The sequence below is a fragment of the Puntigrus tetrazona genome, chromosome 17 (genome assembly GCF_018831695.1).
Source record: "Puntigrus tetrazona isolate hp1 chromosome 17, ASM1883169v1, whole genome shotgun sequence".
Classification (NCBI taxonomy): domain Eukaryota; kingdom Metazoa; phylum Chordata; class Actinopteri; order Cypriniformes; family Cyprinidae; genus Puntigrus; species Puntigrus tetrazona.
This window is the reverse complement of record NC_056715.1, coordinates 11,523,946-11,584,893: the sequence shown is the minus strand read 5'-3', so window position 1 is coordinate 11,584,893 and position 60,948 is coordinate 11,523,946. Positions and strand designations below refer to the sequence as shown.

The 60,948-nt window shown below is 36.0% G+C and overlaps 1 protein-coding gene and 1 long non-coding RNA gene across 3 annotated transcripts; one reads left to right on the top strand and one right to left on the bottom strand.

Annotated features, from left to right (window-relative positions):
• Positions 1–7,111: 7,111 nt before the first annotated feature.
• spata17 (spermatogenesis associated 17) lies at positions 7,112–34,873 on the bottom strand. Of its 2 annotated transcripts, none has more exons than XM_043262459.1 (10): positions 34,746–34,873; positions 34,480–34,569; positions 33,262–33,343; positions 32,341–32,391; positions 30,215–30,318; positions 26,402–26,525; positions 23,871–24,056; positions 21,392–21,540; positions 17,510–17,645; positions 7,112–7,247 (listed from the first exon to the last, which is right to left on the bottom strand). In XM_043262459.1, the coding sequence occupies exons 1-10, from the start codon at positions 34,811–34,813 to the stop codon at positions 7,167–7,169; spliced, it is 1,071 nt and encodes a 356-aa protein (XP_043118394.1). In that variant the 5' UTR covers positions 34,814–34,873; the 3' UTR covers positions 7,112–7,166. The 2 variants fall into 2 exon arrangements, with proteins under 2 accessions (XP_043118394.1, XP_043118395.1); XM_043262460.1 differs by having other exon boundaries at positions 34,678–34,769.
• A 5-nt stretch (positions 34,874–34,878) lies between these two features.
• Positions 34,879–36,901, top strand: LOC122361638. Its single transcript, XR_006252992.1, has 3 exons — positions 34,879–34,987; positions 35,618–35,923; positions 36,538–36,901. It is a non-coding gene; the product is annotated as an uncharacterized LOC122361638 (long non-coding RNA).
• Positions 36,902–60,948: the final 24,047 nt, after the last annotated feature.

Genomic DNA, 60,948 nt, shown 5'->3' with positions numbered 1-60,948 from the left:
GGTCTAGCCAAATCATGCACCATCGTTTTTTTTTTTATTACATTTAAAAAAAAATATTTTCAGAATTGCTTACATTTTTCCAGACTCTGTTTTTATCAATGTCAATTTTATTAGTCAAAAAGCTTGAGTGAATAATGAAACTTACAGTATTAAACATCAATATATTAAAAGTTCAATTAAAAACAAACTATGAAATATGGTTTTTATAACTGATTTTCTTCCCATAAATACAGTGTTGTGTATATTTCTGCTAAATAAAATCTGGTAATGTTTAAATGATAATTTTATTATTAGTAGTACTATCATTACATTAAAGTAACATTTCTGTTATTCAAGTGAAACCAAACTTTTATTTTGACGGGTTGCTGTGAAGACCTTTAGGTTTCTTTTTGTATAGTTTTATAAAAGGCAGTGGCTATTTGCAATAAGTATAAATAGCGATAGAAGCTATTTACACCAAGTGCATATAGCCATGTATTCTATTTAAACTAATTAAAAATAGCAGCATTATTTAAGTGCAAATCTAAAGCAATAATGCAAGTATTGAATTTTCATTTTAATTCAAATTATTAAATAGAGGCCATGTTTGACACCTTTACTGGGACAATAAAGCCCTCCTTACACCCTATTTTTGATTATTTTTTTCATTGTTATTATTAAAAATAAATGCTTTTATTATGTGATTTAAAAAGGGAGAAATTTTTATTATTTTAATTATTTGCACTTAGCAAGCCCAGCTCAGATTTAAAAATAACGCAAAAGTAACGTAATGCATTACTTTCCACAAAAACTAACGTAATATAATTAATTTTTAGGAGTAAAGCAATATATTGTAATGCATTACTTTTAAAAGTTACTTTAATATTACTATATAATATACTATATTTCTATTTAATATTACTAATACTTTATTATTAATGTATCATATTTATTATTGAAAGCGAGAGATATTAGAGAGATATTGAAAGCGAGAGATAATACTTATGCACACATCGCACAAGATGTTTAATTGTTGCATGGCAGACTAACCTGATCAATATACCAGGCTCACCCTCAACTGATAACCAGCAATACTACGGTTTAACTAGCCATGTAAATTGTTCTTCAGCTGTTTTTATCAGCAGAGAAAAGCTAATATAAATACATTTTCACTACTATGACATCCAAATGACTTTTTCAAGCCGGAGAATTGCAGATAAGAGTGTTTTTCTGTCCGGGTGGTTCTCAGTATTGGTGGAGTCCCTCCGGGAGCTTGTCTCCATAGCCTGGCTGTCTGCTCAGGTTAGTCTCTGACAGCTGGGCTGATTGATTCTCTGAGCGGAGCCAGGCAAGGGGCACAGCCTCACGGTGAGCTGTACCTGTCCACCCTGCCAGAGCCCCGGGGGTCACCGTCAGGGCCCGGGGTCGCTCGGTGTGGGCCGCGGCTGACACGTCCCTCCACTGCCCATTAGCATCGGCTTTATTTCTTGTTATGTCAGGGCATCCACCTCAGCCCACTCATGTATCCTGACCATTAGTAATCCGCCGCTGTCACGAGGGAGGCAGACACACAGTTCCTCAAACAGATACAATAGCTCTTCGGTTTCTCAAGTCTGCTGCTTTGCGAGTGATCCCGCGGGTTTCAGAAGTCTTTCTTTCTTTGTTTTACCTCTCCGTCTCTTCTTAAAGCGTGTCAGCACATCCTATCTATCAATAATGTCTTGTCACTCAGGCGGCTGACAATCGCCAGAGGTACAAACCTGTCAATACGCCCGTTTAAGACAGACACCTGTCTCTTTGCGATGCAGCGGGCAGAACAAATGCTTGTCAATACCTCTTCTGATCGGTATTCATCATCGCCTCGGCTGTAAGATTGCGTTTGGATCCCGATTTGGTGCGTGGAGATTTCTGTGCGTTTGGACTTAAAACAAAAGGGCTCTTTGTTAGTGTCCTACAGTGTCAGGAATGTAGCAGCGAATCCATGCATGATAACAACATTATGTATTTAATCTTAGTCTGTGTATTTTGGAGAACCGAGATGTTCAGCTCAGGGCTACGGTGTGCAAGCACATGCCATCTGTGAAAGCATCATTTTCACACCGCTTGGCTCAAGGGTGTCGTGGATCATTGGATTTGAGGGGGAGCCAGTGGCATTAAAACACCTTTTAATACTTTACAAGTTTACTGGTAAATGCTAGTTCAAAATTAAGCTACAAATCTATGGCTGTCATACTTCACTCCAAAATCAAGAGATTATTAATACATTGTTTGTTATTAAAATCAGCATAAAATAAAAGCAGTAAAATAAACACTATGGTATTTACAACTTAAATAAAATGTTAATATAAAATAATAAACAAATAAAAAACTATTTTTCAACAACATTTTTCAGCTAAAACTCCACATTATTTGAAAAAATTAAATCAGCATAAAATAAAAACAATTACGTGATACTAGAATTTACTATTTAAATAAATAGTAGTTTGTTATTATTATTATTATTGCAATATTTAATGTGTTTCATTATATTTATTATACAATTAAAAAAATAAGAATGAGATTTTTTTACATTATGGTACTTAGAACACACACACACACACACAACTGGCGGTGTAAAATGACAGTCATATTTTGCAGTGTTTAACACCATCCCTTTCATTGTATAGACAATTACAGTTTTCTGCTCAATATCAAAACATCATTGAAGTTCCTAGCATTGTTTTCCCAAAAATTCACACTTCGAGATATTTGAGAATCGTGGATGAAGTGGTATCACAAAATAGTGTCAGATTCGAACTCAAATGGCCAGCACAGCTCAAAGTGTTTCTAAATGCCAACCCGCAGCTCTGACTAATCATCATTAACCCAAAGATTCAACATTTCCACAACACAAATCAAGCCTAACCACGCTCTCGAGCTCCAATTGACCTATCTTATCTGAGTTAAAACAGCACACAATCAAAACATGGATTGATAGCAGACCACAAACATCTGTTGCCGTTTGCAGCTGATGTTTTGAAACACATAAATCAATAGGATGATCAGTAAATCACACTCGCTACTGTCACAATATTATGCATTAGTCTGAGGGAAGTCAGAAGGGCTGAGGCTTTCGTTGAAGCAGCATGAAATGCCTGCTCGTATCTGCATGCGAAATGTAATTATGGAATCACCCAAGTGAGCTGGGCCACACATCTGCCACAGCATCTGGCGGGCTCTCATCTCGACTCGCCCGCTCCGTTCTGTACAATTCAAATTCCATGCCTACAAGCACATTAACGCAGATTACAAAGCGCTCAGTCTCTACTTAAGGTTCATTCTCCGCTCAGGGGACGATAGAGGAGATTTGTGTCTTTTAATTTTGCAGATTGCCGTGCGTTAGTCTCAAATGAGATGCATTTGCATGAAAGGCTGCAAACGGTTTCCAGGTTTCGGAAAAGATGGATGAAAGCCGATGTGTTACTGTAGGCGGCAACACAGACTTGGCATTTAATTGTGAATTGAAGCAGACAAAATTTCCTCAGAATCACAAATGCATGAAAGGATGGTTAATTGTCGATCATTAGCTTCAACTTCAGGGTAATAAGATCACTGCCTTTACAGAAAAGAAAAACTTTAAACATCATCTTCTCTCGTTGTGCTAAGTAGGATTTTTCTTTTTTAATTACTAAAATTATAATGTTAAAATGTACAAAAAAACCCATTTATAACTCATGTACAAAAAAAGGATATTTTATTTTAATCAGCATAAATTAATATCAGTACAACAAATATAACCACGATGTACAAATACTTAATTTTTTTATTATTTTTGTTTACAAGGTAGCAAAATTAGATTTACTTTTTAAATTCTTTAGAATTAATAGGAAATTTGGCTTAAAAAAAAAATAGGAGAACCTTTTTATCTAAACGGTTCCATGGAACCTTTAACATCCGAAGAACTTTTCTATCTTAAAGTGACAGCGCACCCAAAAATGAATCTTTCATCATTTAATGATGTTGTTCAAAACCTGTACGACCTTTTTCTGTGCAAGATATTTTGAAGAATGTTGGTAAACAAAAATGTGAACTGAAACTTCCCTTTAATATTGTATCCCATTTGCCTGTGGTGTGATCTCCAGGCTAATTACAAAGAAAAAGTAGGATGGAGGATTTTGAGTTGAAAAGCTGGTCGGGGTGGACAGACAGGTAGGAGGCGAGCCAGAGCGGGCAGTGAGCCTGCAACTCTGACACGTCCTGCTGTGGCTCAGCGGTGAACTAAGACAGCCCATCACTTCACTGTCAGCACTCTGACCCCCTCTCTCTCTCGCCGGCTCCCCCCGCACACAAGCCATTGGCTTTGAGTCCAAGTAGAAGGACCCCCCACCCTCCATGCCTGGACCCCCTCTCTTCTGTGTGAGTGATGGCCTGAATGATGACTCTGACCCCAAACCCCAGACCGACCCGGAGTCTCACCACCAGCCTCACACAGTCATTCTCTCAAAGCCAGAAAGAATGAATGATAGCTCGGGTTCTTTAGGAAGAACTTCAGCCAGTTTTACATCATATAGCCATGATGAATATCACAAGTAATTCGCAAACAAGACTTACTGTAAGAAAACGCTCACTTAAAAGTTTTTTTAATTATTGTTATTAAATTCAGATTCGTCTGAATCTAACGGATTATGTATGACACATATGGTCCAGATTGGACATTTTGAAAAAAAAAAATTGCATTGTTTTGAAAAAAAGAAAATTATCGGATATTTGAAAGCAGCAATGTCATGAAAGTAGCAAGGGATCTTTTCTTCTAAATTGAGACATACATCAAAGTAAATATATTATTGATAAAGAAAAAAATGTAGGGTGGGGATTGGGTTGATTCCATTGGTCTGATTGGATGGAGCAAGATCCAAATGGAAGTCAAATAAAAGAAAGGGGCTGAGTTACATGGAAAAAATTTGTAGTGTAGCATAGGTTTTCAGGGAGAGGTCTTAAATTTCACTTGAATATTCAGTTAAGACATATTGATAAAAAAGGACATTAAAATATATTATTATATTTATTTTGTTAGTGAACATTGTTATTTTTGTGATTAACTATTCATCCGTGCATGTCAATTCACAAAAAAAAAATAGTTTGCCTTTGTAATCTTTAATCCAAATATAAAAGTCTCCTCCCCTCTGAAATGATGGGTTGTCTCTGGTGACGTCAGTTTGATGAGCGTGACATCCTTAACCACCTGTCAGTGTTCATTTTTGTGAATAAAACGCCTACTTTACTACATACAATCAATACGCAGTAGAAAAAACAAGTTACACCCTCTATTTTCTTCATTCAATATTTATTTTTTTTTTTATCTGAAGTATGTCACAAAACAAAAATGAAATTCATTCATGAATTATTTAAAATAACTAAAATAACATACATTTTTTGTGGTTGTTTCTAGAAAAACATATGTCTATAAACTTGAATATAAATTTGAAATGTAATTTTAATTCAATGCTTACAAAATAAACTATAAAGATGCGTATAACATATGCATATATCACATTATCTTCACATTGAATTATTCATTAAATGTAATTAAACAATTACATTAAGCTTACATTTAAATGTAACTTTATTAAATGTGATTATTTAAATTATCTTCTGCGAAAAACAACAACTGTAAATCTGGAAGTAGTATAACTAACAATCTAATGTATCCCCAAAAAATGTACAAATCATACTTCGTATTTATTACACCCTTCTGGCCATGGGAAAAGTTTTCCCAGAAACGGGAATATGAAGACAAGACTTTTTCATATTTTCCCTGTCGCTACTCATTAGCAAGCTTTACAGCTCTTCTTCATTCTTTCCCTCCTCAGTGGCGTATCCTCTCTCTTGCATATGGCTTCACTCTGTGAAGAGGACGTCCTGCCGTCAGCGTGCCTCATTCTCTTTGGTGCGTGTTGGCTGAGCTCCACGGCGGAGTTGAAGCCAAGACCTGTCTAGATAGCCCATCAAAAAGCACTCTATGTGAGCCCACGCTCAGAGATCTGGTGCTTCTGTGAAGTTCTTCATTACTGTAACTCTCATTATTTCATTATCTAATAAACGAATGGCAAACTACGTGTATTTACAAGTCATGCTGTGATAGTATTGTAAAAAAAAAAGAGAGAACAATGCCTTTGAAATTTAGATTTTTTACAAATGCACATCTAGCATGTCGTTTTTAGCCAGGTGCTACATCATCAGCTAATAATCTGAGTGAAAGCTTTTTCATGAACCATCACAAAGGCCATCTCTCGAGCGCATCAGCTCTGGGATGCTGTCTAACGGCCACATGTCCGGTAGCTGTAAGCAGGGTGCTGCTTTCCCAACATGGGGTCAAACTTAGCGTTAAAACAGGGAGTAATCAGATCAGCCAACTAGGGCTTTTTTTTTTAATCGCCCTGATGGAAAAGCGTGGTTTTTCCGAAGGCAGGAGGCAGCGGCAGGGTTGAGTTATTGTGAAGTGATGGACTACCTCAGACCAGGAGCAATCAAAGAGATAGCCCTCGCATCTCCAAATTACTGCTGCCCGTGCCTCAGATTCATCAACAGGGTGCTGGTGGCGATGCCGGCCAGGAGGCTTTGCACAGTTGTAGGCCCTCACACACACACACACACACACACACACACACACACACACACACACACACACACACACACACACAATAGAACGAAGCACTCAGAATTATTTGTGGAAATGAAACCTCTGTAGCAGAAGACTGGATCAGTGCCTTCACCTTTTCCCACTCACTGAAATTAAATGACATTTATTTTCTGTGGCAACAATGCATGGGAAATGTTTCAAAACGACTGATTCCGGGAGCGATGCAATGAGGTGATTGATGGAAGTGATGTAAGAATCCGCGTGTGACATCTGTAAGTGCGCAAACTAATGGAGGAATTTCATTAGTCTCTTTTCCAGGATCAAAATCGTCGCTGTTAAAGAATTCTTTCATCACTGCTGATATTGAGTGCAAAAAGCAATTGTGCGTAATACAAATAGCATGTAATTATGCTAAGAGGACGAGATGTTTTTACTCTGAATGCTGCAACGAATGTTTTCTTCACCTCATCTCACCTTCGCACTTTCTGAACCAGACAAACAAATGATGCATGATTGGATATTTAATTTCATTTATTTATTGATTCTGTCAGTTTTCCACTCGGCTATCTCATACAATATTACCAGCGTTGGAGTACAGTCGTCCAAACTTGTCAAAGACGTGGCAGGTAGTGAAGACGGTCTTGAAGGGCTGAAATGATAAGCACATTGATTGGATGTCAGCAGTTTGAAAAACTGTTTTACACTCAGCAGAGATGGTGCAGTTATTATAGTTTTTCATTTAACACACATCAACCAACATACACATGTTCTCAATTATGTCCAAGTATGAAGTCAGTTGCACACTTTTTAAAACCTTTAAGAATAACTTTTTGGGTCGATAAGATTTTATTTATTTTAAAATATTTATACTTTTACTGCGGCAAGGATGCATTAGACTGTTTACAAGTGACAGAAAGACAATAGAAATGTTATAATAGAAGGATTTCTGGAAAGGATAATAGAAAGGATTTCTGTTTTAAATATATTTTTAAATATATTTCTCTTTAAGTGTTCTTTTCATCAAATAATCATGAAAGAATATCACAAAAATAGTAAGGAGCATAATCATTTTAACACTGATAATATTCTGATAACAACTGAATAATATTACTTTCAGAAGTATTCAAAAAAATCTCACTGACCCCAAACTATTGGGTGGAGAAAAAAAAGTTAAGATCAAAATAAAGAAAACAGTCACTTAAATTCAGTCATAAAATGCATGAGAATAGAATAGATGAGGAAATTTGTTTTCTTAAAAAAATAATAATTTGATTCATTACTGAAAATTTGAATTTTCATGAAAGATTTTTTATGCTAATTTGAGCACAATTAGAGACATAAAGGAGATTATATCCATTAAATCTAGAGTATAAATGTCATATCTCTCTTTTTTTCACTCTGCACATGAGATAAGTCTCCGTTTGTTCTCAATTTAATCTTCTTGCTGTAAGAACCCATATGTGATTTTTCTTTCTTATATGTAAGATTTGCAAAAGTCGTGGCCTGGTGAGCAGCACTCAAGCTCTAATAATTCAAATATGTAAGTAAAGTGCATGCAAATAATCCATCATCCTTAAAGTTTATTAAAACATACTGCCTCTATTATAAAGTTTTACAGTATGTACTTAAGGTTTTAATCAGTTGTGCAGTGCAGTGTGCAGTGTACGACTACAAATATAAGCTACAAGCAAAACACATTTTGTATATCTGGTTTATTTCCACTTAGATCTAAAATAAGGGGTTAAAAGGGGTTTAAAATGGCTACGCGCAGAAAAAAAGACTATCGTTCTCTCTTTGCTCCCTTCCCTCGATCCCTGGATGACCACGCTAACCTCGCACTAGCTGCTGTGACTAGCATTGGCTCTTCATCACTGCTATAATACATTCTCCCAGTCAGCCAGTTAATGATGAATACATGAGCCACAACAAATCCTGCCCTCTTTTTTTGCAGCACTGCACAAAATATCTGCGTCAGATATTTTTAGTTGGACTGGATTCAGCTCTTGCTAGTGGCCTAGTTGCTGCAGCAGCTACACGGGCTGTCTTAAAGCGTCTCTCCAAGCACGCCGGCTCTCAGTGACCCCCCCTAGAGGCTGACCTGGTCTAAAACACGCCACCTTCATCTCCGCAACCGCTTAATATAAGAGCCTGCGAGGAGCACTGCTGCGTTGAAACGGAAATAACGGGGCTGGAGTAAGAACGGGAAGAGGAAAGGGAGGTTGGGAGGAAGGCGATTTAATTATATATTTCATTTTTTAAGACTAAAAAAAGACGAAGTTGAGCAAGGACAAACTAATGTCATAGACTGGGGCGCTGACTGTTTCCCTCTGGCAGGCATGCATGTGATCCCTCTGTCAGTCAGCGTACGCCACCATGACAATCATCTGTGTGTCTTGGCCTCGGGAAACGCTGCAGCTAGCTGTCCTTGTAAACAGCACCCGCACTAACTCCAACAACTGCACAAGAAACGCAAAAGGACACCGTCTCCAAAGTGGAAAAAATATTCATTCACAGCGTTTGATGTATGGAAAAAAAATGTGATTATTGCAAAATCTTTGATTGTTGTTTCATAACAAGGCTTAGCTGTAGACACGTAATTAGATCACTAATGACTAATGCCAGTCAGTGTAGATTGGTACAGTATGGGTGAGTTGAACTACGACGGGTTTAAGGTTAATGAGGGGGGATGAGAGACTAGTTAAATTCACAATCTTACAGTGGCAAACCACAGAGGAAGGCATTCGGAGATAGACCGTGAATGACAGATCTCATTCTCATGCATAGAGGTGCAATGGGGCAGCAGAAACATTCCAGAAACACTCATTCGCACTGACACACACAGACAAATAAACTAATTAAATAATACTGATCATATAAGATTGTGTTTTGATTGTCTTATGTATTGTTATATGCTTCAAAATTATAAACGTATAAAAAAAGCTACAATAGTTTGTTTATTCATTAATTTTATTATTACTTTTTTTGTCAAATTATTTTATTGATACATATTCTGCATTTTTATTTATAAATGAACGAATCAACAACAATGATTGAATGCTGCAAAATTATAAATATGTATAAGTATTATGTATTGACTCATTTTAGCTATAACCATTTATTATTTATATATTTATGTTTTTGATTTTTTTCCCTCCAAAATAGGCATCTGTGTGTTCTTTTACATCAAATCAGTTTATTAATAGATATTACATTAATTCTAACATTTTATATAAATTGTATTTATAAATAAATTGATGAATAATAATGAATTAATTAATAAAATTAATGAAGACTGCAAAATTTTTATATTTACTTATATTTAAGCTATAACAATTTATTATTTGTTAAGTTTATTATTGCTTATTATTTGTTGGGGTATTTTTGATGAAGTGTGTTCTTTTCAAAATATTTCATTAATACATATGACATAATATTTTATCATTTTAGATTCATTTTATTTATAAATAAATGTATTAATGGTGATGAATTGATTTAATTAATAATTAATTAACTGAATGTTGTGTGTGTTTCAGATATTGATATTTATTCTGTCTACAGTCAAATATGGAATGTTTCAGAATTCAAGCATCTGTTCATAACCGACTATAACAAATGCCCTTAATTAGAGCCAGCCAGACACATTTCCAAAGTGCCCTCAGTCCTTTTGAATGTATAAAATGAATCTCTCCTCTAGCCGAGGTTCTTATTTGTCACGTCAACCTGTTCTCTTAAAATAGCCGTAGCCCATGTTCTTTGTTATCTTTCACCTCAGAGTGCGTTTCATTTAACAGCTACATAACAGCAGTGGAACAACAGAAGACTTCAGATAAGCACTCAGGGCACTTAGACACTTTTTAGCCCATCGAACCCATATTTTAACCAAGCATTTGTTGCCTCTCCCTCCAACATTACCCAATAAAAACAGACAAGGGATAAAAAAATATGAGATTGATTTATTTGCTCCAATGTTCTTCAGAATGAAGCTTTTCTATTTTTTTCACCTCACAACTGAAACCAATTAGCACAGCTAGCACTTGTAGTGCAGAAGGTAGGTCAGCCCGGAGTAATAAAAAAGTATTGACTTTTCTCTGACTGTAAGCAGGCTGAAAGGGGTGCCGCGGCCTTGTCGTACATGAAAAGAGCTCCATTAATTTCACTTATTTCAAGAAGGGCCCCTGTCAAGTCCTAATGCGTCCAATGCACTTTTCGCATTCATACACGCTGACATCTTAGCTGGGCCTCAGCCGAAATGAGTTTACATTATTTTAGCTAGTGAGAAGTTGACGGCGTAATTCCCATTGCACAGCTCTATACGGGCCGGTAGGGAAATGGCAGAGGACTCTTTCATACGTGGCTACTCCTGACTCACTCTAAAGGGAACTGAACACAGCCTTTGCGCTTTTGACTGCTCTCATGCACATTCAAGTATTTGTTGTTGTTTGTGGACTGACAACATTTTTGGTAACATGTGTAATGCTATTTGCTCCAAAAACATCGAACAAAAAAAGTTAAAAAGGTAAAACAGAAGCTTTTTATGCTATACTGTAATCAACCCAATTTGACATGGCAGTGCATAATTATATCACTTTAATCAAATGCTTGATGAACCTAATGTACCTAATGTACCTGATGAAAAGTCTATTTAGCTTAATAAAAATAATGTAATAACAATTCCTTTTTGACAAACCAGAATGCACATGCCCTAAAAACAACAACAAAAACAATCTGCAAAACAACAAACACAGAAATGCATTTTAAAGATGGTAGTGGGATGAAACATTAAAAATAGATGTATGACTGATAGCTTATTAGGGTTTAGGCAATAAGCAACATTATGCAAATATTTATCCTGTAAAAGCAATGCTGAATTTTCATGTTCATGATTTTCATGATTCATGAATGTCACACGATCCTTTAGAATAATGTTAATATGCACAATAACATATTTTTTCCTTTTTTTTTAAAATACGTTACAAAATATTAAGTATTAACTTCTTTCAAATATATTTTATTGGGTTTCACTTCAAAATCTTGCAGAGGGGATGTAAGGGACAATCTAAATATTTTAAGGTACAAACATTTTTTTAGTAAACAAACATTTTATCTTGTTCATAATCACTATTATCTAAATCCTTAATTTACATTCTTGCAATATTCGGAATGCTGTAGATATGACAATGAAGTAACTGAAACTCATAAACCTGATATAATCAAGTTGTTTCAGGTGACATGACCCTAATATGGCCCTCAATCAGACAACTAACACACTAACACACACAGGCAATTTCAGCAAGATTAACTGGCAATACCAGAATGATGCAGTTTTCAGACAATTACGTAATGTTGTGTGGCTAAAGTAATCCTTCTGCCTCAATTGAAGAGACCTAGTGCATGGCATCTAAATGAGATTTCTGTTGAGCTGCAACATGTCTCATGTAACACAAATCCCTGTCCATGGAAGCTAACATACAATACAATTTCATTAATTCATTGAAAAATCATTTTAATTCATGCCATGTAAAAATTGCATTAGCTTTCAAGTAGCTGCATGAGCCACAGCACAGATGAAATTCAGAAGGGTCTGGTTTCACTGTAAAAATGGCAGAGGCACCAGTTTATATATGTGTAGCACATACAGAAGAAAGCAGAGGGAGGAAATGGTCAGTAATGGTTATGTGGAGTCATTTTATTATTATTTTATTATATTATAGCTTTTCTCTTTTTTTAAAGCTATTGTATGAATGTATTCTGCTTGAGCTGAGGTGATTTCTGCTGCTGGAGTGTAAAAAAAAAGACAAAAACTAAGAGCAAGAGGTGTGTTCATTTAGATAGTTTTGTATTTACACTGCAATGCATATTTAATACGCACTTTAAAAAAGATCATAATAGATGTAATCTTAAAATATGAATAGATATCTAATATAAAAAACCTGTGATTGACATTGTTAAATGAAGGATTGTTGCTGAAGGATAATATTAATTTTCTTAATGTTTAAGGCAAAGGCCATTTCAAATCAATCGTGATGCATTATATTTATTTACTATTTATATGAATGACTATAAAAAGGAAACGCTGACATAATAGAAGAAGGTGTAAAGTTAATTGATACATATGTAAGAAAAAAGTGAGAGGCATGTCAGACGAATTGTTTATTACGTGGCAAATGAAGGGGCCGAGGGATTTTATATCCCTATAAAATGGATATAGTGAATCACCCAGAGGCTCTTGGTCACTAATGTAGTCCGGTCTGGAATATGAGCATATGTGCGTGTGTGTGTGTGTGTGTGTGTGTGTGTGTGCGTAATAGAAACACTCACATGCCATTTCCTATCCTGGAGTCAAAGTAGGTTGTCCTACTTTTATATCACTTATTTATTGCTCATTATGAATATCATTCGCATTTAAACACACCTCATATATCACACATATCACGGTGATGCATTATTCTGCCAGTGATTAACAAGAGCAGCCACTAACAAAGCATCATTTTAGGCTAAATATTCCAGTTGCCTACAACAATAATTAAAAAAAAAAAAAAAATGCTTAGAGGCGATATTCGGCAGGGGACAATGGAGATGGGGGTCTAGCAGAGGGAGTTTGAAAAAGCAATTACTGAAGCAACATTAAAATAGAAGAGAGAGAAAATAAATGTAGGCCCAGGCTGTGTGCTGGTATTCTGGCGCTAAGATATATCAGTTTGAAAACATGATTGATGAAAGTCTAATGCAAGACGATGGAGAGGCTTTTGCACCGAGGCAATGCACTTTATTAGCCACCATAATTAGCCCTGGTGGTTCAAATTGTTAGAATCGGTGGTGATGATGCAAAAATCAGATCGCAGGGACGGCTAGTCAGCGGCCGGCGTACAGCCTGATGAAGGGTCATCCTTGTCAAGGGGCTATTAACTAACTCACTAATTACAGAGGAGAGGGAAAAGCGCGGACCCCGTCCCTCTCTGTCTGTCTGCATCGCTTCTGATCCACAACTGGGCTGACAACACACCGCTGTGGACCGTCACTTCATATCTGATACAGCTCAAATCACTGTAACACCGCCTTCCACTGATTCCATTTAAGGGTGTTTCTACAACTACGAGAACTTGGGAACATGTAGAAATTAAACACACTTTTGATACTGACAAGTGCATTTCATTGGTTTACTGACAATATTCAACAGTGCGTATATTGTACATGCGCCACAGAAAAGAATCTTTTTTTTAACCATCTTAAATGTCATCCACCTCAATATTGGAAAAGGTGGAAATTAAATTTGTAAGCATTTTTACTGCACTGCACTCACTGCCTTAAATAGCTAGCAATTTTTAGCATCCTAAATACAATAAAATTTAATTTTCATGTTTTTTTTATAACGTAAAAATAATTAGATAAAAATGATCTGCTCACAAGTAATGAAGGCAGACAGCACACCCATTTTTAAAATATTTAAATATTTAATTTAAATATTCTCTAAACATTTGCTTTATGTACACCATTGCAAAGTGCGCTTAACTATTAAAAATTATTATTATTCAACTTTTTTTCATCATTGAAATTAAGGAAAGTATTAGTGAAATTAAGGGGCATTGCGTAATAAAAATCTAAATTTTTAATTCTATTTCATACATTTAAGATGATCTTTTTATTATCTTTTTAATGTTATATAATTTTTCCAATATATGTTTGCATTTTAAAGTCTGCATGAACCAGAAGTTTGCAACTTTACTTCTATTTTATGACATATTTCCGACTGAAACAGAATACTGAAGGATGAAAATAGAGGGCGTGTCTTGTTTTTTCTACTACAATTTGATTGGATGTAGTAAAGTAGGTGTTCCATTCAGAATGAACATGTACAGGTAATGATGTCACACTCGTGCACAGAGCGTCAATCTGACATCATCAGAGATGGCCTGTCATTTTATAGGGAAGGAGCATTTTCAGATTTGGATTAAAGACTATGAAGGCAAAAAAAAAAAAAAAAATTTGTGGGTTTACTTTCAAGAATTAATTGCTCACCACAAAAATTGTAATGTGTACTAACTAAATAAATGCTGTCAATTTTGATTTCACGCAGACTTTAAGATTAAATAAATATCAGTTAGTTTTGTATCTTTGAATTGATAAACCAGCTTTAAATGGAAGAAGAAAAATGGCAAAAGGACAGACGATGCAGAATTAACATTTAGATTTAACGTCCATATCCTTAACAGTTAAGTTCACTTTGTTCAGGAAACTTTTGTTTCTAATGGACTTGAAACTTCAAAGAAAAAAAGGACCTCAAAAAGCTCTATAAAAAGGACCTAGATTCAAATATAAGAAGCAAAGTTCATTAGTTATGTATCTGAGCATGTCTGAAGCCTCTGTAATCCGTCCTGCATCACTTCTTTTTATCTCCACAATTGAGATAAATCACCAAGCACTGCTTTCAGGTTAAGACATGTTAATCTGGGAAATAACACATCTCAAGGTGTGGGTCCTAAGAGGGGTGGGATGAACAAATGAACGGAGAAGAAAGAAAAAAGAGAATGGGTATAATTAAATCAGAGATGCACTTGGAAATTACCATATCCATCATTATCTTCATGTGAGTCAATGCAAAGGAAAAAAGTGAGGGGCTTAGGAGATTTATTAAAAAAAAAGGATTGCGTGCAACGTATTTCTCATTGGTAACCGTCAAAGGTAGGCAAACGTGGAACATTTATCAAGCCACAGACAAATGACACCGAGTTACTAGTTAGACAGTGTAATAAGTGCCATCTAATTTCCTCTTTAGAATCAATTTATATTTCAAAGCTTGGGATCGTCATCAAGGGACAAAGCTTTTCCTGTGAGAAATTAGAGATGTGAAAAATTTTCACATAACGTACCATACCTAACACGAAATACCTTTTTAGGCATGTTTCACATTTACATTTTCATATAGAAAAATATATGAAAATAAGGGTGTTTTACTTTTTTTTAACATATCTATTATTATTATTTATTTTTTATTTATTATTCTTTACGGATTTATCTCAGATAAATCTACAATAAAATGTTTAAAATGTTATATACACACATATTATTTTTACTATTACTATTATTATTTTTCCTTTTATTATTCTTTACAGATTTATTTATCTCAGATAGATCTACAATAAAATGTTTAAAATGTTATATACACAGCAAAAAAAGCTTAATTATGAAAATATACAATGTACACAATTACAGGCAGTATTTTGTTATAGAAGACAGAGATACATATTCTAACTGTAGTTTGCATAAATCCAATATCCGAATCAAACCCATCGAGAGTGCCGTCTTCTTAACGTGTGTAATTCTCACGGGAACATCAGTGCCTCTGGCGCCTGGGTCTCTGTGTGACCCGGGTTAAATGGAGGGCATCTTTTCGAGTACATTACTCTCTTAGAAGTCTAATGCATTTTGATTAATCAAAAACAGCTCTGCAGTCACACTCTTCAGAGAACGGTGTAAATAAATATATAAGCAAACAAAATAATTAGACAAGCATAACGTACCCCGCACCCCCCAGTGATGGAAGAATGGATTGGCTCCTTGATGATGAGATGGGAGAGAATGAGCTAGTTCTTCCAAACAACTCACCCGAACATTGTTGAGGGGAAAGAATAATCCATTCAAAGCAGAATTGCTGTGCGTACGTTTGCATGTGCTAGCTGCATTAATTACAGACACCGAGGCAGCTTTGCTAAGGGTTAATGAGCCTGGCATGTGCTAACAGATCAAACGCAAGAATGCCATGAACAATATTGTAGTTGTTCACTGCTCCATGCCTGTTCACTTAAACCTCAAGTGTAAAAAAAAAAAAAAAAAAAAAAAAAAATGGGGATTTTATTTCTTGTAACTGTAAGCTTATATCCAAGTAAATATATGAAAACTATATATTTAAAACAAATCACACTGAATATATGATATTTATAAATGCCTTTCCTATTTAGTTTTTTTAATGCATCCTTACATTTATTAACATTATACATATACATAAACTCGTACTGCCCCAAACTTTGGACATTTTGAAGTTGTGCATGTAATACTGTGGTAAAGCTCTTCTGGGTAAGGAATCACCCCTGAGGCTGAGGGTTTGCCTCCGGTTTAGCTATGGATCAGTGATAATCCTTAATATGGTGTCCTCTGCCACATCAATTATGTTGATCATAGGCATGCTCGTTATGCTGAGTCTTCATTACTGTCAGACGGTGTGAGCACAAGCCTCAGACCTTCACAGTATAAATCAAGATGCACTGGGCTACTTTCCAAAAGAATCAGAGAGAAGCACACATCACGTCTTTTAACCTGTGTCGTATTACGCTATGGCATAGATATGGTGAAACTAGACCAAGAACTTTGCGTGTGATATATTCAGGGAATGACCTGATGAATTCTGTTCTCTCTATAAAAAAAAAAAAAAAGTCCAACATTTCATGGCACACAGATAACAATTAAAACGCAGAGCGGAACCGAGCTGCCACATCTAGTATCAACCAAGCATACATGAGCGGTGTCAGCAGTAGGGGCTCTCTTATTTATTTCATTCCGGAGGAGGTATTTCCGGGCAATTGCGCTGGATGCAGAGGGTAGTGCCTGCTGGTAAGAGCCAATAAAGAACTCTCATCCATGAACGGCCTTCAGCAGAGACACAGTCAATTACCTAATGTGAGGACTTTGAGGGGGGAGAGAAAGCCTTTTCTCCTCATTTACTTGTGGGTATTTATTAAATTGCTGTCAAATTTGACAAATTTGCGACATTGTTTTGTTGGGGGAGCGTGGGTTTAGAATGAACCCCCGGTCTCCCTCCCTCTACCATCACAGATCCCATATCCCGCTTCCTGAATCATGCCAGCACACAGAATAGATTTTGGCAGTTCTACGTGTGCATGCTAGCGAAACGTGTACCTTTTTCCCCTCGAGGTACTTCTTGTGCTCCTCTCGGAAGTGCTTGGTCCCATATGCCACCTGCTCAAAGGGGGTGGAGGTGTGCATCATGCCCTCGTACCGCTTGTTTCGGCTTGTGTTTGAAAATGGAATAAAACTGTGAAAAGAAAACAGAAAAAGAAATAGAAATTATATAGACATAGGTTACCTCAAAAGCAAATATACAATGAATATTGAAATAACACACACTACTGTTAAGAAGTATGGGTCAGCAAGATTTTTTCTTTGAACAAAAAATTTAAAAATATATAAAATCAGTCAAATCAGTAATATTGAGAAATAAAATGTAAAATTTAAACATTTTTTATTTTAATAGACTTTAAAATGTAATTTATTCCTGTGATGGCAAAGCTGAATTAATATCAATCTTCATTGTCACGTGATCCTTCAAAAATCATTCTAATTTGCTGATTTGCTGAAATGAGTTTCTTTTCATTATCACGTTTGAAAATGGTTGTGATGTTTAATATTAAAGTAAAAACTGTTACATTTCTTTCTTGATTTTTTTGATGAATACAAATTTCAAAAGAAAAACATTTAAATTAAAAATCACTTTATTTTAATGTCTAATTCGAGCAATATCTGTATCACTATCTATGCCTCAATAAACTCCTAATTTTCCACTTATTAATAATGTAGTTGTTAGGTTTGGGTATTGGGTAGGATTAGCGATGTAGAGTATGGTCATGCAGAATATATGATTTATAATTACTAATAAAAAGCCAATATGTTAATAAACTGTACGCTAATAAACATACATTTTATAGTGAGTTAATAGTGAGAATTGGTCCCTATACTACAGTGTTGCTATCTTTTATAATACTAGTTATGTTCTGAATAATTTCATGTGACCGTGCTGAATAAAAAAAAGCTTTATGTATGATATGTAAATAGCGAAACGGAAATTTCCAACATTAGTTCTATTAGCCTTAATGCATGAAAAAGCAGAGCATAATCTCAGTGTCTGCCCAATTACTGGCCTCTGGTCTTGGCTGACGTGCCTGCTAAGAGCTAACGCTCTGCTATTTTCACAACACAGCACATGTTACTTATACATCACCACGTCGCCTCATCCCTCCCTCACAGGCACTTTTCATTCTAGTCCAGATCATTTCCAAACCCAAATCGTTTCTTAATCGTCGTGATGTCTTGTGGTTGTTTCTGCACATGCTGCGTGTTTGCTGGGCACACGTTCAGTGCAAATAGCAGTTACTTAGGAAAAATGCCAGATGTTAATTACAGCGAGGTTGATTTTGTAAATTGTACCCAAGACACTTTGCCTGGAGGAAGATTTATCCAGTGCTGTACAAGAGGTGTCTGCGAGAGGCTGGGTAAATGTCCGCTGGGCATTGGCTTGGCTTGTCACAAAACAAACAAACAACCAACAACCTTGGCACTTTCTGTGAACACAATCAGCAAAGAAAGGTTTTTAATTCCCAATGCTTGTTGTGTCCGCTCCCTTTTTTGAGGATGCAACCAGAAGTACAGGTGAAGCCCTGTCCTCTTTAATAAAATCAAAACAGACTAATAAAGAGAATGTAACCATAATCGCTCTGCCTACAAGATTCTGCTCTGCAAATCTGGCACATATTCAGAGTAAATAAAACAAAAAACATATGGGATCGTTAGATCAAAGGCTTTGTCTCATATTTCTGCATTGATACTTTCTGAAACATCTGTTTAGAAAAAGATAATAACACTGGCTGGGCCAAAACTTTCTGGCAGAACTGGAGTTTGTTTGACACTCTCTTTAGTCATTTCCTTAAAGAACCATCCTGAACGAGATCATTATTTATTAGAGGGCCTCTCCTGTCACGTAAGTACCACATAAGCAATAATGCTTGGTAAAGCTTTGATGGTGCAAGGCAAAAAGGGGGTGACATCAAACACCGCGCTGGCCCTTTAAATAATGGCCCAATCTCCCACAGACATCCTTATCCACTAGAGACACCAGCCTCCCTACAAGACAGATTACAGTGCAACCCATGCTAATGTGCACATGGGACGGACATCACAGAGCAAAAATTAATGTGGCCCCAATGTCCCAGAATACACAACGCTTCTGCTGCTTGCCGGCTGTTTCACTTACTGCTTTCATTGCCACTGAATTGCATTTTAATAGGGTAGTTTTTATTCATTGAAAGCCATTAAGGAAAGTTTGACTTCTCGCAGGGGATCTTTTGGCAGTGCAGACCAATGCCCAGTGACAACACCATAGGAGGCCACCAAAACAGGAAAAGGGGGAGTGTTTCAGGAAGTAGAGAGAAAGAACAGAGAAGAGGGAGAGGGAGAGAAAAAGAGAAATATGTAGAGATGCAAGTATACAGTTTTTCCCTTGCACATTTGCAAGCCAACCTCCTGGATTACATTCCTTTTAAATAGAGCAGAATTAAAGAATAAACAATAATAATACAATTCTTAAAAAAAAGAAAATGTACAATAATAATAACAATAATTCCTTATTATAACCCTAATTTATTTTAGTTTCAGATTTATTGTAAATAAATAATACATTTTCCTTGTTTGTGCAATTTAGTCTGGTTGATTCACTAATATTTCTGACTTTAATAAAACAAGTTTATTTCGTGTATTTATTATTTGAAACATATTTTTAGTGTGCCTGAAAAATAATTTTACAATTCTGTTCTCAGTATTAAATTGTATTTATTTTTTAATGACTAAACACTTCACAGTCCAAGTACTTATTCCTTGTCAAACTATTAAGCCAACTAGTTTATATGGAGCTGTTTGTTTTTCTAAATAATGGTAATCCATCCCAGCATTATCTGCATCGGATGCTGAGGAGACATCACTAGGACTGAAATTAAGCTGGTTGTGGAAAAAAAGAGAGTAGCAACATTTCGGTAGCTCTTTGAAACATTCCGGAGGAAATTAGCGGGAAACGATAGTGGGATCCTGGATCAAAAAGACTCTAATCATGCTTTGCCATGCCCTGCAGACACCACATGTATAATACGATTTACACAGTAACCACCTCTCCTATTACAGCCTGTTTGGGGTATTCTGTGTTAATGGGGTTAGCTAATTTACTGTTTAAAGTTGGAGCAAGAAGAAAAAAAAAATTAAACATGATTAAAAAACACTGCACATTGAGCTTGTAATTAAAATAAAACGGAAGGGTTTTAAAACAGAGATGCCACTGTTCAAGTAATGTGAAAAAATGCTATTATGATAATCTCTTGCAATAATTATATAGCAGAGAACACAGCTTATAATGTCTCTGCAATGAAGAAATGAAACACAGTGCGGGGCTATTAATAGTCCAAAAAGCTGTAGAAAACTTATTTAGCTACTAACCCCACTTGAGATTTTAATAAAATGTAAAAATAAAATAAAATGTAGGGCTTATCTTGTTGTGTCATTAATGTGGATCTAGACAATGTCATATATATATATATCTCCAAGCACTCAACAATTTACACTATTATACTTAGGAAACATACTTCCACATTCATATCAGAATACATTTTTCTAACAAATGAATTAAAAATGAATTTAAAAAAACGTTCGCTTATTTTTTGTTCTGCAGAACAAAAAAAGAAAGACATCCAGAATTTAAATGACATGAGGGTGAGTAAATGATGACTGAATTAAAAAATACATTTCTCACTTAAACATGTATGAATGCCTTTACATAAGTGTCCAAATACTTTTTGGATCATACTGAGATCTTGTAGAGAGAATTTACACTTCATTATTAAGTACTGCTACAGAATATGTTCCATTGATTGTATTCAGCTCCAAATCAATACAAACATGCATTTCACACAATCTCTAGTGCAGGGATGTGTACATGCGAGCGCTTGTGTGTGTGTAACTTACGTCTGGTCGATGACGCGAGTCCTCCACTCCTGCCGTTTGAGCTCCTCTCTGGCCTCCTCCAGGGCAGTGATGGATGTGGCCACGCGCAGGCTTGGCTCCAGGGGCCGATGCCGCTGCTGCTGCACCTCCGGAGCTGGGCGAAAGGGCCCCTGACAGGTACGGGGGATAAGGTAAATGTTTTATTGCCCAGAACCGCCCGCCTAGTTATTGATGAGGCCCCTGTGGACGGCCAGCTGGACCCTCGAATACCTCAGTCTTTTATATCTAAGACATTAACACACTTGACCAGTGTTGATAATGATACTAAGACCATATAGTGAAGGCCCTGAAGAGGCAGAGGCAGTAGAGACTTCAAGTAAATGCACTAGTATTCAATTGTATGTACATGTACGTGTACATGCCAATATATAATAGCCATGCCAATATTTGTTTTAATTGCTTTTGATTTAATTTTTGTTGTAATTTCTTTTTTATTTTGAGACAATATTTTAAATTTCCCCTCTGCAATTTATTTTCAAGGACACTTTTACTCATATGAAGACAAAAAAAATCCCAATCTGGAGAATTATAGCAGTTATTTGTGCAATTACATTAACATCAAATACAAAAATTGCTGTACACGATGCATATATTATTCCACAATAACAGATTTTTAATAATTAATTTATCTACATGCTTCTCAATTTCTGAAGTATAGGCTTGCGCATGCTCTATAAATAAAGCCTAACTTGACTTCTCAACCAAATCATCAAATTATGGATAGATAAAAAGTACCACCTTTACATTATACCTTAGATTTGAATTGGAAATAACTTGGCATACAAATATTGTAATCAAAAAATACCATGTTAGACCAATTCTTGCCCGAATAGAAAGTTTTCCTTTTGAACCGGTGCAAACACACTTGCGGCGCAGCTCAGCACGCATAACTTATTGTTTTGGTTACTCTTAGTTTAAATGTGACCTTCAGACATTGCTGCTTTTAATTCATGCTGGCGCAACATTCTCTGCCCTTGATACTATCAAGACCAGATCAGCACCTGGCACTGACCAATCCCCTTACTTCCCCTAACAATACACATAATCAATCTATCACTCGCAGATGCTTATCACACAGGGAGAGATGCTCCACCTCAGACCACAAATAATTGGGAGAGAGAGAGAGATGGCACGAGGGAAGGGGAGGAGAGAGAGGAAGAGGGTGGGTGCTTATTCTGGGGTCTTTGTAAGGGCAAAATGTAGATAAATAATGCATCTTCATCTATTGCACATTGTGTGAAAGATGTGGCAGTTTTTTTTAATGAATTCCCACTAACTGGGCCCAGCTGGAGTGAAAAGCCAGCCCAGGGAGAAGAACTCGGGCTCTAATAAAAAGAAATGACTCACGCTTCATTTCTGCTCACTTATGTTTTACATTAATAGAAACCAATAATAAGAACCAGTTACCATAAAAGTCATGGACCGTAAATAACACAAATGGCAAATACGTATCATCAAATCTCCCTCACAGCTGGACAAGATGACATGCTAGATTTGGAAGTACTTAAAGATATTCTTTATCGGGGCACCTTTACATGTTGCGGTATTCCCTTGCTGAGAGTCCCTTAATGGGATCCAAGGAATAAAGGGGCTTGGGTTGACAGGCATGCTTATCACCGGCTATCTGGCTGTCTAAATGCTTTGGTGGTATCCAGGCGAGAAGGGAGGCACGTTTAATGATATTATTCCATTTTTTACATTAAGTTTTTCAAAATGATCTTACGGTGGCAATAAATCCTAGCTTTAATAATAGTTATCTTAAGATCTCTTTTGTTAATTGTAACCACACTCTGTCATCTTTTTGAGGCCATTTCGTTGGTAGAGTCTACAGGGATGTAAACAAATAATAAAATATCCCAGTAAGCGGTGGTGAAACATTTGTTATGAATATAAATTAAGATTTTAGTGTAAGTTAGCTAACTTCAGATTTTGCCTGTTCAATACTAGTTCTGAACAATATGGGTTATATTTCACTCAAGATAAAGTTGTCATAATTTACTGACTCACATTGATCCATATGACTAAGTATGTTTTTGTACAATGTCCTTATGATAATAGGGCACTAGAGCGCTCAAGCCTCAAACAAGATAAAAAAGTGGTCCATACAACTTGTGGGCTATATTCCAAGTTTTATAAAGTCATGTGAAATAAGCTTGAAAATCAGTTATGATTCATGAATAAATCATTCAAAAGTTTTGTAAACTGGATTAACTGATACATTGAATAGATCTGTCTCGTAAAAAAAAAAAAAAACATTTGTTCATGAATAAGACTTTAGTCTTGAAATAAAGCACACTGACATATTGTTTTTTTGGTTATTTTTCATATCTTTTGAAGCTTGAAAGTGCTCTTGAAAGTAAACAAGATCAGTAAATGAAGACAATGTAATTATTTTGTATTGTTTTGCATGAAATATTCCTTTAAGGGCAACGTCTCTCACCTGTGGCTTTTTGTGAATGGGTGGTAGACGCTCCCGGTTTGGCATCAGGTTATAGAGATCAGGGGTTATATTAGGGGTCTTCCTCTCTTTAGGAGCCGATCGCACAAGAAGCGGCTTCACTTTTCTCAGTCTCAGCTCCATCTCATCAGGTTCTTCTTTAAACGGTGAATTGAAAACACCTGGACACTAAGATAAGCACACAAACACAACAATCCACCAGTTTGGATAAGCAAGGTGAACAAAACAATGTTATGCTTCTGTTGGCATAATGAAGAGAAAGTCTGCTTCTCTAAATGACTGCCCTTAAACCTTGCAGAGCAAACCTCCATACACATCAGCGTGCCCTCTTTAATAACTCATTTGCTAGCAATGGACTGGCAACAGCTTCCATTGTACCTCTCATCATAGGTATCCATGCAAAGCCTACAGCAAAACACATTTAGCTTTCAGGAAAAGGAACCCACTTTATTCGGTCGACCACAGCAAAACAATTATACTTGTCACCTCCCCTGAATGGACACACATCCATCACTCTGGCATGTGTCATGTCTGCTGGCGTAAATGTCTGCTAGCTAACTATGAGCTGTCTGATCTTACCGTAGCACTTCAGTGGTTCTTGGTTTGGCCTGAGGAATAACAGCTAGAATAATTAGTCTCTAATCAGACGATTCCTCATATGTGCTTAAGCAGCGGGAGCTTTTTAAGCTTTATTACTATACATGCTAATCATTTTTATGGGTAATATTCTTCAGCAAGGCTCCTGCACCTGTTTGGATAGTGTACTTTGGGTGTTACATGGTGGGGGGTACACCACAAACTCCCAACTTGCCTCGGACTTACAGGAAAAGAGCAATGATGTTGACCCTCGTACCGAGGAACTACATCTATGTCAGCGCAGCCACTTTTGTCCAGCGGAATTTTCTCTGGTTAACGATGAACCATGGGAGACCCATCCATTTCACGGAGACAAGGTCAGACTGTGGGAACATAAGTTGCCCAGCGTAGAGACAGAGAGAGAGTGAAAATCAGGAAAGCAGGGAGGGGGAAAGAGAGAGTGAAAAAACTCAGAAGAGAGTTAAACATTTCCTGCACTGACAAGCACTTAAGTCTGAGTTTGAGTTTTGTGGTTTAAATGATTGTACTCTTTTGGATGCATTCTCAGTCACCAGTCACTGATGTGCAAGTTTGGGATCACCGATATTTTTTTTAATTGATCAAAAGTGACATTTAAGACTTTTAAAACTGGTCAAAAACAATTCTCCAGTTCCTTTGAACTTCCTATTACAGAACGCTGAAAAATTTATCATGGTTTCCACAAATATATTAAGCTGGACAGCAGCATTCAAAAGTGATGATATTAATAATGTATGTTAATAATGTTTATTAATAACATTAATAACATAAATAATGTTTTTTTAATCACCAAGCACCACCATATTAAAGGTATGTTTTAAGGATTATGTGACAGTGAAGACTGGAGTTAAGGCTGCTGAAAATTCAGATTTAAAATGTAATTTTATATAACTAAAAAATATGTACATTTAAAAAAAAAACGTCAGTGCACACTATAACTGTTTTGTTTAAATTAAATGCAGTATTGGTTTAAAATGTTTATCTGATCTTTAGTTTTATTCAAATAGATGTGTTTTTTTATAATTATAATTTTATCATTTTTATAAACATTTTTCTATTAATCCAGTCCTTTTGCCTTTTTGAATACCCTGGTGTTTTTACAAAATACTTTTGTCAGCATAAAACACTTCTAGTCATCCAAGATTTTTTCTAAACATTTTTACAATTATTTCATATTTTCTAATAAAAATAATACATTTAATTTTATAACATATTTTTTCTAAATAATTTAATTGGCACAAAAAGAGAATCAAAACTAAATGTAAGGTGCACCGTAACCAAAAAAGACGAAGAAGAAGAAAAAAAAAGTAAACTAGTCAATCCCAGCATCCCCATCTTGCACACCCCTCTTTTTCTCCTTATCTTCCTCTAAAGCATCTTTTAACTAGCATGTGGTCCCTCGCATCTGTTGTCCATTAGCCATTAGCTGATGTGTATTATTTCTTGGTTTCCCTCTTCAGACTGCAGGCAGCTGGCAGTAATGTCCTCTTGCCCTGTTCGGGGTGTGACTGGCACTAAGCGTCCAGTGACCAGAGCAGGAACATGGGCACGAGCGGTGCGGCCACAGGAGGCTGTGATGACCATAAAAGCATGAAGGAGAGGCCAAAAAATGAAATATCTGCTCACCCCGCACCGCTGCTGAATCAACAACGGCCAGAGCACTTCATCATAATTATCAAGACACATTATAGCCAGAGGGATTTCTGAAAAGAATATATATATATCAGCAGATGATTGCAGCAGTTAGGAGCCCTGCTGTAAGAATAAACGCAGGTCCTCATACTCCATACCTACACAGTTTCTTCTCATTCGGTGACCTCAAATAAATGCATGCATACAGAATGTATGCCAGTTATACTGTATGTACATCGTGTGCGTCTCATTGATTCGCCACTGACCTGTTTAGTGCTCAAGAGGAAGTGGAGTCTCTGAGCCTGGATGTTTTTCTCTTTTTCCTCTTTTTCCAGAGTGATCCGTTCTCTCTCTCTCCTCTGGAGCTCTGCAAATTCCTCCAGGTCTCTCCTGGGAAGCGGAGAACAGTACAGATAAACCTACAGTTTTTCAGACTTACTCTTCTGTAAACTCTTGTCTCAGTCCCAATACGCTTGTGGGTTGTTCAAAAGAACTGCATGGCTGACATAATAATACTACAACAAATCATCAATCTGATTACTTGTGATTATTTTATACCGATAAAATGTTATACTTTTGTTATTTATATGATAATACATATGCATTGTTTTTCAATTAAGTTTAGATTTTCTTCCACTACATTTATGCCTGTGCTAGAGTAAGCACAAATAAAATAAAATAATAATGAGCATAAAATGCACAAAATACTTTCTGTTCCATAGCTATTTTGCTCTGTACACTGACCTTTAAAAATCCCCTCACTTTTCTTATGATGCATTTTTCTCTCTCCAGAAAAGTAAATCGCAAAATAAATCAAGTATGCAGAGTAGTCTGGGCTGTGAGTGTGTTTTCTGTTGTGGTCTGAGGTTGCAATTTTTGCAACGCTGTCTGACCAGCCTCGGCTTCTTTCGTGTGGCATCACGCTGCCTGTGTGACCTTTGCTAACCTATATCTCCCGCTTATTATTAATTGCACTGTAGTGGACAAAAGCCAAATAGATTTGTAACCGTGGAAGGGGATCTCGATCTGTGTCTAAGAGAAGGCTGGGGTAACACATAAACCTCATTAGTGTTGATGGGCCAGTAGGGAGACATGGGAGCAGCTAACACAGATGACCTTTGTGTGTCCTTAAACAACACACAGCTATAAGCACCCTGAGTCTACTGAATTGCATCCACTTACTGTGAAATCCACCAGGTGCTAATAACTCTTACCTATCAGTATAACTAGGCATGTGGTTTTCAGTCACAAACACAAGCTGTTTACGGTAGACTTCAGTCTAGCTTGTTAGTTAGCTTTCTGCAACATGCCACATACCCACATATTCATTAATAATAGTAATTAACATGTAGAAAGATATTCATTATCAAAATTATATTAAATGTGTGCACAAATATGACAGCATTGTGTGTCTGTTCATATATATATATATATATATATATATATATATATATATATATATATATATATATATATATATTTTTTTTATATTTTTTTTTTTTTATATTTGTTTGATATATGAACAAAACATGATCATTAGTAACTGAAACTAAATCCATAAAAAGTATTCTGGAATTCAAATTTAACTATTAACTGAAATATTTAGTACTGAAATACTGAAAGTATATGTTTTATACTTTCATACTCAATGTATTTATTTGCAGCTTGTTGCTACTGCTTTTTTTTAGTTTAACTTGATTAACTGAAATGAAAAGAAATGCTATTATAAAAACTATAAAAATATTAGGAATAACACACCAAAATGAATAAAATGACAAAAACACACAAAAGAATAAAAAAAATGTAAAAATAAATGAAATATTTAGAAAAAAACTTATAATACTAATAGTACTAATAGTATCTCAGTGAAATTAAAATAACAGAAATAATGGCACACTAAGAAAGGAAAATCAATAAATCAATCAATTAGGCAGTGTTGCATATGAATATAATTACCAGAGTGCTTTTTGACATCTCTCATAATCGAATTACAGTATTATCTATAAATTTCCATCCAAAAACCAAAAAAAATTGAAATAAACAAAATATGATTAATTAGAAGAATTTAAATACTTTAAAGATGTTAAACATTAAGATCAATTTGCCCATAAAATGGGGTTTAGTATACTTCTCTGTAATAAATGCAGTAATTTGCGTGATTAAGCATATGCATACCGCGGACTGTGTATTTTAGAGTCTTGCTTTGATAAAAGACCTGCCCTAAATACTATGAAATGTTTATAAAGAAAAAAAAAATTAATAAGGCCTGCAGTTAAGGAGTGAGTTTCACAGATGTCCTTGAAAGGGACACGAGAGCGGAAAAAGTAGCCTGAGCAATGGGAGTCCATAAATTCCCTCTGTGCTTCCAAAGAGTTAAAGATTTGCCATGCTCAAACATTACAGAGAGAAATTTATCTGATTATGGCAGTAATAATTACCCAGCTGTTTATTACAGATAGAGAAATAATTCATGCAGGCAATAGGCCATGGTGGCAATGACACTCCACATTTAGTAAATATGCAAGCCGCTCAGTTCTAATTACTCAAGCCCAGAGGAAGCCCTTATTAAGTGCTGGAACTTTAAGTGTCTTCTTGACAAGTGATAAATTGTTACATTGCACAAACTCTTGCTGTGGAATTGCTGCGGTGAACCCGGGTCTTGACTTCATTAAGGTATGCAGAGAAGGACAACTGAATGAAGATGGACACTGGAACATAGCGGGCCTTGTCGTCAGGCTAGAGCTAATGAAACGACACAGATCGTTTTGAACAAGGAGGGGGGATCCTTCACTGCTGGCAGGGAAGAGAGAATGAGAGAGAGGGGCCGCCCTGACACGGGCAGTCGCTGGCCTCCTATCATTGGCATGCCGGGCTGGTCTGCTTGTGCTAAATGGGAACCATTAGGAAAATTTTGAATAATTTATTCAGGCGCCGGAGCTGTACGGATTAAAATCCTGGCACCGAGACCTTTGAGGGGTGACTAATCAGTCAGTGGGTGATCCTGAGCCCAACGTGGAACAGATTGTCAGAATCAGCGCAGTGATCTTTCACTTCGCATCTTTGACTGATTCATCATGACCTCACAAGCGTTACATAAACAACTAATTCATGCACTAGCAGACAGAGAGAGAGAGGGAAGGACAAAAAAAGGGACATTGTTTGTAAAGCAACAATCACTGGGACAAGAGTTTCTATTCCCACATTCTGACCAAGACAATGACCAATTCAAATGAGCCAAAAACTACATAATAAAATGTGCCTTGTTTTTAATATATGTAAATCAGCGTTTCGCAATATATAGATATCAGAGTTGTGAGTCAACAAAATAATCGAACTAATTACATTAATCACACTTTTTTGCCATGACGTTATGGTAAAAATGTGAATTAAATGGACAGTTATCATAGCATTCTATTTAATATGACCTCAGCAGCTGTATGGCTTACTGAATATATAGCTACATTTTGGCCTCTTCCAAAACAGGAAACAGAAAAGAAAAAAATACAAAGTGACAATATACAGTATAAGACACAGTGCCGTACTTGATGGCCCAGTGTTTTAATAGAGAAATGCAATGTGTTAACATGATTCATAGGTGAGAAACCCCATTAATAAAGACCATTCCCACTTAAAGAGAGACTGGAGCAGGGAGATGGGGGGAGGGGTGGGGTGTTGGGAGTCAGTGATCCAAGGAGCACTTAACAGATTTACATTTAATTTTAGCTATAGACCCTTAAGATATTTTCCCACAAAATATATTGGTCACATTAAAAAAAGTGACTTCATTTTTATCAAAAGTAAAAGATGGCATCTTCCTTTAGCCCCTGAAGCAGGAACTTTTTTTATAAATGTGGGGGCACACTCAAATCAGAGGCTAATTTTGAATTTCATAAAGTTATTCATTTTCCAGTAACCAGAGGCAATTTATGCATGACATGCTGCTAATATATATGTCTCAAACATGCCGTTAAAGGCATGACATTCCTTTGTCTTTGCAAGAATTTCAAACAATGGTCATCTGTGAACATTTGTCTAATGTAATACTGTATTATTTTATTTGGAGGTTCTTTTTTTTTTACCTGATGTGTTCATTCTTCCTCGTCAATCCCTCCAAATATCTCTTGCGTGCATAATAATTGTGTACATACTTCCTCACATAATAGCCCCGCCATCGCTGCTGTATCTGCAAAAGAAATGACGTTTTTGATCATGATCATTACATATACCTGATTATTATTATTTATTATTTCCTTTTTATTTCACTGTGTGGCAGATAAACAGTATGGAATTGCATATGAAAAATATTTAGAAGTTAAATTAGCAAAAGACAAATCAAAGTCAGAGCAAATTAAAGAAGCCCCTGTCACATTAGAGCTTGCAGTCATTGTCACTCCATGAAGAATGAGAGTGATAGTTATTGCCACCATGACAGCACCACTGAGGACCCAAAACAAAAAGGACAGATGTCCTTCAGGCTAATTAGGTACTTAAAACAATAGCAGGTGAAAAAAAATAATAAGGCAAAAACTAAACAAAACAAGAATTGCCATTGATCAGTAGTCAATAGATAATTTTAAATAAAGTAATTGCAGGCTTGGTTTCTGAGTTGTTTGTGACCTTTTAGACTAGTAAAATCAATGATGCATATTGCTCAATTAGATCTAATACAAATCGGGCCTCGCTTGTAAACACTGATTTCTATTAAAAGGCTAACACATTGGCTTTTGGTTAAAGAGCGTGATAAACACTTTATAGAATAAAGGAAATGGCTAAAAAGAAGCGCGATGCCGAGGCTTCAATGGCTGTTGTTTTCAGCTTTAATGGACAAGGGTTAGGAGGAGCAATGACCTTGTTTTTCAACTGATTAGATGCAAACGACTTTTTTTTTAAAGGCAATCAGTTCACTACAACATATCTATCTACATACTTTCCCATGAAGTTTTCCAAACTCTAAAAGAACAACTGACAGTTCATTTTCCCCGTCCAACACACCCAGTCTGTGCTTGAAACAGATCCTTCAGTGACTGTTTTCACAGTCGCCCTTTCTTTTTTCCTTCAGCAGATTTTTACATTACCGGTGCTTCCCGGACATAGCACTCTATCTTTTACAAGGGCTATAAAAGCTGTCTGTCCTGTTGAACAGCTTCTGTTTGTGTCTAAGTGGTGACAGGACCTTTAGTCTTATATTCTCTGACCCCTGAGAAGAGGTCAAGCTTCATGTTTCAAATTAGACTCACATAACAGAAGTGGGAGCAAAGAATACAGGGTGGGCCCTAGATTTACCACAAAAGATTTGCGTGTAAATCACTCCCTCAGTTCACATTTCTTATGATTTCCAGTGATCACAGTAGAAATATGCAACCCTCCGTAGAAATGCAACATTCTTCAATAAGCTATGAAATTTTGTAAGACTTGTAAAATACTTTAAAAGTTTCACCTCAGGGAAAAACAATTGTAAAGCTAAAGTTTCTATGCATACCAATAGCTCTATAAAAGTGCCAATATATCACTCAAATATAAATGTGTTTGATTTATAGGCTGTGAAACAGAGCATGGTGAACTGATGTAGCTACCTTTTTAGAACTGTAGGCCTTATAACAGATGAGAAAATAGGATAGCAAATGTATTCCTATTTGCATTTGACTTGTGTTCTGCTCACCAAGTCTACAAAAATACAGTAAAAACGATACTGTTGTGCAATAAAGCATTTAAAATACATTTTAATTGACTGTTTTTTAATATTTTTTTAAATGCAATTTATTTTTGTGATGGCAAAGCTGAATTTTAAGTAGTCATTCAATCAAGTTTTCACTGTGTCACATGATCCTTCAGAAATCATTCCAATATGCTGATTTGATATGCGAGAAATATCACTAAAAACAGTTAAGCTGCTTCTGTGTGTATGTGTGTGTGTGTGTGTGTGTGTGTGTGTGTGTGTGTGTGTGTGTCAAAAAAACAGCATTAATTATTATAGAAAAACATTTCAAGTTCTTCAATGTCACTTTTTTTGATCATTTAAATACAAATTCAGTATCTTTATATATTATATAAATTATATTTATTTACAATAGCAATGAAAACATGAAATATTTAGGCATTTCAATGTTATGCCCCGCTTAAAACAGCAAAATTTGTTTACAGATTTCCAAATCAAATGTGTGACCCACTGACTTTTCACTCACTAAACAGCAAGAGAAATATTTACCTTGACAGCCATCTTATTGTAGAAATTCATCTTCATGATAAAATATGCTGTCTGTGAAGAGAGGGAGATAGCATTACATTGCGACTGGGCCCTCTGATGTTTTCCCAACATGCAAGGAATAAAATCCTCTTTATACATAATACATAAAAGTCATAGAGACGCAGGAGAAGATAAGAGGGTGGAGTGGTAAGTCATACTTTGTATCGAAGGGAAGTGCCTGTTCTTAATACATAATGCAGACATGGCTGGGAAAATCTATGGAAGTCACGCTGGTAACTAATGGAGATGTATGAAGGTAAAATGCTCTTCGCTGAGTTTGATAATCAATGGAATGCTGCTGAGGATGAACTAAACATAGTCAGGAATATTCACAAAGCACAAAAAGATTCTTGATATTGCTACTCTACATGATAGCAGGGGAACGATATACATATTTTTAACTGTAGTTGAAAAATAAATCAAACAATAGACACCGTGTACAGTTTCCAAGTATTTTATATACATTCCATTTCTCGGCAGTCCATTACTTAGTCTCTTTAAAAAGTTAGTCCTCTAACTTAAACAGTAGTTTATATACTGCGTATTTATAGAAAGGCATATATTAGACAACCAACTGTAGGTCATAATTACAGACAAAAACATAGAACAAACTAAATCTAATATAAAATACGTTCTCACAAAACCTGTAGGTTTTATTAAAAAAAAAAAAAGAAGAAGAAACAAAGATAAGAAAAAAATAGTACTAATTTGTCAATACCTTTTAATCATAGACAAGATAAAAGCATTTCATTGGAAATCAATATGAATTGTCAAATTACAAACTTACGACAGATGTATGTAAGTCATGGCATGCCTGTTAACTGCTAAATGTTAATGAGGGTTATCATAATATAATCAATATAACATGTCTTCACAACTTACCTTTACCCTGTGTCTGAATAGAGCCCGTGCAGAGAATCCACGCCATATTTTTTGTATTAATGTTGCAGTTTTATGCAGATGACTGGAATATAAAAACAACATTCAGCAAGCTGTAATTACAGCTTTGTAATTTCAAACAGATCAAATCAAAACTTTTTCCCTCAAAGTCCCCTTTTTCCCCTCTGCGTGCCTGCGGTAGGTCTTTCTCGGATAACTGTACATTTGCATTCATCGTTAACCACCCTCTAAATGCATGTCTATGGCAACTCTGAACTCAACATGGCCATCAATTTCCAAAAGGCCATTTATAACTCCAAAAAATCAATGCGTATAGGGACGGTGGCAACCCTGGAGCTGCACTCAAGAAGCCTAGATTGCGCTTAATTAGCCACTTAACACATTGATCAATTAACTAAAGTAATCTAAATTAACCTACTGTCTGGGAGTTTGTCTGCTCAGTGCACAGAAATATGTTGAGGTTACACACTGTAGCGCCCTGTGCACTGGCTAATTCTTGCATTTAAAGACCAAATGCATTAGATTTAGGCTTCAGCAGCCACTTACAGGTATATGCTGAGAATATAGAATTACACATCTGTCCTCATTAACACATCTGTCTACCCTATACAGTATGGATCCTAGAAATGTCACACCTATAGAGCGCAACAGAGCCCACCTACTTTTTCAGTGGCCTTGGTTAAGGAAGTGGTTGTGTCATTTCATTTATCCACAGGCATTTTTTAAAAAAGTGTTTGTTAAAGGCATGAATCAAACCAACCAGTTACAAAGTGAATAACAACACTGCAAACTTTGATTTTAAGAAAAAAAAATAAAACCAAAAAAAAAAAGTATTTTTGATGTATGATGTATTTTTGTTATAGATTTTATTAATACAGATGACTGATAAACAACTCCAAGCTGTAGGCATAGTTCTGCACATGATATATAAATATATATGCATCATATTTTGTACTCACATTTTTTGTCTGTATTAGAGAAAATTACCTAAATACTAGCCTATGGATAAATCGTGTCAAAAACACTGCATAAAACGATGTATTTATTTATTTATTTGGCCATGTCTTATGTAACGTAGGAAATGAAACGAAACATGACAAACGCTTACGTTCCCTCTAAATAAACAAATAAGTACATACATTAACTTAAAGAGGTAATTTTATGTACATACCGATTAAATCGATGAAAATGAGATCTTACCTGAGGTATGCTCTCACCTGGCAGCCCCTGAACCAGCTCTGAATTCTGACAGCAGCCTCGTTCTCTTTCTGCCTGTTTTCCTCCGCAATCCTGTAACACGAGATGGTACATCTTAGGCGTTTTATCCACTAATAATGTCATTGTAAATAATATATTTCATATTTATTCTTTTGTAAAAACAGCTTTCTAAGCGTTTACCATTTTGATGTAACAAAACAACGCACCACTGTTTTCAAACGAACTAAATGATTTGCGTTTTCCATTACCTGTTGCGGATAAAATATTGCTCTTTTATGTTATAAACCTGCTTGTAAAGTTTCTCAAGTCTCGCCATGTTTCCGGAAGTTTGTTGGTGTCCATGACAACAGAAGAGTCAGAGCTCGCGCTGGGTGGAGACGGCGCTTGTCAGGCTTGCGCAGGGTCACGCGTCACGCGCCCATTCAAATGAGCGGGAACTTAGTGAGTCTTGAGGCGATGTCGTGTTAAAATCAGCTTTTTTGTGAACTTGGTAAGCCAAATACTTGTCAGCAGGTTAAATAACGCTATAACTTGTAATGTTTAACTAATATGGCAAAGGAATTTTCAATATTATGAATTCTTTGGGTTTGCACGTGTTTACTTGTTAGTGTTTTTATGATATTTCATATTAGACAGTCCGTTGCAAACTGTTTATGCAATTTATGCAAACCGTATTCAAGTTTATTGCATTTAATATGTTACAAGGAATGACACACAGGAGGTAATGATAGTTATGGTTGCTATTATAATAAAATTGTTGTTGTTTTACTAGGGTTTTACTTTTGCATGCTTATAATAGCATATAATGTACTGCATATTAATGCTTTCTTCTTTAATATCTGTATGCTAGCACAAGCAAATACCTTTTTCATTTACATTGTAGCCATTTAGCAGATCCTAAGTCACTTACAAATGAAGACAACAGAAGCAATCAAAACAAAAGACACAGCTATGACACAAATCAAACTACGTATATATTTGATTATTTAAAATCCTGGGTAATAAGCGCTTTAGAATGTCTTACAGCAAGAGAAAAGCAACACAGAAACATGATTTTTTTAAAATTATGGTTTAGTTGATTTACGGAGCCCTTCTCTCTGTTTTCACATATTCTGTTTAGATCTGATACAGGCAAGATACGAGACGTCCTGTGAGTTCCCGGCAATACAGATAACTGCTGACAGACGCCAGCCAATTTGCTGTCCCGCCGCACCAGAGCAAAGCGCTAGAAATATGGGCAGAGGAGTGACCCTTTGGCTGTGTCGCCCATCCATCCGAACCCGGTGGTGGGCTGGCCACCGTGGTAATTGCCTGCGAAACAGTGTTTTGACAAGCCAGACGGGTGTAAGCCATCATTCTAGCAGCACGGTGATGAGGTGTCACCTGGAGAGAGCTGTTGAGAGCCCACATGTTTACATGCAGCCAGGTGACCCAATTTTGCCCTGCATCAGACCACCACTGCATTCTTCACATTGGTTTCACTTCTCTAGATCACACTTTGCTGATTATCACATTGAATTGCTTGTCAGTGTCAAAGGCATGAAGGTTCTGTAAAGTTCTGCTAGTCTGTATTAAAGCTCTTCAAAATAGTGGAGCATATTTATTTTTTTCAGTGTGGGATTTTTCGTATATCTGTTATGAAAGGTTCCACACTGGCACAAATGAATATAACGCGAATGCTAATCATTATACTATCTTTGAAATGTAATGTTCCTTTGTAAAAGAAGGAACAAAAAATGCCAGTTTTGCAAAATACTGAAATACAGCATGCAAGTACTGTAGCTTTCACTCTAAACCGCCACACATTTCTCTTTTTCCTCGCAATGGTGCAACCATGTAATTGCAATGATGGCCGCTATTGCTTTCGGATGATATCACCTTCCCCCTCTCCCTTTGTTTCCCTTAAAGGATAAAGGTGTGACTGTTCCGGTGCAAGAGAAAATCATATTTTTATTAGCTGGCCTTTATCTGGGGAAAAGGTAATGAATTGAGTATTGTGTAAGATGGTTTAATCTGCAGGTGTTCTATCATTATTTGCAGTGTGGTTCCACTGAGACAGCAGTAATCCATTAAGAAGGGGGCTGATCCTGCGAGGGGTTTGATGAAGTTGAAGCTCCTCTGCCCCATGCAGAAGGGCGTTTAGTGCTGCCGGCCCCACTGCTAGTGTGCAGGGATATATCACCTGCGTACTCACTGTTTCATCATAGCTCTCCATTCCTCTACTCTCCAAACAGTCTTCGGTGCTTTAGACTGGGTGTCCAGTGAAAAAAAAATATATAATAGAAAACAATCTTTTATATGTTTCAAAAAGCTTAACTGATTATGTTTCTATTCTGGTTTCTGTGGTTCTTAAAAACGTCTAAATTTGGTCTAAAAAGGACTTAAATCAGGGCAGAAAGTCTTAAAGTCCTGGCATTAAAAGTTGAATGCACTACAGTAAAACTGTGTTTTTTTTTGTCTCCCGATACAAGCATCTTAAAATTAGATACATTTAGGCCTACTTGCAAAATGAACATATGAAATCTTGTTTTCTGAAAAAACAGAGTAAAATTGAGTATATGCTTAAAAAAAGACCAAACATCTGGGGCCCATTTTCTGAGGCACTTCTTCTTTTTTAAATTATAAACTCCCTTCATTTTGATTATTTTGCCATAAAACAAGACACTTTGCTTCTGCTTCTATATCATTTTGCTTCTGAAGTAAATATATCTTCATTTTAGAATCTAGACTTCAGATTTGAACTGGAAATACTGATGATGAACATTTTTTTTTCAACGTGATGATCAGAAGGTGCAGTAAAAATAATGTAGATATTAAATGAAAATGTGAATTCTAACTTTCAAAACTTCATATTTACATTTACATACATCTGCTAAACATTTACATTTGTTCCATTACTTTTATGCTTTATATTGTCTCAGATAAGTCTCAAGGTTTAAAATTTACCTTCATAAAACCTACAGAAACGCTGTTCTACTCTGTATGGCTTCATTAAAAGCTTACAGTAGCATGCATGATGGGATTATCATGCAAGCTATAAGTGCAGCATGTACGCCTGCTGCTTATTATTCATCATCAGGTAATTCATGTTATTTTCCATCCTCCTTCTGTTTTGCATTTCCTTTCTTCCCTCTTCATCTTCTCCCGTTCTCTCTGGCAGACATAATATCAGCTAGAGGAGTGCTCTGTTTCATGTCCCGAAGAAAGGCTTAGCTTATGTTTGATTGAGGTCTCTCCCATCTCACACGAGCGCTGTGTTTGCGGATCCGTCGCCAGAGAAGCAGATGCAAGGGCCTATTTGATGGCGGCAAATAATAAAACGTATCATTTGCGTTTGCAGTTTCTCCTCCACTGTATCAGGCGCACAGATGCTACTGCACAGTTTTATTTGCCAAAAATCATATGGACTGTAGTTAATGGAATAGGGAGTGTTTGCCATCCAATTTTGAAGAGAGCTGAACAGAAAATAAATCAAGCCATGTTCCTCTCTGTTATCTCGCTTTGGCTGTGAACGTCCACCGTAAGCACAAACTTGATTCGTTTTTATCATTTTACAATTCATCTGTCGGTTACCCCTTCATCCCTCTATTGAGTCAGGCTGTTTTTGTTTTGCGACTTGTGTTGTTGTCATATAGGTATTGCCTAGAGGCCATGAAAAAACAATTTAAATTCTCCTGGGCAATGTTACACCATAGTCGTATTTCTGTGGTGTTTACTTCCACTCGAAAATCTTTTGTAGGAGAGGAATGTAGCACTTGAAACATTTGTGAGAGGTAGAATGTCTCTGTAGTGGCAAGATTAAGTGAGACTTTGATTTCTGGAGCTCAACGGTGCCAGAATTACTGTGCTGTTGTTAATAATGGTGGTTTGAGAGAGAAAAAGACTACAAGTCTCCTGGGATTTGGTTGTCACAGTTTTGTTTGGTTTTGTGAATTTTATTGTTATACAAATACCCTTGTTTGCACTTTTCCTTTGTCTGTGTTGTACTGTACTTACACTCACTGAAACATAAAATGACATTTCTCTCCTGCAGGGAGCATCTTTCTGACGATAAAGACATGACAGTGCATTTATTCAAACGTGGCTGTGGTGTGATCGGTAATCAAATGTGATGACTTTGGTTATGACTTTGACTTTGATTATTTCCATTTCTGTTGGGCTAAAAAAAACCCTGTCTGAGACATCAGAGTTCAATCTACCTGACTAGCATCATTGATATAAAAGAGTCAGCAATATATGCTGAAAAAAAGGAAAAATATATCTCTGTAAATTTTTCAAAATGTATTTTATGGATGAATATTATAATCACATTTTAAAATTCCTAAAATGTATTATAATTAATATTACACCAAATTGTAATAGATTATAAAAAATGAGAAGTAACAATTAGTATTAAATATGTTTTTTGATTTATTTTCATGAATTTATGTGCATTGAATGTATAATATTTTTTCTCTCTCTATTTCTCTTTAAATAGGCTTTTAACAAAATACCAAATAAAGGGGAAAAAAAAAACTTGTTTGTTACCAGCTTATGTAAAAGGGTTCGTGATTCCTGTGAATTGATTTCAGTCTTAAACCGAGTAGAATACAAAGCTATCTATCTCGTGTATGGGAGGGGGCAGCTCTCGTAAAGACCTTGACCTATGAACTCTGGCCTATTTTAGTCATGGTCCAGTGTGTTCCATGCAGGGCCCGATCCCATTTCTAGCTTTTTGTTTGCTTCATTGCCCACCTGAGCCAAGCAAAGGATTTGTTGCCTATTTACTTGCCTCTGTTTCAATGGCTCTGTCCACTTTTATAGGAGCTATTACTATTGAAAGATTAGTTTTCATGGGCCTGATGACATGGGACTTTAGTAAGTTGTTGGTTTAAAATACTATTTGACACTGAAAAGTTTTCTGCTTTCACTATCAAATCAAGAGAGTAAGTGGAGCACAGTGACTGGACACAGGCACTCTTGGAACAAAATGGATTTCTGTTCAAAGAGACCTTGGTGGGCATTTTATCATTATTATGGACTGAACTAATAGAGTGGTTTGTTCTGGTCAGTTTTAAGCAGAACGGTCTGTTTAAAGCCCAAAAGGGTATTTGTATATTAAGATAATTGAAGATTAACTTATATTGTAAATTGTGTTTCCATTTAGTTCATTTTATTGCCCTTTTATAGTATATATAGTTTTTTATATATAGTTTTTATATATATATATATATATATATATATATACACATATGTTTTAGTTTTTTTATATATATATATATATATATATATATATATATATATATATATATATATATATATATATATATATATATATATATATATATATATATATATATATATATATATATATATATATATATATATATATATATATATATATATATATATATATATATATATATATATATATATATATATATATATATATATATATGTATATATATATATATATATATATGTATGTATATGTATGTAAGTGTATATATATAAATATATATATGTATATATAATGCCTATATATTGAATTAATGTGTTTATCTACAGTCTAGTGGCTTGTCGTTAAATCTAATTTAATTGACAACAACACACCAGATACATTTCATGAAATTTTCTCTACTTATCTTTGCATATCTAACACTCTCTCCCCTCCCTCCCTCTCTCTCTCACTCTGTCTCACTTCATCTGTTTCCCAATCATTACTGCTACAAAATCATTCTTTAAATTACCCAGCTATCATTTAAAGAGTTAACTACTGCCAAGTTATTAAGCCGCAAAGGTCAGACTTGTTTCTAAAGGATTATCCTTGTTAAGGAGTCGGAAAACACTAAATATTTCTAATCCTATGTTATTTGCCGCTTGGCTGGTTAAAAGCTACTTTAAGCCTCATAAAATTAAAACAGAGCGTTCCCTCAGCTGTGGCGGCCATTGAATTTGGAGGAAGAGGTGCAGAGCCAAAATGTTGCGACAGAATTAAATGTCAAAAATCTTCTCAAGTTGTAGATATATTGTTCACACTGAGTGGTTTTGATTAATACATTTAATCTAAATCATGTGAAGGTTCCTCCTCCTTTTATCCATAAAACGCAATAGGACACAAATCAGTTTTACTGTAGCTTGATAACAATTGGAAAATAATGCATTTTCCCACCCAATAAATTGTTGCTTACACCCCTAACCAAAATCAATTCATCTCCCTCGAATTTATTAAAATCCTAGCCATAAATCTTCCACAATGTTTGTTCATCTGCTTTTGTGATACATTTCTATCACGTTTGTTCTGGTCTAATGTTTTCCCTGTCGCTCCTGCGTAAAATGGAAAAATCTATTTTGGACCAATTGAATAGTTAAAGAAGTGCGATCCTGGTGAGGTGCTGTAAATAGAATCGATAAAGATGGCAGTGTGCGGTGAAGATAGCACCTTTCCCCTTGAGTTTTTGATTAACCCATCCGACAGTGAACCTGACAGCAATATACCGGCGCCGTGTACGCAAGGAATTCCCCGAGGCCCTCTTTTTGTCTTTTCATAAACCGTTCTAGACATGTTTGAAAGAGTTTTTATTGGCCTGCATGTGTGCGCACATGTGAGCCTGTACATGTTTTTTGTGAGGATATATTTTTTTTTTTCAACAAAGGTGGGCTGGAGAGACTGTTTTTCAGGCCTAATAACTGCATTCTGTATATTTAGAAATCATTTACACCATTCCATGTGACCAGATTGTTACCTGAGGCTATGAATTGATTGGCCACATTTAGAGTGTCTCACAGCAGTTGCATTTAGAATATGATGCAAACCTCATCAGATGCTGTCAACATCCAGCTAACACTTAGTTACCATTTTATGCCAAAATTTTCTATTGCAAAGAGATGATCCTCAATCCATCTGTGCTTTCAGACTAATGATTTGGGTGTGCTTCAAATATGAGGATACAATACGCCTCATTGCTGCACATTGTCCAATTTACTCTTGATCAATTACCCATTCTACACTGACAGGGTCAGTCGAGAGAAGCAGGGCTTTGTGATTTATTCTGGGTGTTAAAAAATAATTTGTTTGGATTGATTAACGTTAATTAATTATGCTAATTATATGGGACGAAAACAGATGTTTCCCCTTCTATGACTTTAATTACAGGCTCTTGCTTTACCTAGAAAACAACATTTAGTGTAATATTAAAATCTTAAAGGCTGTAAACCGATCACTTAAGAATTAGTCCTGCGTGGCAATTTGCATTGCTTATTGAGTTATGCATGATATATGTCAGTATCACACTGGATAGCAGTCATTATTTATTTGGTAGGTATTGTTAAATATTGAGTATTTGCATGCTCATACGTGTATTTTCTTTGTCGTTATCTAGCACATCTAATTACTGTAAACACTAATAATTTAATAGCTGTTCATTTGAGTAGAGCTCAAAATAAAAATCTATTTTCTAAACTGTCCGTTATAAATACCTACATTCACTTATTTAATTAAAATACTTTTTTTACTTATTTGAAAACTCTGGTATGGAATTTTAATATTTGAAAATAAATATGAAAATGACCACAGGCCTATCAGTATCTGCACATCCCTTAATGAATGTCATCATTTAAAGATGAAAAGAAAAACGTAACTGTTTTTCATGTGATCAATAGGCCTCCTAAACTACTCAAACTACAAAAAAAAATTTTGGGTTCTCCCCTGTTCCTTTGGTGCTGCACGTGTGATAGGGTTGTCTTCTTTCTTCGACAGGAGCTGTCATCGTAACGTGCCAATCATTCTGTTCTCTTGTCTATCAGGCTTTGATATGGTAATTCACCCTGACTGACTGCAATAATGACCAGACTTCTGGGTGTGATTAAATGCATAGCTCTTCTGCCTGGCCCCGCTAAACTAAAGAGAGCCACACTGACCCTTGTGTGACTGCCTGGAGGCCCCTGCTGTCAGTCCCACCGACCAGATTAGCGCACTTGACTCGAACGTATCACAGAATAAGCCTTGCTACAGCAGACTTGAACATTTGTATCTTTATTTATGTTCACTTTATTAAAATCCAAGCCCTTGGATCAAATATATTTGATTTAATGCCGTTGTAGACTTGTAGATCACTCTTTCTTTTGCTTTTACATGCATAATATATAATGCAGAAGATCTTTAAACAAATTACAGTATACAAAAAACTAATAAGTCTTAATCGCTTTCATGTTGCTCATGACATGCTCATAAATGATACATAAGCACCGCTAATTGCTTGTGAATAATGCACATAATGACTGCTTTTCATTATCCAAAGCTGAATGTTAGTACGGCTATTAGTATAATACATGAAAGCAGAGGATGTTTTAATGGAAAAAAAATACTTTTTAAAAATTTTGAACCACAGCAATGCAGCTGTGTTCTTTTATCCAAGCATGGGGGCATGCAATGCTTTATCATCATCTCTCTTCTCAGGAATTTAATGATATAGAGGTTGATTCTGAAACTCTGAGCTAGTGACGTCCTGCATGCGCAGCGAGAGAGGAACTGCTGATAAAGAGACACAAGCTGTCTGCTCTGATGTAGTTAAACTGTTATCGATAGCAAGGAGGAGACATAGATCATTCTGGAGTGTATTTTTGCGCATACCCGTGTACACTCTGTGAGCGTAAGGCCGTTCTTCACATTGCTCAGTCTCAATGTCATTTAGCTTCAGTGGCAGAAAGGTGTGTCCACAGGCACTGACTTCTATAAAACATGTAATGTTTAACTGTTTTAACAGTTAACACCTGTGATACATATTTGCTGTATATTTACTGTAGCAACATAATGCACTTTAAAAGTGTGATTAATCCAAGATATTTAAAGCTGGATTATATATTTCTTTTCTTTTTCTTTTTTTTTTTACCAAAATTTGGGGTCATTAATATATTTTTAATTAGTTTTTTTCATGTTTTTAAAAGACATTTCACATGCTCACAAATACTGCATTTATTTGATACTGTAACATACAGTAAAAACAATAATATTGTGATAGCTGAGTTGAATTTTGATCAGATTATATCAAAACTATGATGTTTTTCATATATATATATATATATATATATATATATATATATATATATATATATATATATATATATATATACATATTGCACACTATGCCTTCTTGTTTCTTTTAATTTTTGTTTCCTTGTTTTCTCCCCAGCCCTCCCCCAAAAAAATATATCATCTACTAGTGCATATCTTATAGATTATGTTGACTTGCATTCTAAAAACTATTATCATTATTATTGTTGTTGTGTGTTTTTTTGTTTTGTTTTTTTTATCTTATTCAAAAAGCGTATATATCTCTGTGTACTTATTTTAAATATAATGGAAATCTCACAGTGAGCCAGCAGAAAGATGCTAAACAGGCTGCAGGTTAAGAAGTCACTTCAGCCAGTCTATATCAGCTGACAGGAAATGTCACGCTGGAGGAGGCTGATCCAGGATCTGATCTAGAGCAAATTTCTATCTCACCCACCCCTCCCATTGCCCCCTCTCACCCACTCCCACAACAGCTTAACTGCATGGATTTGCTGCTGAAGTTTGAGCAGTTTGAAATTAAAATGTATTGCTCATTCTCAATGTATTGATTCACACCTTGCTGTGTCAATATTAACTGCAGCTAGTTTTCCAATAAGAAGTAAAGATTTGCGGGATGGGCAGAGTAGGTCTCTCTCTCTCTTGCTCTTGCTCTTGTTCATTCTCTCTCTATTAGATCTGAGTTAACTTGTCACAAGTTTAAAAACAACACTTTCATTTACAATATCATATCAGGAAGATACGTCACGGGATGTGCTTTGTACTGATAGATATTTCAGAAGTGTGCTATAATGTCTCTGCACTTGGCTTTTATATATATATTTTTTTTATTTATTTGTTGCTATAACTATTTACCACCACCCCTGTTTCGCAATGCTCTTTTGCACACCTGTTTCAAGCTGTTTACTTACTCTCAGTGGTCATTTGCATTCTGCTATGGAAATCACTATCACCACTTGATTATATTTATTTATATTTTATTTTATTCTTTTTAAGTATAGTAATTATCTATATGTACATTATTACTTCATCTGCTGAATAACTATAAACAAAGTGAAACTAAACTTGGTGAATTATGGGCAACTGCTATATTTAATTTGTATTCCTGCAACAGAAACATAATTTTTTAAGCCATAGTTTCTCCTGAGAAATGTTAATACTTTTTTGCTTGTTTGTTTTTTACAATTTCTTGTCTGAGTAAAATAAGATCTGTGTTTAACATGACTTAATTTGTTAAAACAGCAATAATGTGAAATAATATCGCATCTTAAAATATCCATTTTCTGTTTTTATTATGTTGTATATATATATGTAACTTATTTCTATAACTCATCTTTTTTAATAGAATACAATGTAGCAAATATTTATACTGTCAGTTTGAACTGTAGTGTGAAACATTGTTTTCAAAACTGATGTTTGATTTTAAAAAAGGACTAAAAAAGGATACGTTTTATTTGATGTCAAGTACATCAAATAAGGAAAATTTGTCACACTAATTTCAAAATAGTATCTCCTTATAAAAATCAGAGATGATCTCACAAAGAAAATATGCCAAAACAAACATTCAGAAATTGTTCCCAAAATTAAGCAAACATAATGAAAAGTAAGATGAAGTTTATGACACATCCTTCAGCTGAAACAGCTCTATCTATCTCTCTCTCACCTCAGTGCAGTGGCCCTGTCAGCCTAATCCTATTCCTCCTCTCATTGTCAATACCCATCTAATTCTACTTTAACAACAGTAATTGTCTGGTAGAGTAGAGGCTATAGATTTGCTTTCCTGATGACTCCTTGACTTTTTTCCATTGGTAATACTAATAGAATTCCAAATCCTCGCCACTGTGATCGTGTCATGAGTAGGTCAACAGTTATGTCAAGGTCCTATTGGAAACTACACATCTAACATCTTAATTTAGATTTAGCCATCTTTTTTCCTCCCCTCACGCTCTCTCCACTATCCCTCTCTCGTTCCATCTTTCTTCTTAAACTAGTCATGTATGAGAAATTGCGAGCGCACTTTCAAGCTAAGGCGCTCGTTCCATTATTACAGAATTCATTTAATTCTGCGACATTCAATTCTTGCATGTGAATTATTTGGCCCGGGCCATTATTGGATGCGTTCCTGTCGGCACTTGAAGGATTATAGATTTGATTTCCATACAGCTGGCACCTTCTGGGAGGGACCGGGTGACTACCGCTCATTTATTTTTATTTATAGACTTTTGAATTGAATTTCTGATCAATGAGGGAGGACGGTTTGTGCTCGCACACTAAGTTTCAACTGAAAGAAAGAGCGCAGGAGAGAACTCAGAAGAACACACAATTGATTGTGTCTTCGTGTGGGGCTAGGTTTCGGAGGATGATGTACGCTGTACCGTCCCGATATAGCAGAGCCACGACTAGGCTCATGAGAGTGCAGTTACCTTGTGAAGACTGTGAAGGGCAAGAGGCCGTCTGTTTGTGACTGGAAATGGTTCACATTGTGTACTGAAAACACTGTCCTCGGGGAAGCAGATTTTATATTTCTCTATAGAACAAGTCTATTTTAACAAATGACCTAAACTGTACATATTTGTTCAGCTCCTTTGGTACACATTTCTTCCCACATTTACCATTTTCAGAGTGAATGTCGTAGTTAGTCAGCGCAAAAGTTTTGAAATTACTTATTAGGATCCATAGGATAAGGATTTTTGTTCATTTCTACAATACATAGCTCCAGTAATTCTGCATTACCTGCTGCTCTGGAATATTTTTTTTTTATATAGTTTGAAATTAATGAAATATAGAATTAGAAATTGTATCGCAGAAATCATTTTCATAGATTCAGTTATTTTTGTATAGATTTCTTCATGCATTAGGGAGCAGTTCACTTAAAAAGTTATGGCATCAAAAATTTGAAAACACTTTATATGTTGGAGAAACAATTAGGAGATCTTTTTTCCCCTCAGAGAGGCTCTCCAATATAGCAAATTTCATACTACCTGCAGCTGTGACATATTTTTTCAGATTCTGTCCATTTCTTCCCTGATTTTGCATGTCTAGCACCTCGAACCTCCATGCTCAGCAGCCTTCATCTCATATTATGATCCATCTACTCCCCGCACGGGCCCACCACCTCAACGCAAGGCCACGTCCAACCATGTACGGTAACAAGGTCAGTGATGAGAACAGGCTCCACAGACTGGGATTAATTTCCCTTTTTACAGTTGCTTTTTATGGTTGCCTGTCTTTTGTTTCATGTGCTCTGGCGGTGCGGAGCTGTTCTAAGTAGGCAGCACTTCATTAGGTCAGCCTGCAGGCGTGAAGGTTCCACTCATTACTGAACACCGCACCTCCAGCACCCCTGCACTGATGGAGCTTAATGGGATTGAGTATGGACTTAAGGACCTGATTGAGGCTATTTTCCAATTCCTCGATAATTAATATAGTCAGACATTTAGAAAATATTATTGGTCTTGAGTCAGTGGGCTTAAGGAGGAACTTGTGCTGACCAAGCAATCCCGTTCTCATTCTTTGTCTGTTAGTCTGTCCACTTGTCTCTTCCAGTATATCTTGATCAAATTTTCACCGGTGTTGGGAAGAAGAGCCGGTGAAGAACGTACACTCAAACGGGGTGAAAAGGTAAATTAGGTTGTCATGCTAATTTAGTGTCAGGTGACTGTGTAATTGAATGCATAAGGGAGGCAGTGAAGGCAGGCTGAACTTGACCCAGCTAAAACGAGCTGACCTTGAACCCCCCTCCCCCTTCCGTCGCTCCTCGCAGACCGACTTGCACCAGCGGCTGCCGATTCACACTCACGCTGCCCTCAAGATCCACGTGCTAGAGGTCAGCAAATTAAGCCAATAAATCTCTCAGCTTCTCCTCGGCTGTAGACATCACTTACATTAAAACGGGACGTTTGCAAATTTTGACTCTTGTCTAAATGTAAATGCAGCCGGAGTTTCTCAAAACGCTCATGTGAAATTTTCTGTTGCGTTCCATCTCTGTACTTTGGTGTCATTTTCGAGGACATCTTCCATGCATAGTCCATGTGTGCGGCAAACGGTGTTTTGCACATGCAGTACAAACAGTTTTTTGATCGAAGCGGAATGAAAATAGCTTTCTAAAGCTCTTGTCTTGTTTGCATTAGCGCTCGCGCTGGAACAGATCCTTCTCGGAATGTCTTTTAAATAATTCACAACACAATCACACCTGTTTCCCCCCCGATCAAAAGATGGATATCACAGGTCATCCATTCTTCCAGATAAAGGTGACCTCTCCTTTCTCCCTTTAAAGGACCGTCTCAGTTCAGCTTTTACCGAAAGCACCTTTGCTCTTAGGAAAAGACAACTTTTACCTTGTACTTACTCTCATTATGTTTTGCATCCAGGCCCTGGTGACCTTCTCCTAACTGTGCGGGAGATTTATTGCTTGAAACGCAACTTCTTCTAAGCATGGGGAAACAATGTGCTGCCCGTGTCATTAGGAGAAAGAGAAAAGGAGGAGTGTGTGGAAGGTGTGTGTGCCGGTGTCGAGGTATAGGATTTAATCAGAGACACAATGAGGGGACGGAAAGAAGGAGAGGACATCTAAGGGATAAGGGCACAATGAGATGCCAGAGATTGAAAGTAGCATGGAGTATTCCGGCGTGTGGGCTGTGTGTGTGTGTGTGTGTTTGTGTGTGTGTGTGTGTGTTCGCGCGTACGTGTGACATAGAGACAGAGCACAGAAAATTCATTAGCATGGAAAGGCAAGATAGAAGCCTTTGAAGGACAGCCGCAATCTGTTTGTCTGTTTGTGAACTTTGGAAAAGCTCCCAAAGATTGTGTTGTCGGTTTTGCTACAAAATAATCATGAAGATCATGAAAATTTGATATGACTTTTATGTTACAATATCATATTTAGTTTTTTTTTTTTTTTTTTTTTTTTTTTTTTTATACTTGTTTGGGTTTTATATTGTTCATTGCAAAAAAAATTCTACACACTTTGGTCTCTCGTTGCCTTCTATGAGCATCAGTGAGTGTTTGTGGTCTTTTGTGATAGTGTGTGTGATTGCCAGGTCTGTCTTAAGCTGTGATATCTCCTGGTCATATAAATACTTTAGTTACCCAGAATTCTCTGCACAGACTTCCTCTCCACAGTTACTGTAGAATGATGACACTTTGGCATTTTATTGATATGTACACTACCGTTCAAAAGTTTGAGGTTTGTGAGATTTTTAAAACGTTTTTTGTAAGAAATGTCTTATGCTCTCCAAGGTTATTATTTATTTATTTAATAAAATACACAACGCAAAGCAGTATAACTACGCTGTATCTACTCGAATAGTAATATAGTGACATTTAAAATATTTCTGTAAAACTTTTATTGTAATTGAAATAGAAATTTTGTAAATGCTTTTTTTTTTGTCTCCCTGCCTAATGCTCAATAATAATGTACATTTCTAAAAAACCCTAACTGACCACAGACGTTTAAATGGTACTGTAGGAAGCAAAGTATATTGTGGTATGTGTTTAAACAGGAAGTGGTTTTTTTTGTCATCTGTAAATATCTAGCTTTATTAGGGCAGTACAAATTTTTTGATTTTCTAACATCATTTATTACATCTTTATTTATAACATCTATATTACATATTCTGTGATATAAATATGAACACAGCTATATTGATATACTAATGCTCTGTATAGTAATGATATAGTAAAATGTGAAGTAATAATGTTACATTTGTTGTAATTGAGTAATTTTGCGTAAGCATTAAATTCCAGAGGGGTCATGCTGCCCTTTAATGAATGAACTTGTTTCCCAGGCTAATCAAATACAACATTCATTGCTTTCTGTTACGCTTTTTATGTTTTGACATTTTAATATGACAATATGGATTGCGCTGTTTTAGAGCTGATGGTTCCTAAGAGTGGTTCGGCACTTGTAATGACAGGCAGTCCGTTTCCAACACTCGCTGGCTGCTTTCTGTGTCATTGTCTTTAGCTGCGGCACAGAGTGTGGAGATGGATGGAGCCATGTGGGTGAAGCCGCTTCAGTTTCCCCACTGCCGGTGCCTGCCTGTCACGCCAACTCTCACTAGACCAATTAATTATGATGGCCTACTTATGATGTTTAATTGTGATGATTTATAGAGTAAATAAATATATTTGCGAGGACAGCATCTGCTCTGTCGGGATGAAAAGGTGCAGCTTTATTTCTGTTGTAGTTGTTTTTTGCTTTGTTTGTTTATTCCAAAGAAATATAGGACATGAAGCAATCAAATATAAAAAACAATTTAAAAAAATGTAAGTGTGCTCATTAGGCAAGGAGGAAATATAAAAAAATAAAATAATATAAAGCTTAGAGATCAGTGGCTTGGAATCGCTGGTTGTCCTAAGCTGAAGAATGAAAGGTGTAAAATTGGTTTAAATTGCAAATTGAGATTTATTTATTTTTTAAAGCGCTTACATAGTGTTTTCTTAAATTACTTAGTATTTATTCCCATGTAAAAATGTGAATGTTGCTTTGGATGTAACTTTTTTTTGTGCTGACATGGTGGTGACAATGCTTGTGTCTATTTTGAGAAATATGTTGAGTCCTTGGTACATTTTTGTGTATGTGTGTGTTCAGAAGTTCACAGATGCATGAGGCGAACAGTCCCCCTGGTGAGCAGGGCCAGCCGGGACAGGGGCTTGACCCTTCCTCTGACCCCTCATCATTTCCGCCGGCAGGTGACGCTGGCAATTACAGCCTCGACTACTGGCCGCGTCCGGCTGCTTCTGTAGGGCCGGTGATGAATTGCAAATGGCTGGCACCCAGTGCACAACTCCAAACTCAAATAAATCTTCAGCGTGTAATAATGACAGGAGCAGGGAGAAGACTGGCAGCTATAACAAGGCAGCCAGTGTCACCCACTTACGCCAGGCTTTCAAGATCCATCATTACCTGCCAGGCCCCACGCTAAGGTGAGCCGGACATGCAGGCCCAAAAGAAAGATGTGTTGTTTGCAGTGGAGCATCCAGCCAGTCCCATCTGGCATGCTGCAAATGGGATTCCCCCCCTTCTTTCTACCCTCTTCTCAGACCGGTCTGAGTGAAGCTGTCTGTCACCTTAGGTAGGTTTCGGACGTCCGGTGTCAGTGAGAAAGGACCAGCTTGGCTGCCTGTGCTGGTTATTCTTAGCATATCAGCACAATGATGTCATCGAGACAAGACCAGGGACCGTAGTTTTGTCCTTTTGACTTCACTTTTTTCTTCATTTTAAATTTTTAGGCATAGATACCACTTGCTTTTTGGCCTTTTGCCTTAAGCATAGGAGGCAGACATGAAAACAAGGCGATCTCAGACTGTTCTCGAAACATGTATGCAAACCACTAAACCTTGACTCCTTTTGAACAAAAATATAGTATACTGTGAATTATTAATGTTATTAGTATTATTATTATTATGTTTAAAAAAAAATGAGTAGGTTTTATTTAAGCATCTTGGAGATTTTGTCATACTTCTTCTGGATTTAATCTGTCTGAGTTTGTTCTGTTTCTTCAGACAGACTGAATGATGATGAGATCAGATCTCTGGCTGTTGCAAAAAACATCTCACTGGATTATTTTCATTATAATCGATAGTGAAATGTAAATTGATATTTCTTTCTGACACACTACAGCAAATGATAGAAATAACTGATGAAAAAACATTTTTTTCTTTTAAAAATGATGAAAAACATTTTCATCTTTTAGCTGCTGAAAATCTCGTGTTTTAATTATTTTGGCCACCACTTTATATAGTTTATTAAAAATATGTTTTCTTGATATATATACAGTTTTTGTTTATTTAATTTGTAAATGAATAAATAAGCTGCACAATTTATCAGTAAATCATATAATAACCATGATGAATTAAATGTTTTTTATCAAATTTTTTTTTATCAACCTGTGAGTAAAAGGTAGACTATCTGCCATTTGCGTTGGCAGTGTTTCTTTTTAATTAATCTCTCTCTCACACACACACACACACACACACACACACAGTTAGAGATAACTGATCACGAATGGCTGGAGTCAATACTTCCTGTATGTAATAAACTCTCTGTGAGATGGAGCAGCTTGTTGTAACACTCATGTACATGGCTCATCAGTGACCTGTGAGTCCTGCACCCAGACCCTGTGAATCCCCTCTCCTCTTTGTATTGTGTGAGGTGATAAATCTTTAGCTCCCTGAGAGGTGCTGGACTGATGCAGATGGGTGAGAGGGTGATGAAGCAGGACCTAACCATGGCCCCTCTCTCTCCTCAACCCTCTCTCTCTCTCTGGACTCTGATTGCTGTATAAACAGGGGTGTCAGGAGCTGCAGATATCACGAAGTGAAATTTAGGCAATTTGTTTCCACCCAGTCAAAGGCTGTTCTGTGGCCTATTTTTGGAGGCCCCTTTGGTGGCCTTACCATACGTTTCCACATAATTTATGGTGGCACTGTAACATATGGACTTTTCATCACTGTCCGGCCCCAAACTCCCTCTTGAATGTTATGTTCTCAGCATTGTTGCTACACGCTCGCTCGCGCTCTCTCTCTCTATCTCTCTCTCGCTCTCTCTCTTTCACTCACACACACACACACAAGCTTTCTCTCTCAATCATCTTCTTTGTTCTTGTAAATTTTGCAATTCCTTTTAGTTTTTGCGACAATGGGTTTTTCAGTCAGAAATCAAATGTATGTAAAATTACATAAATATGCAGATTTTTTGTATATTAGTTTGAAACACCTAGTTTTTATTTCTGTAAAATGAAATATATTTCAGTATTATAATATTTTTAAACGTCTGTTTAATAAGAAGAGAACACCTTGAAATACACTGGAAAACACAGTACTTATTGTATTTCAATCTATTATTTGTAATTTGATAATTTTGTGTTACATATTGATATTTTTGTTCCACAAATTATTTTAGTTTAGCAATTACTTTTTTTAAATGAGCTGAAAAACCCTGCAACTTCCTTTGACAACTTACCTTATAAAGTGTGGCAAATTTGTTGTCAAGACTTTAAGATATATATATATATATATATATATATATATATATAGAAAATGGAAAATAAATCTTCATATGAATATCCACCAGTAAACAATCTGGGAGTTATATATGTATATTTTATTTTTATTTGTAATTCGTATAGTTATAGTAGTATATAATTATAGTATATATAATTAATGATTGTATAATTAGTACTCAACTGTAAAAATGAAAAATGCAGTGTTTTTTTTTAAATTATTTTATTTGCTGCAGCCGTATTAATTCTGTAATGTTTAACATTTTAACTTGAATAAGATCACTTGCTGTATGAATCATATTGTAATGTTGCATTTTAAAATATACGTGTTTTCTTAGAGGAAAAAAAGGAAAGGAGCCTGGCAGCGAAATACACAAACTACAGCATTAACACACACTGCTAATTAAGCAGCGGCCAGCACATGCTAGATTTATCACTGTAACTCTGACTGGTAATTTGCCGCCGTTTACATGGCTGATGTCTCTGACAATGGTTCGAGAGGAGTGATTGATGTGTGACTGGACACTAACCATTCAAGGACTGCATGTTCTGTGTATGTTGCATAAAAACTAGCTTCATACTGGATCACAGCCGTGGCATATTTATGTTATCACAACATTTCTGACATTACTGAACCCCTTATCATACTTAATATAAAGGACAGATTTTTGCTATAAACTGAGCAAAATGTATTTTTAAGGGAATTTTCAGTTTTTAAGAAATGTTTTGATAATCTGTATGTCTTCATTCGTTTTACTAGGCAAACTAAAATAGCATTAATGACATAAATCACTAAAGTATTTAAAAAATACATTCTGAAGCTATTTTAACTTTGATACTATTTTATAGTTTAAAAATAAATACTCCAGTTTCACTGGCTATTTGTAATTAATAAAAAAACCTATAGCCACCTCAAATTTTAATTGTGCTCAATCACTATAAAATTAAAACTACTGCAAATAACAATAATTTACTTCGTGTTCTGTCAGTGGGAAATTATTGTTTTGGTTAGTTTCATTCATACCATTTTCGATGCGTGTGTCTGTGTAAAACACTCGCACTTATTAGACACATGCTGTAATTTCTCTCTCAGACACTTTGAGAGATATTCAGTGATGCTTAGCTGCAATCTGCTTGTGTTTAGTTAATGGATGAGACGTGTTACTGATGTCTTCCTCTCTGACGTGCTGGAGCCATAACCTTCACAGACAGCATAGCAGTGTTTTTCTGACTCATCTTCCCTACATTTATAAACATCAGCATCAAAGCTTTGCTTTTCAGATGACACTGGAAATCCCCTACCCTCAGACGCACACTGACGTGGATGTCTGCTTTTGTCACATGACTGCATTCATATGAGGTCATGACATTGTCACCTCAGCACTTGGTCTACTTTTCAATGTTTATATATTTATAGTCAATATATTGATTATTATATATATATATATATATATATATATATATATATATATATATATATATATATATATATAAAAAAACCAACCAAAAAAGCTAATTGTTATTGTTTTTATTATTATTATTATTACCTTGATAGAAGATTATTCTACTTTTTAGTTTCATCAATGGAAATCCATTTTAATAATAATTATAAATGGTTTGTTTGACAACTTATTATAATGTATTTTTCATGTATTTACAGAAAAGCAGCATAAGAGAATTAAGACTAGAAATAGGATTGTTTTTGTTATATGCTTAAAAACACATTTTTAGTGATTACATAAATTTATTTTACATAATTCCATTAAAAATGTGTATTTGCATTTATTCTTAGATTTAAACTATTAAGTATACTGTTTACATTTAAAAAAAAAAAACTAAACAGTTATATTTTTAACATTATTAATATATAATTACATTTATTTTCAATAAATATTTCTACACATTCAGTTTTGAAAAAACACTTCGCTTTTTGTTTTTGAGAACTGGCTTCTCCTTCTGACATTGAGATGATTGAGATTGTTTAAAGTCATCTGCGGGAATGAACTCAATCCCTATTAAAACACTGAAGCGGGACATTTTTGTAATGCCTCGCAAAAAAATGGAAAGAGTCAAAACCGAGCCTCTGATAAATCTTCCTACTGCGCTGTGCTATTGATTATTTCTGCCAAAAAGCTCCCCTGAGGACCCCCTCTGTGTTTATGCCGCCATTCGTTCACATCAATATATCTATCCAGTATATTCATGTCGCCGTTCAAAACGGGCTGCTCTGAAACTTCAGATCACTTCAAACAGCAGCAGCACTTGTACAAATGTATCTGTGGAGGGTTTAATAAGCTATGTCAGGTTGTTGCATTATTCTTTACTAATTATATGGAGTATAGAAATGCGGATTGGTGCGGTGTGCGTAATAGCATGTGACAGCCAGGGGCGATTCGGGGGTGGATGTTAGATATTATATCGTACCCCACTCAACCTCCCAGTCTCCTGCCCCTCATATTAGTACAGTCTTTTGTTTCAGCGAAGTCAAATACAACAATGTCTTGCTACAGTGAATGAAAAACAGAGCGCGCGTGTGTGTATGATCGCAGGGTTGCTGCTCTGTGACTCATGTTGCCCTCAGTTAGCCAGCAGAGGCCACTCACAGCATATCATACAGCTGACAGTCAGACGCTGACTGCTTTCACCAGCACACACACATTCCCACAATCAAACGTTCACACACAGTCATTAATATGCTATGCATACATAAAGCATTTCCTTTAAAAGAGCTCTCCATTGCATTGTAGTTCGGTTTGCATTTTGTTTTATTTTTTTTATCTCAAACTTTTTATCTCCAACATCTAATTTTTTTTCCTGCTAAGCTATTGAACTGTTTGATACTTAAAAAAATCGAACTTACTTTTTTCATTATTGTACATTTAGTATTTTTTTAACAATGTAAATGCACATCTAGTGTTTTTTTTCACGTTTTAGCATTTCAGCAAGCTTTCTGTACTGATCCGATGCTGAAAATCATCAGTCAGCTGCTCGTAAAAGCTGATAAATGATTTATCCATGAAAAAATATTAACTGGAGTCTGGACAATTGATCGGCCGATGATGAATGCGAGGCATGTGGATTACAAGGGAGAGCGGAAAGGCAGTAAATACAGGTGTCGTTTTGCTGAAGTACACCATGTTACGCTGCCATCACGCGGCTCTAAAATCACCTAAGAGTGACATGTTATAGATTCATCACATATGGCATTTTATCCATGTCTTTTTATGCTGTGAGTATTGTAGTCTTGTAAATCTTAATATAATCAAAATGGAAATTTTTTTTGTAATTGATTTACATTCTAAATGTGCATAATTTTTTTTAGCTTTAAGCTTGTATAGGGAAAAAAAAAATCAATGATAAAATTATAAGAATTTTCTAATTGTACTAACCATATGTGCTTATGCTTTAAAAACAGAATAGTTCCTGTGGAAAACGCACAGTGCCGGTCTCGTCTCCCAGATCAACTCAGCGGCTCATCCTGTCATACAGAAGCGTGCGGTACGCCGTGATCCGCCTGAGAAATTAAAAAAGGGAAGTGTTTCTGTCAGCCTAAGCCCAGGATTCACGACCCAATCCACCACGGAGGACTAATGAAATCATCCTAATCCTTCCACCTCCCCTCACCCTCCTAATGCACATTCATTCACTATTCTATCTTTACCAGGGGAAAGGGAAGCCGAATCAATATAGTCCACAGCTTTGAAATACCGTTAGGACAGAGAGAGGAAATAAAGCCTCAGAAATGAAGACATATGTGCTGGTTTCGTGCATCACGCTGTCTCATTCAGCATGCTTTATTCAACTGGCAGTAAGTAAAGGAAATATCTCACTGATGAAGGCATATAAAGGAATAAACCTAATCACTCTTCAGCCCTTTTTCTTTCTCTCCTTTTCTCTCTCTCTCTCTCTCTGAAGGTTGAGGAAATTCCAAGCTTCGAAATGAATCTTTTCCTGTAATCGCTCCCTGAGGCTGTGTCATAATTCTGTATACAGTATCACGATAATGACATTCCAATAATCATACGCATCATAAACCCAAGCTCTCGGGTTCGCAGAGTGAGGATGATCAGACTCCGTGTCACGCAGCTGACCTGTAATGTTACAATGATGTGATTGGCCATAATCCCACTGTGAATATGGGTTTCATTCACTTTTAATTATGGTTTCCTCCTCGTTTTTGGATAATTTAATATTAATTAAAATAACACGACTAAACGTGAGGTTGAAGAGATGTGTATTTGTCTAGTGTAACTAAATAGAGTTAGACAAAAAATAATTATTGCTTCAAATAGGTTTCACGAACACATTGCCATTGGTCAGACAAGCATACAGCTCCGCCCCAAACTCACCCCATTGGTTAAGCCAAAGTTTCTATTATTGGACTGATAAACAAACACAGAGCAAGTTGCTTACACTTTTTGGAGTGTGATGCAATTTTTTTTTTTGAAAAAAAAAAAAGAATTCAAATTGAAATTTAAATCTATAAATGATTAAGCCTTTATTTGAGTGTATTCTTAGCATGTAGCTCGCACAGCTTCAGACAGCAACACACACGTCTTTTCCACTCTGTTACTCCCACTTCTCAAAAGACTACTTTCTTAAACCCACAGGTAGTAAACAACCAATTTTATTCTCAAGAATAGCCTCAGCTTCCATCAACCTCATGTTTATTTTCGAGCAGTGCGAGGAGAGAGAGCCCAGCGCAGAGTGGTATTGTGATATTTGTGCTACGATAAGTCCATAAATAAGATTAATACGGCGTAGAGGAGGTTGTCGGCAGGCCGGGCTAAAGGAAATAAGTTGGCTGTGAACAGAGAATACTGTAAACTGAATGAATCAGTGGGGTCCAGGGCCAGATAATGTGATCATGAGTCCATGTAACTCAGCATGACAATGGGCGCAGGCTTCTCTGCCTCCATGCTTCACTGTTGAGAATGGATTACAGAGCTCCAGTGGCACGCCGTAGACCCATTTTCAACCTGCCACTGAGATAGCAGCCAGATTAAAGTCCACACACGCACACATACACACGTATGTAGCCAGCCAGAACAGAATCAGACGTGAACACTAACATAGACATGTGTCCGTATACGCCATGCACACACATACTCCACATACAGTGATTCGAAGTGAGTATATCTGACTGTTAAAGATTGTTTGAATTGTTCTGCGACGCATTCTTGCTAAATTCTTGTTTTAAAACCATTTACTTGATAGTTATTAGAAAGAGTTTTTCTTAAATTTATATATTTTTTTAAATGCACATATTTGCTAAAAGTGAATTTTGTCAACTGTTAAGGGGACAATAACATGCATTGCCTTTCAAAGGTTTGGTAGGTTTAGATGTTTTTGAAGTATTTTCTTATTCTCTTATTCTTCTTATTCTTATTTACGAAATGTTATTATTTAGTTATTTTTTATTATGAATATTGAAAACAGAAAGAGCATGAATTTTTGATAAATCGAACGTTTAAACGAATAACATTTATTTGAACACTGTGAAATAAACTTAAAACAATCTTAAAACTACAAGTCAAATCACTTCATGTTAAAATTTGTTAAATGGCTTGTATTTTTAAGTTGATGTAATACAAAAAATTTTAAGCAGCAACTGAACATTTTTCACAGAAAAATGGAAGAAACCTTTGTAACATTGGAAATGTTTAATTTAATACATCCTTGCTGCACAAAAAAATTTACTTAAGAAAAAGACCCTAACCCTTTCAACAGCAGTACAGAAGAACTACATAACTAAATAACAGGGAGTAAAAGCAATACAAAATCATAGAAGTCATACATTGTCAGGCAAAAATTTGAAAGAGACAGATACCGTCTATACACACATGTATGCATTATCAGAATACAATATGCAAATCAATTCATTCAACACACTTGCATGTCTGCGCACTTCAGCAGTCCACAGGCCAGGGACGCATATGCACAGCACACAATGTGAGAAACACTCGCACAATCCCAGACTACATCTGACAAGTTTTCATTGGCCTGTTGTATGGATTGGTATATTCACAGAAGTAATCCTTATTACCCACAGTCCTCAGGGACCCATTTACATCGATTTCTTTTCCTCCCTCATTTTTTCTCACTTTTTAATGCTTATTCCATGAATCATTTGCCTTTCCACACTCTTGCTGGCGGATTACACACATTCGCCTCCTCTCCCATTCTCACAGGGCTCACACGCTCTTTATCTCCACATCGAGTTGCCTCCCGGTGCTCGGCGGCGATTTCAATAAGTTGTGGGTTTGACGCCCTTATTTAAATCACTCAGAGTGGAATGGCACATAACAACAATAACAAATTACTATACAGTCGTCTCCGGTGCAATTAGGTTACAGTATGATTAAATACGAATGCCGTCTGGTGGCCGGTGTGTAATTTGGACCTAGCAGGAGGTTGTGGGAGGCCAAGATGATAAGAGTTTGTGTGCATGTGCGTGTTTGTGCTGTCTGCCAGTGGACCACTTCATTACTGGTGTGTGTACACTCGGCACGCGGTGGGAGGGAGATAGCCTCCCTGAGGAAGAGCGCACTGCATCTTCCCCCCGCTGACAGCCCCGCATACATCACCACCCTCCTTCCAGTCAGATGCACTTCTCCCTCCGCACTCTCCCTTTATTATCCATTTATTCCCCTTGCTCTTTCTGTCTCTTTGCTTCTCTCTCCTCGCTCTCTCTCCCTTTCTCTTATCCACCCCCTTTTTGTCACCCCTTTGATTTTTTTTTTCTTTTGACTTTCTTGCTCAAGAGTCTCATTATTATTGCTGGGCATCATTAACATTAATAATTATGCCCAGCATTACCCTTGTGCTGTTTTATGCACAGAGATGGAACTTTTTTGCAACACCTACAGTACAAATGTTGAGCAAATTGAGAAAAAAAAATTATTATTTTTAGGTCGTGATTATCTTAAGTCACACTTTCAGTGAGTATAATTATGACAATTTATCTTACATTGATGTTAATAGCTAATGTTATAATTGTATAATTATACCAATTATACACCAAATGTCAAAAATGTATTCAGCATCAATCCATCCAAGATATAGATATGTATTTTCATTGGAAATTTATCATTGCATCACATAGTTTTAATATTATTGTTTACAAATTGAGAATTGTTTTTACTGTTTCATAAACAGGTTGATCTCTGTGTATTTCTCTCCCCATTCAGATGAAATGATTATTTCAAATGCAATGCTCATCGTAGTTTGTAGTAATTGTTTGAAGTTAAAAATGTCTTAATGTTAAATTTTATTTCTTTGAAAAGACATCTTTTTGCTTCACAAGATGATAATTTTTGAATGACTATATTTTATCATTTGATGAACGCTCATTCTGTCTGCACTCGTTTCCTACAAAGGATGAAAAATAAACCCATCTACATCTCGGATGGCCTGAGGGTGAGTAAATTTTCAGCAAAGTTTCATTTTTGGGTGAGCTGTTCCATTAAATGTTTTTCATTGATTTTCCAAAGCCACTTTTTTACCCAAAACGGTTCCCTCCTGAGTCAATTTTGGACCCTGTTTGTACACTTCATTTAATTGAGTTAGGCACTTAGCTGTCTCTCCTCTCCTCAGATGATATGTTCATTTTCAGGTGGATGATGCCCTGAATGCTTAAATTTAAAGTTTAATCAGAGTCTCTGTTTTCATTTCATCCTCTCCTTTTTTGCCTTTTTTTGCTTAATGTGTTGCACCATCAAGGCAATCGATGCCATCATGGCAAATATTGATATCAGATATTTCCCAGACTATGAAGCAGTATCCCATTGAATGCATAGATTACCATGCTTTGTTTTTTTTTATTCCTCTGCCTTTTTCTAAGCAGTAGCAGCAGGCATGTAATCATGCCAGAGAAGAACTTAATGATATGAAAGAGAATTGATTTTCCACAAAGAGATTCAACTTTGATAAGGTATTAGTATAAGAGAGAAAATGCTGTGAATCTTCATTATGCCACTTTGATATGCACTGGCACCATCATTAATAGAGCAAAAGAAAGACAAATGAATCTTGAAAATAGATTCCCACATTTGAGGAGGAGATAGAATTAGGTGTCTAGTTAAAAGAGCCAGCCGCAAGTTTTAATAACACTATTTCCTTCGAGATAATCCTGACATTAGACAAAAGTGGAGATACAGAGGAAGTTCATTGTACTCTATTAAACACAGATGAGTTTTGAGTTGCTTGGGCTCAGTTTTGACTATATTATTAATTCAGAGCAAACAGTGAGAACCCAGAAGAGAGATAAAATGGTTTGAAATCTGCAGATGAAACCTGCTGACTTGACTATTCATTTTCAAGAGTATTACTGAAGATCGGAAATATGAATTTAAGGATCATGGGACACTGACTTTACTGGGTGATCTTTTCTTTTTT

Bases quoted from the DNA above. Each gene is read 5' to 3' on its own strand.
- spata17 (XM_043262459.1), bottom strand. From the start codon at position 34,813: ATGGCGAGACTTGAGAAACTTTACAAGCAGGTTTATAACATAAAAGAG. The intron at 33,344-34,479 runs GTAAGATCTCAT...TTTATATTCCAG, and splicing joins CAGGTGAGAGCATACCTCAG to TCATCTGCATAAAACTGCAA. The intron at 30,319-32,340 runs GTAAATATTTCT...TTTCTTTTGCAG, and splicing joins ACAATAAGATGGCTGTCAAG to ATACAGCAGCGATGGCGGGG.